The 68892-nt window shown below is 36.2% G+C and overlaps 9 protein-coding genes and 1 long non-coding RNA gene across 19 annotated transcripts in view; 4 read left to right on the plus strand and 6 right to left on the minus strand.

The window, feature by feature from the left end:
* Positions 1 to 423: 423 nt before the first annotated feature.
* LOC122278696 (probable thiol methyltransferase 2) lies at positions 424 to 6738 on the minus strand. Its single transcript, XM_043088882.1, has 8 exons — positions 6403 to 6738; positions 5120 to 5250; positions 4466 to 4552; positions 2699 to 2799; positions 2519 to 2618; positions 2137 to 2183; positions 1857 to 1935; positions 424 to 652 (listed from the first exon to the last, which is right to left on the minus strand). The coding sequence occupies exons 1-8, from the start codon at positions 6605 to 6607 to the stop codon at positions 599 to 601; spliced, it is 804 nt and encodes a 267-aa protein (XP_042944816.1). The 5' UTR covers positions 6608 to 6738; the 3' UTR covers positions 424 to 598.
* An 8150-nt stretch (positions 6739 to 14888) lies between these two features.
* On the plus strand, positions 14889 to 31478 carry LOC122278701 (general transcription factor 3C polypeptide 5-like). 6 transcript variants are annotated; one of them, XM_043088899.1, is made up of 14 exons: positions 14889 to 15090; positions 15188 to 15476; positions 15715 to 15805; positions 16122 to 16188; positions 22088 to 22130; positions 22752 to 22923; positions 23168 to 23266; positions 24432 to 24500; positions 25302 to 25440; positions 27824 to 28019; positions 28919 to 29025; positions 29124 to 29163; positions 29485 to 29683; positions 31256 to 31478. In XM_043088899.1, exons 1-13 carry the CDS (start codon positions 14956 to 14958, stop codon positions 29652 to 29654), a joined length of 1617 nt encoding a protein of 538 aa, XP_042944833.1. In that variant the 5' UTR covers positions 14889 to 14955; the 3' UTR covers positions 29655 to 29683; positions 31256 to 31478. The 6 variants fall into 6 exon arrangements, with proteins under 6 accessions (XP_042944833.1, XP_042944825.1, XP_042944826.1 ...); XM_043088891.1 differs by lacking the exon at positions 31256 to 31478 and adding an exon at positions 30664 to 31165; XM_043088892.1 differs by lacking the exon at positions 31256 to 31478 and adding an exon at positions 30679 to 31165.
* LOC122278725 lies at positions 15480 to 36646 on the minus strand. 2 transcript variants are annotated; one of them, XR_006229335.1, is made up of 7 exons: positions 36169 to 36646; positions 34983 to 35177; positions 34265 to 34381; positions 33971 to 34120; positions 33261 to 33319; positions 32191 to 32390; positions 15480 to 15496 (listed from the first exon to the last, which is right to left on the minus strand). XR_006229335.1 is itself a non-coding variant. In XM_043088911.1 (6 exons), the coding sequence occupies exons 1-6, from the start codon at positions 36412 to 36414 to the stop codon at positions 32255 to 32257; spliced, it is 903 nt and encodes a 300-aa protein (XP_042944845.1). In that variant the 5' UTR covers positions 36415 to 36646; the 3' UTR covers positions 32022 to 32254. The 2 variants fall into 2 exon arrangements, 1 of the variants encoding a protein (XP_042944845.1); XM_043088911.1 differs by lacking the exon at positions 15480 to 15496 and having other exon boundaries at positions 32022 to 32390.
* A 1398-nt stretch (positions 36647 to 38044) lies between these two features.
* Positions 38045 to 42699, minus strand: LOC122278738 (outer envelope pore protein 37, chloroplastic-like). Its single transcript, XM_043088925.1, has 6 exons — positions 42213 to 42699; positions 41509 to 41598; positions 41230 to 41400; positions 40937 to 41031; positions 40116 to 40236; positions 38045 to 38373 (listed from the first exon to the last, which is right to left on the minus strand). Exons 1-6 carry the CDS (start codon positions 42558 to 42560, stop codon positions 38242 to 38244), a joined length of 957 nt encoding a protein of 318 aa, XP_042944859.1. The 5' UTR covers positions 42561 to 42699; the 3' UTR covers positions 38045 to 38241.
* Positions 42700 to 43714: 1015 nt separating this feature from the next.
* Positions 43715 to 48875, minus strand: LOC122278744 (la-related protein 6B-like). Of its 2 annotated transcripts, none has more exons than XM_043088938.1 (10): positions 48248 to 48875; positions 47826 to 47907; positions 47407 to 47501; positions 47207 to 47278; positions 46762 to 46841; positions 46557 to 46656; positions 45316 to 45363; positions 45165 to 45233; positions 44517 to 44666; positions 43715 to 44439 (listed from the first exon to the last, which is right to left on the minus strand). In XM_043088938.1, the coding sequence occupies exons 1-10, from the start codon at positions 48713 to 48715 to the stop codon at positions 44179 to 44181; spliced, it is 1425 nt and encodes a 474-aa protein (XP_042944872.1). In that variant the 5' UTR covers positions 48716 to 48875; the 3' UTR covers positions 43715 to 44178. The 2 variants fall into 2 exon arrangements, with proteins under 2 accessions (XP_042944872.1, XP_042944879.1); XM_043088945.1 differs by having other exon boundaries at positions 48289 to 48532.
* Positions 48876 to 50823: 1948 nt separating this feature from the next.
* On the minus strand, positions 50824 to 55294 carry LOC122278760 (probable uridine nucleosidase 2). Of its 2 annotated transcripts, XM_043088955.1 has the most exons (9): positions 54894 to 55294; positions 54215 to 54330; positions 53984 to 54043; positions 53194 to 53379; positions 53007 to 53111; positions 52601 to 52697; positions 51776 to 51883; positions 51531 to 51666; positions 50824 to 51248 (listed from the first exon to the last, which is right to left on the minus strand). In XM_043088955.1, the coding sequence occupies exons 1-9, from the start codon at positions 54940 to 54942 to the stop codon at positions 51140 to 51142; spliced, it is 966 nt and encodes a 321-aa protein (XP_042944889.1). In that variant the 5' UTR covers positions 54943 to 55294; the 3' UTR covers positions 50824 to 51139. The 2 variants fall into 2 exon arrangements, with proteins under 2 accessions (XP_042944889.1, XP_042944897.1); XM_043088963.1 differs by lacking the exon at positions 53194 to 53379.
* Positions 55295 to 57060: 1766 nt separating this feature from the next.
* LOC122278775 lies at positions 57061 to 59398 on the plus strand. The gene is made up of 2 exons (XM_043088973.1): positions 57061 to 58830; positions 58990 to 59398. Exons 1-2 carry the CDS (start codon positions 57230 to 57232, stop codon positions 59282 to 59284), a joined length of 1896 nt encoding a protein of 631 aa, XP_042944907.1. The 5' UTR covers positions 57061 to 57229; the 3' UTR covers positions 59285 to 59398.
* A 4885-nt stretch (positions 59399 to 64283) lies between these two features.
* On the plus strand, positions 64284 to 64913 carry LOC122300631. Its single transcript, XM_043111434.1, has 2 exons — positions 64284 to 64613; positions 64833 to 64913. Exons 1-2 carry the CDS (start codon positions 64284 to 64286, stop codon positions 64911 to 64913), a joined length of 411 nt encoding a protein of 136 aa, XP_042967368.1.
* Positions 64914 to 66265: 1352 nt separating this feature from the next.
* Positions 66266 to 66855, plus strand: LOC122278799. The gene is made up of 2 exons (XR_006229349.1): positions 66266 to 66526; positions 66643 to 66855. It is a non-coding gene; the product is annotated as an uncharacterized LOC122278799 (long non-coding RNA).
* Positions 66856 to 66877: 22 nt separating this feature from the next.
* LOC122278782 (thioredoxin-like fold domain-containing protein MRL7L, chloroplastic) overlaps positions 66878 to 68892 on the minus strand; it is a 2867-nt gene continuing 852 nt past the window's right edge. For both annotated transcript variants that reach the window (XM_043088992.1, XM_043088985.1), the window contains 4 exons: positions 68471 to 68892; positions 67574 to 67655; positions 67378 to 67489; positions 66878 to 67290 (listed from right to left, as the gene is read on the minus strand). The exon at positions 68471 to 68892 is cut by the window's right edge and continues 114 nt beyond it. In XM_043088992.1, the coding sequence (XP_042944926.1) occupies positions 67154 to 67290; positions 67378 to 67489; positions 67574 to 67655; positions 68471 to 68892 (753 nt within the window). In that variant the 3' untranslated portion in view covers positions 66878 to 67153. The remainder of the gene's footprint in view (positions 67291 to 67377; positions 67490 to 67573; positions 67656 to 68470) is intronic.

Below are 68892 nucleotides of genomic sequence, written 5' to 3' on the forward strand. Positions count from 1 at the left end.
TAACATGGAAAATTTTTGAATAGGAGGAGATTTAGAGAGAGAGGAGCACGGGAGAGGGAGAGAAAATAGAGAGGACTTTGCAAGATTTCAAACGGGAGGAGATTAAGAGAGAGAGGAGCGTGGGAGTATAGAGAGAGAGGAGCACAGGAGGATGTTCAAACATGAGAGAGAGAGGAGCACGGGAGAGGGAGAGAAAATGGAGGGGACTTTGCAAGATTTCAAACGGGAGGAGTTTTAGAGAGAGGAGCGTGGGAGTACATAGAGAGAGGAGCACAGGAGGATGTTCAAACATGAGAGAGAGAGAGAGAGAGAGAGAGAGAGAGAGAGAGAGAGAGAGACGATTTCAAACATTATTTGGAGGACTGTTAAGAACCGTGACGTGTAATTTAGACCATGTTTGCCGCGTCAGAGGGGTATGCGGTGTGCTGTTAAGGACCAGCCTCTTTCCTCTTTCCAGATTTATTCATTTCGTAAACAATAATCAATTACACAGATGTTTCTTTTTATGTAGGCAATGCAATTTTATTAAAAAGCGTAAATAGGTATTTGAATGATTAAAATGTCCAAAAGTTGTCTTTAAACATGATGACCATGGTTGTCACAGAGAGGATTGAGCTGATGACCTCTTCCACCTCCCAAGCTTCTCCCTTCCCTGTAAAGATTACAAAGCCAACGCAGAGTTTGGTATTATGATATAGGGGAAAAGAACAGAAAAATATATATATATATATATATATTATACTCTAAATTCCCCAAGCAAATAGTCATTATAATTTAGTCTTCATTCTTAGAGAGAGAGAGAGACGTGATTGAGGCTAGAAAAGCCACTCTGCAGCCCGCTAAAAAGTGGCCAACCAACTAGTTTTTCTAAGCCCAAGCATCCAACTACAACAGAGACCAACTAGTTTTTCCAAGACCATGGTAAACCTTCCACCAAACATTCCCTGCGTCCATGCCCGCTGGATTTCTAGTATAAGATTGCCAACCTAGTATATAGGAGTGAAATGTGGCATGTGCAAAATACTTGGACAACTATCGCATTTTTTGCATTCAAAAGATCTTGAACAATTTGGAGCTAAGATGCCTCAAGTATGACTTCGATTGATACCCTATAGTGAGTGATAAGAGTAGGCGGTGTACGGGATCCTATATTGTTTGGGAAGGCTCATAATGGTTCTAATAGAGCTCCAATTGTATTATTGACTAGTCCTTTTGAAGAATAAGTCCAGATGACTTAGGTCTCCCTCAGGGCATTATAGGCATGTCATAAGATATATTGACTGGAAGTTCTGTTAGTTTAGTTCATCAAAGTGAACATTCAAATGAAGATAACAAAAGCAGAGCATAATCATCTTTTTAGGTGTCAACAAATTAAGGCAATTACATCCGGTCAAAACCATATGTAATGACTGCAACAAGGCACACAGAAATTGGTGATAACAATAAAGTCAAAAATCATCAAGGAAGAGCTTCAACAAATAACAGCAATAGACCAAAAGGGATACACATGATAACAAAACCTATTCGAGGGAAATTGTATAAATCTATTAAAAGAGTAGCTTCACTTGCCTTTACTGATTAAAAAAAAAAATTATATAAATATCTGAAGTTCACTGTTCTGCAATTTTTAAAGTGACTTTCTTATTAACCAAATAAGGGATTTTTTTTATAAGTAAAAAGAGATTTATGCATACTGACAAAAAATAGGCAAAGTCGGGTAGAATCCCACTAGAATGAACGCTTTTGTTACATCAATACATGGAGTTCAAGAATCTTTTGTTACATCAATAGTATGAATGCTTTTGCAAGCACAAACATAGCGGGTTCTACTTTACTTTAAAGAAAATTTCACATACCTGACGAGGTCTGATAGCCAGTTCATTATCTACAATGGAAATTGCCTTGAAGCCCATGGGATGCAATACCTCTTCATAACTGCAAAGATTTTAATCATTGACATTAAAAAAGAACTTGTAAAGATAGACCAATATCTATGCAAAATTACTAGATTTGAGCGCTTGCTCGTTTCCTACCACTCCAAGGGGGGAGAGGGACAGTGGAAACAAAAGATAAGAGAGAAGGAACTGACAGAGGATTTGGACGAGGAAAGAAAAAAAGGGAGAAGCTAATAATTACTCTGAAACGGATACTTTGTATGGGGGCCCACCAACCTGGTCGCTGATCTGCCACCACAAAAACTTTAGATTTCGACAGGGCCATTAGAAAAGTAGAAAACTATTTAGCAAATATGGTATAAATTTTAAAAGTCTTAATTAGTCTGAAACTCAATATTACAAAAGGAAGAATGCTAAAATTTTAAGAACACGACTATTCAACACTTGTAAAATGCAGAAGGAAAATCTTTTTGATAAGAAAAACAGAAGGAAAAACTATCATGAATTCAAAATGACCTCTCATCCAAACAGAAGGTATGAATCTGGGTTCTTATTAATATTGGATGATTGCATTCTTGTTCCCTCACAAAAAAGGTATAAACACAGAGAAAATAAGTAATTACTGGAAACATTAGCGTTATGAGCTCTCCCCCAGGTTTTAAAATATCATGCATTCGCTTTGCCCACGCTAACCTCATGTCTGGTTCAATTGCACAAAAGAACCTGTAAATTTTCAATTAAAATGTGATCATCTAATCATTATTTCTCATGGAAAAATAAAACCAATTCTCATTTGAACTTACGTGTAATCAATAATGAGATCAAACAATTCAGTTGGACTCCAAGTGAAAAAGTCTGCCTTCAAGAAAGTAAAATAACTTGCATTCGGTGATGAGGAAGACAACTGCATCAACATTAAAAAAAGAAATCGAAAAAGATTTGGAAACCTGTATTAGACCACCACCTTTAAACTGAGAACCAACTTAGATTCCATGGCTTCACAAGTTAAATCACCAAAATCGCAGCTTTTCATTATCCTCCTAGGTTGTGCCTTCCTTTACAGTTCTATTCAATGAACTAGGAAGCATACGTATCAGGTTCAGCTCTTTTTTGGCTAAGCCAGTGCATGAGGTTTGCAAATGATAAATAGGGATTAGTCTTTCTGATGCTACCCAAATTTTCCATAACTTTAACTTCATTAGGAATAATGCTATATGTTGAGAATTAGAACAACCCAGCTATGGTTCTTAATTCAATTCAACTGAGATCACCAGTGAACTTAAACTTCATAAGGAATAATGATATGTTTAAAATTAGATCATGAGTCCGCTAAGTCCAACATCTCAATTCCATCTCAACACACCAATGTTGGTATCCTCATTCCATTAAAACAAAGAACTTTGGCAATAAACAGGTGACAACATGGATGAGGAGTGGATGGTTGCAAGTGAGGTTGTAAACTACCAAGGGGATAAAAGAAGAAATCTGGATTAAACTGCTAGTATAGCTGCATTTACTGCTGCTGCTAATACTAATGCTACTACTACTATTGTTAATTATTATTATAGTCGCTATCACCATTATTATTAATAATATTAGTATTATTCAGGTTATGCTGCTTCCCAATTAGTTTGTGAGGCATTCAACAAATTGACAAATTATACAGTAATGGCCAAATTGACATGGAACTCAAAAATACCATTGGAATGTCATTTTTTTTAGATCTGCTCATGATTGGGAACTTGGACCATTTGCTGACTTTTTCAATTCCTTGTATGCTATGTCATTCGGTAATGTGACGGAGGATATGATGATTTGGATTCTGTTGGGAGTAATAGGTTCTTGGTGCGTTCCTATTACAAGGCTCTGTTGGGATTCTCTAATGATCATTGTTTTCCTTGGAAGCCTATTTGGAAGTGTAAGGTCCTTCCAAAGATCGCTTTCTTTGCATGGACTCCTCTTGGGAGACTGCATACTACTGATAATTTGAGGAAATGTGGTCTCATCATTATGGATTGGTGTTTCTTGTGTAAGAAAAATGGGAAATCTGTGGATCATCTTTTGTTACATTGTGAGGTGGCTCAGTTCTTGTGGAATGATATCTTTAACCGGACTTGTGAGGCATGGGTTATGCTTGGAAGAGTTACGGATATTCTTAGGTGCTGAAAAGGTACTAGGGGAAATACTCACATTGTCAGTTTGTGGAAAACGATTCCCCTTTGCATTATGCGGTGTTTGTGGATGGAGAGATATAAGAGGTGTTTTGAAGACTGGGAGCATTCCTTGGATGAGCTGAAGAGATTCTTTTATAATACTTTATTTTCTTGGGCTTCGGTCATTAGTTGTATTGAGGACAGTTTTCATGATTTGTTTGTATCCCTCACTAGTGCTTAGCTTTACTTAGGCATTTTCTGTGTATGTTTCCTGTGTACTTGGGCTATGTCTATTCCTATTAATAAAGTCTTACTTTTACTGCAACATCCAAAGGAAACAGAAAATGAAATAATCAAGGTTAACCTTAAGATGCATCCTTCTGTTAAAGTCAGAAGTTTCTGATTGACTGCTCTTACCTCCTCAGCTTTCATAATGGCACGGTTTGATATGTCCAGTCCAACTACATGGCGTTCAGGGCATGCAATTGCAACTACGTCATAGCCCTGCCATATGCAGTTGTTTTGTTGTTAGCCACAATGGCAATACAAAAAAGGCTAGTGAAAACTTAAAGATAAATAGCAGCACATAAACAGCAGAACACGCTGATAGGGGAAAAAGCAGACAATTGCAACAGTTTATGAAAACCTTGAAACATCTTGCACCTTCTCTGCTTTGTTATAATGGTCAATTAAGTCATGGGAATAACTCCAATAGCAAAATATAGAAAAATAAAGAAAAAAGAAATGGAATATACCATCTGATTAAGCGGTATAGCTGCATCAGATATTTGTTTAGTTGAAAGATTTTCACTTCAAATTCGTACTCAATTACAAATGGGACACAAGCAGTAAAGCTTAATTCATCATGCTTAATGTTTTTGTTTATGCTTTATCTAGTGACTCTGGTTTTCTTTTCTTTTGCGTTGCTAGCTATCATATCAAATCTCATCTATCATGTTTTAAGATGTGACTAATTATACTTATAAGCCATTCTTTCTTCCCATACAAATATTAATTTTTTAATTACAATTTTCATAGAGTAATATTTTGTAAGAATGAAATAAAACTTACACTGCCACACCCAGGTACTAGAGCCCGGCCCTTGGGAAGGGCTCCTGTCTGATGAAGATGTAAAATAACAGGTGTTGGTCGACCTAGATCCCATGGGGTCACACCTTGCTCCCAACTATCTTGCCAACCACCTGATGAGCATGAAATTCTAATAGTAATGATTACTGAAAGACCCCAAACAAAACTAAAATACATTCAGCTCCTTCAAATGCATCTGAAAGCACGAAAAAGAAAAAAACTAAAATAAACCTGAGATTTCAACCTTAAATAATCACCATATGCATGGGAATGCAGGAGTACCACAACCATGCATGTGAGTGAATGCAGAAGTACACACAACCACACATGGGAGCAAACGTCCCATAAGACTTCTTTGAATAATGCTCATATCACACGCAAGTCCAATAAGGAAATCAAGGAAATAAATCAAACTTTGAAGTCCAGTTTTCTACAGGAATTTACTGTTAAAATTGGATTCTAATAGTTCATCTGACATGCTTTTTAGGTGCTTCTGTAATAGACTACTTGCCGTCTAGTTGAGGAACTGTTAATGCCTGGTTCCTAAGTAGGTAACTTCCATCTGAGCAACTGATTGATGGGAAAAGAATACGAAGTTTATGTATGAGAGTCAGGGCAAGTACGCATGTCCAACTCTTGTTTGAAGGACTAGTTTATCAGGGCAAGCTTGTGCTATCTGTCCATGTAACTTTTGTGTATCCGGGAATTGGTGATGTATGACCAATAGAGAAATGTTAACTCCCCACTCACGACTGTTACCAACAAAGCGCCACCCCAATGAAAACAAGGCCGATATGAATGGTTTCCGGTGGATTGGATATTTTACCTTCTTTCTAATCGATTGTACTGTGGTCTAAATAAATTCTTCAAATTTGACTCTGATGAGGTCATCTCAAGATGATAAAAGTCATTGCTGCCAAATTATCTCATGAACAAATGATGATCCAAAATGAGATTCAGTAAGAGGATTCCACTTTCAAATTTCCGTATTTTTCCTGTACTCGTGGACTACAAGTATAAAAGTCGAGCCCAACCATCGCTGCCCCACAAATATAAGTTTACTGAGCCAAGTAATTATCATGTTTCTACGACCCATAATAATGGAAACATAACATAAGATACAAAAAACAACTCGATCCGAGAAAGTGAATATTAGAAAGAATGAAACCCGACAGATTCGCATCTTGTAAATGACACTCATTTGACAAAACAATCAGGAAAGAACCAAAAATTGAAAAAATAATTAAATTTATGATGCTACGTACCAGTAGAGTCACCGCGTACAAATTGTTGAAGCTTATCAACACGGGGGTTGATTGATCTTGTGGTAGCCTCCACGCCATTATTCCCGTGGCTTTCGTCTCTCTTCTCCATCCTCACCTGTTTCGACGCAATAATCCCCAAGTTTCGGGAAGATATTGCCCGGGTTATTGACTGCAGGCTTCGTATCTGGAAGAGTGTGTGACCCATAAGTGACCTAACGGCTGAACTAAAAATCGTTTGGATGGCTGGAAAATGTGTGGAACGGTTCGGTGGGTTTCATCTCCTGAATCCATACAAAGATCGCAATGCTTGTACGGTTTGACCAATTAAAATTGTTAGTTCTCTGGGTGTGTTTTTATATTTACCGAAGATAAATGTTGGATTTATAAACAGTTGATAAATTTGCACTTTCTGCTTTGTCATTCAGATTTTTCATATAAGAATTTTGAGATTTAAAATTAAATATTAAAATATTATATTTTAATATTATTATTATTTTAGAATTTAAAAAAATAAGAAAAAAGTTAAATTATTTATTATATTTTATATGAAAATTTAAAAAAATTATAATAATGAGATGAAAATTTTGTGTTTGAGATGAAAATTTTTTGTAATCAAACAATACCCTTTAAAAAATTGAGTGCATATTTTTCATCCACATTAGCTTCATCAAATCTTAGAGTATCCATCTTCCTTTCATCAAAGTTAATTTTAAAATTTAACGAAATGTACATAATTTTTATAAATTCAAAACTTTCGTATTTATAACTCCACGTTAGATTAGTCATTTGATTTATTAAAATAATAATATAAATTTATTTTTTTAATAATAATATTTTAATTTATTTTTCATATTTTATAATTACACTAACCATATCCACATTAATAATTTAATTTGATATTTAAATTATTGATTCCCAAATTGAAGCATTTTTTTTCAATTTATGCAAATTAATCATCTGGTATTATTTTGCACGTCCAGGACACTATTATATGTGCACCAACATGATAATTGTAGTCTTTATTATAATCATTTAGCATCGACAAGAAAGCACATTCTCAAGAGTTAGTTAAGAAAAACATTAATCTCTCACATTGTACCTCGAACATGATTAGAGCCCTTTACAAAGTATTGAGCTTCAACCAAATGTAGCTTTTATTTTTTTTGTTCTATAACAACTAAACTAAGGTAAAAGACATTTGCTTGATGAGTAGTAGTTCTTTAAATTTGAAGGAACCACAAGTTTTATTGTAGCTTATATCTTCCCATTTATCTTTTTAGCTAATCCAAATTTAATCTAATGAAATTTATTATATTTTACATTTAGTTAGGCTCTTGATGAAATCAATATCAATGCTGTTATACACTCTAAGATTATACATAGCATTACTCCATTCGTAAAAATAAAAAATAAGAAGTGAAAACTATAAAGTCTATTTTAAACAAAGTGAATTTACAATTAACCTAAAAATAAGGGGGGGGGAACATTAAAACGAGTTCTCATTAGTTATATAAAATGTAATACATTTATTATGTTTAGATATTTTTTAAGGAAAAATTAAAGATTGAGAAGCAAAAATAAAATAAAATAGGGTATGTAAAGTGTCGTTATTTGGAACACGTCTAATAATCGGTGCAAAACCATTCAAATCGACGTCAAAAAACAAAAAGTAAAAATATTTAGTTTAATTTAAATTGGCGAAATGAATTTGCAGTGTAGAAGGCGTAAGTAGTGTATAATTATTTTAAAAAATAAAAAATATAAAATTTTTATGAAAATAAATTTTTTGAATAATAAGTTAAATGTTATGAAATTAAAATAGAAATAATATTACAAGAGAAATCGTTGTTATTCAATAATGAAAACTTTAAATTTATACAAGTGAATGATATTATATATAGAAGAGTATAAATGTGATTTATGTATAATTTAAATTATAATTAATGATTAAAGATGGTTATAATTAACAATTAAGAGCAGTCATACTTAATGATTAAAACAAGTCAGCTTAAATTATAATTAACGGTTAAAAATAGACATAATTAATAATTTGTTATAAACTCAATGAAAAGGGGAGAGTTTCAAGAGATTGAGAGAGAATGAGAGAGGAGATTTTCTTATTGATATGTTATCAAACTTATGAATTCCTTAAAGGATTCAACGATATACATAGGCGTACAAAGGGGACTATGCTAGCTCACTATGCTACTACTATGCTGGCACTATGCACTATGCATATGTCGGCCAACTCACTATGCTAATACTATGCATTTGACGGCTAGTTCAAGGTGGTCATACAATTTATTTTACAACAATGTTATTTTACAACACTCCCCCTTTGGATGACCACATATAATGAATATGCCTCATTAAAACCTTGCCAAGGGAAAACCCTGTGGAAAAAAAACCAATGACGAAGGAAAAAGAGTACAATATTCATGTGTACCGTAAAATACTTTAAGATTGCCTCATTAAAATCTTGTAAAAGAAAACCTAGTGGGATAAAACCTTAGCGAAGGAAAAAGAGTACAATCAGCATAAGTCTTCAAGACATTACTCCTCCTGAAAAGTGCATGATAAAAGGTCTTCAAATCTCTGCATTCTAATGTTCTGCACAATTTTCTTAAATATTGCAGTTGTAGTTGTTGTACTATCATTAATCACTGGAAGACCACACTTTTCTTGAATATGTTGGATCATTGATCTTAGCCAATGCATTCTCGACTTGCTTTATGAATTGCAATGATCTCTGAGTGATTTGAAGAGGTAGCAGATAGTGTTTGTTTGACAGATCTCCATGATATAGCAGAATTTCCATAAGTAAATACATATCCAGTTTGAGATCTACCTCTGTGTGGATCTGAAAGATAACATGCATCTACATATCCAACTAATTGTGGATTTGAACCATGTTGATAAAATAATCACAACTGGATCTTTCTGCTCATCACTACTCTTCTGGAGTTGTGCTCTTCTGGAGTTCTTGTAAATAACACAGTTAGTAGAGAATTCATCAACATTAAACCGCTAACCTCATTTTTTAATAAAAACGGTGGCCAACCTTTTTAGATCAGACAAGCATTGCAGGCTTTTTCAACTCTTCTGTAGGTGTCAGGCGTGCTGTCAGGCGCCGCAGAGCTATGAAGCTATATTTCAACTCTTTTCTCTTGCTTCACGAGAGATGCTATATCATAATTTTCTCTATAAAAGAGATATTCAGCTCATCTTCATTCGCATCTCATATTCTTCACTTTTCTGTAATCATACTGCATTTTTACTCTGCAATCTCTTTCTGCATTTTTATCCTGCAATGGCTCAGCGATCTTCTCATGGCCAATATATGAGGTACTCTGCACCTCGTTCATCAGCTGTTCCTGCTTCTACCACAGGTGCTATCATGCAGTATAATGATCTGACTCATAGGTCAGATAATGAAGCTATCTATGAGCTTGTGAGTCTCGGTACTCGATACTCATCATTCATTGTCGCATTTTCTCAGCGACTGCAATCCAGAACTTGTGGAGTTGACAAACTCCATGAGAATATTGCTATACTTCAGCGACTTCTTCTGGAGTCCAATATGAAGATAGGAGCAATAAAACAAGAGAATAAGAATTTAAAATCCTTGCTTAAATCTTCTTTTCGATTGCCTACCCCTTTAGATAGGGATGCCATGCAGATTCTTGAAGAACAAGAGCGTTTGAAGAATGAGGCAAAGTGCCTCAAATTTCTGTAATTTTTTTCTTCAAGATAATAAAATAGTATTTCACAAATATTCATATTTGTGTATCTATCATCTGGTAGATTTCTGTATGCTCCCTTTTATTTCTTCTTTAATAATGCACACTTCATATCAAACCCATAATATGAATCTAAAATACTAATTGTATTAAAAGATGGTATTTCATGACTAATAATATCATCCATCTTTCCCTTAAAGCCGCAAGGGTTTCAGATTTGTATTTCAAATATGTGCAGTTTTCATGAGCTATTCTGGAGCCTCAATGACATTTAAATCATATATATAAACTACAATAATAGTTTGTTTCCATTTGCGTTTAGATTGCTTTAGATCATATAAGGATCTTTGAAACTTGATAGAATACATATTTCCAGATGTATTCATATTAGAAGTTTCAGACATTTTCTATCATTCAGGAATTTTCATATATATATCATGATCCAGTGATCCATATAAATATGCAGTTAATCATGCATATCCAAACTCTCGATAACTTTCAAGCTAATAAAAATCTTAATATGATTTCAACCACTTTAAAATCATATCAATATTGTTTCTTCGAGAAACTAACTTGTGATTTCTATATCACATTTTCATATTAAAAATTTCAAGCTTTTTATATCAAAAATCACCTCTTTAGGTGTTTGGACTTCAAGTCCATATTTATCACATTTACTTAGTGATATCAATTCTGCAGGAATTGAGAAACTGACTCATGATTTATATATCACATTTTTATTTTCTTTCCATAAATACCCACTGACATTCAACAAGCATCACCTCTTTAGGTGTTTGGACTATAAGTCCCGATACATCATATTTTACTAGTGAATCAATTCTACAGGAATTGTTTCTTTCAAATTTGGCCAATATTTTACGTCTTATTTTTCGACGATTCTTGATTCACTTTCATCATTACTTCTAGTAATGTCAATTGCCATCTCATATGGAAATACGTTGTCGACAACGATTTTATTTCTATCCATAATTTTTCCATTATTCATGAAATGTAACGAGATCTCGTTATTTTCAGGTACATGTCCCTCTTCAAGGGAAGACATTTTCATGAAAAACCTCTTCAGGAGGCACTCTTCAAGAGTTTATATAGGAGAATTTTATACAGAAAATTTGGATGGACTTTATTGCTTGTTTTTGTGGGTATGGCCTCTTCAGGAGCACCAAATTATTTGTGCCTTTCTCTTTTGAGATGCTCTATCTTTTGTATCAATAAGTCTCACATGTCTTTAGACTGCTGAATTTCTTAATTGTCCTACAGGGACTTCAATTCTCGCTGGGATTTTAACAGCTAGAATATGAGACATTTGTATCTTATTGCATCCAAAATTTAATTATCATCTGAACTTCTGGTTCACATATGATAATCAATATAACGTCGAATTATTTCATCTTATTTGCTTCTGGCAAATTTTTCTTTCCACTTCTGGTGATAAGACTTTATAGTAAAAGAATCTTCTGGTTCTTTTATGGACGTCCATATGAAAATCATTCGACTTATCGTAATTGATTTTGGATGATCAAGATAACCATAAAAAGATACAAATATTTTGAATCGTATCACCTTTTGATGCATCATAATATTTGATTCAATAACTTGTATAATATCATCTCAAAAGAGAAAGCTTACAGTTTTTCCAATACGAGCTTCTGGCCCGAAAAGATATTCATTATCACGTCCAATCTCTTAGTTTCTTTGAATGAAACACATCATTCTTTTCACTTCAGGGAATAGAATGATATAAATTCATTATCTTTCACTTCAGGGAATAATGTAGATCTAGTAAGACGTGACTAATGATTATCATTAAAAGTTCATTATTTTGCTCAGTCACTAAAAGACCAGATATAAATTTAGAATATATTGTGAACGTTTACATTTTATATTGCTACTTCAGGAGCATACTCGATATTGCTACTTCAAGAGCACATTCGAGACGTTCATTCAAATATATATTCTTTTCACAATTTCAATTATGCAACTTCAGGTGCATAAATCATAATGAGCTTTTTGGTACACGTATCACTCATTTAAACTATGAGATACTCAAAAGCTATTATTGATTTAGGGCGATTCTTCAGGGATGCTTCATTTTCATTCTCAGATAAATCATATCATCAATAAATAAAACTTATATCTAAACTATGTAAATAAACATAGAATTTATCAAATAATAATAATGAATATAATCATAAATATTCACCTCAGTAATAATATATTAAAAACTTACTTGAAGTTAAAGATTACTAACTTCATAATTTGTTTTTCAACTGAATCTCTTGTAGCTGTCTCTAGACTTTATCACGTGTAAGCTTTTTGCGTGAGTTATCAACTCCACTTTTTATTCAAAAGCTTTCAAGAAAAGTCTAACTTATCCAGCACCTCAATAATCATAATCTATCAAGTAAACATGTCAGAAAGTCAAGAAAAATAGCAGCCCATGAAACTCAAATGTTTAGCACGGAATTGAAAATAAGAATATAGCTTGCGAGGCGTGGGTCCTGCTCATTTTGGCACAAGCTCCAGAGGTGGCCGATGCAGGTCTCCTTCTCTTTCATTATTTTTATTTTTATTTTATTTTTAAAATGTTGCCGACAAGCCCTACGCCTTTTAACTTTTCTTCTCCTGTAGGAAAAACTAATAGAAATTATTAATTAAATATAACATGTCAACCACTCTCGAAAGCTAATGAATTTGTTAGTCAATTATGGCATGCTAAATCATTAAAAAAAATTTCCTGTTCTTGCTAGCTGGAGCTCATCAAGTCCGGATTGGCGAATCCATCGCCACAAAAAACCGTATCTTACGAGTGCTGCGTGTCTTGCTCCACGCTCTCCGAATTCCCTCCAATATAGTACATTTGATTGTGGTCATAACTGGCCAAAACCGAAACTAAGTTGTCAGTGAAAAACACTGTATCATCGTCTCCAATTACGAACCACCTCACGTTCGATAACCCGAGCTTGTAACTTCCTAAAACAACTTGGGCAATCCGAACGGCCGACTGGGAGCTCGAGAACCTGCTCCAATCCTTTTTCTATACTTTGGCTTTAACACATGCCAAGATCTGGTTTTTAACTCATGCTGAGGGAGCTGAGGATAGCACCGAGCTCCGACTCGGAGATCTGCCATGATACGATGGAATTCTCAGCTGAGGACATAGTAGCTGGCGAGGAGGCTCAGGATGTGGTCCAGCATAACCAGTGCATCTGGAAGGAAGAAATGGACGAGCGGGGATGTCTCGGCCATGTACGGTGGGTCCGGTGATGGTGAGAGCCATCCGATCTGTGAGCAGGGCCACTGGGGCTAGGTCTAGACAGCAACCGTTCAAACCAATACGCCATGGTGTGCTTCGCCTTCTCGTAGATAGACGAAGGTGTATTGAGGTGATTAGCACTGGCGAAATCCTCTGGTAACACTCTGCTTGCTTCCACCCCGCCGCCGGCAAGGCTCAAGATGGCCACAGAGATCATGACAAAGATGATCAAAAGGGTACTGGCCTTTCTGGAATTCATGATCTTGATCAGAATTAGCGGCTAGAATTCAATCTATAAACTTCTGTTTCTTTTGTGTAAATCGAAGAGGGCTAGAATCAGTTTTTGCAACTCCAACTCCAGTAAGGACACGGCCTTGCCTCCCGTCTCAGCGATTCCACTCCTTGTGGCTATGCTTCCTCTTGCTTACCAGCTCAGACAGGTCCTTCAACCTGGCCGACATCTGGTCCCTGACTGATTCCGAATACCAGGCTTTCCTTAAAAGGAAGCTCGATCTTGCTTGCGCTGATCGGTAGCGCTCGGGATGGTGCTGCTCCGGTCCCTAACGTCGATGCCGAAGGTTGGACCCACAATAACCTCCATTTTAGTTTCCGGATGGTCCCGATTGAGAATTTCCTGGAGAACTCAGCATGTTGTTGAGGAACATCAAGGAACTGCAGTGGGTGTCTCCACGCTCCAGTCATGGGTCAGAGGCTTAAATGAAAGAGATTTACGTGAGCTTGAGGAAGACAGCCGTGAGCTTGGACTAGTTGGTTCTTAGCAGCCTTTAGTGGCGTGAAAAGCTGAACATGGTCTTGAGAGAGAGATCCGAGAGAGAGGAAATATGGGCAAGCCCAGAGAACTCTTCTACCGGGTTTCAATCGTGAGTGGCCGAGCCATTCACGGCTTAAAACCTAGACCTTGAGCCACTCGGACGAGGATTCGAACACCTCGCAAAGTGAAAAATGGCAACGCAGCAAAACTGTTCGAACGAGACCAACATGTTGAGAGAAAGATTTGAGGGTAGTGATCTCCAGAAGGAGCTAGAGGTGGAAGATTTTTTTTTTTTTCTTTTACATCGTGCTGATAACGTGTTATAAACTCAATGAAAAGGGGAGAGTTTCAAGAGATTGAGAGAGAATGAGAGAGGAGATTTTCTTATTGATATGTTATCAAACTTATGAATTCCTTAAAGGATTCAACGATATATATAGGCGTACAAATGAGACTATGCTAGCTCACTATGCTAGTACTATACTGGCACTATGCACTATGCATATGTCGGCCAACTCACTATGCTAGTACTATGCTAGCACTATGCACTATATACTATGCACTTGATGGCTAGTTCAAGATGGTCATATAATTTATTTTACAATAATATTATTTTACAACATAATTAAAGATAATTTTAATTGATAGTTAAAAGACGACGATACAAACCGATTTATAACACTCAATTTTTTTCAAATAGTCACTTCTGCCAACCAGACTTCGTTTTGCCGTACTTACCTTCTTGCGACAACTTGTCAATAAGCGAAATGGGAGTGATACAAAACGGCGCCACATCCGGTGTATTGCCGAGCAGTGAGGCTTTCGCCGTCCACTATCCCGGCTACCCTTCTTCCACGGCACGTGCCGTTAAGACCCTCGGGGGCACCGAAGGAATCCTCAAGGCGCGTGCGCAAACTCCAACCCCTGCCGGTGTGCCTTTGAATTTTTTGTTTCCAATTGATAGTCTATGTTCTGAGAATCGTTTTTGTTGATTTTCAGGCTCGCAGTTCACAATCGAACAAGTTGGAGCTCCGTTTCCGCCCGGAAGATCCGTATTCGCACCCGGCGTTCGGGGAGCTCCGTCCCTGCGACAATTTGCTGCTGAAAATAGCTAAGAAAGAGTCCAGTACTGATGGTGGCCAAGTTTGCGCTGACATCGTTGCTCGCATCCCCGAGGCTTATCACTTCGAAGGAATGGTGGACTACCAGCATGTTGTGGCTGTCCATGCGGACGTTGCCAAGCGAAGGAAAAAGAGAAATTGGGCCGAGATGGAGGACCCACATTTCGGTGACTCTCTCTCTCTCTCTCTCGCAAGTTCAGAACTTGATTTGCCGTGTTAGGCTGTAACTAGTGTTGACTTAGAAGTTCAAGGCTATGGCTTTGAGTCCGGTTTTATTATATCAGTCACTCAGAACATTTTCCCGAAGGGTGATTCTTCCACTCACTCGAGTTTGTGTTATCTATTTTATGTTACTGTCTCACAGTCTATTATTTCTTTTGTTTTACCTTTTTTTCACTTTTAAAGAGAAGGGCGGTCTGATGGATGTGGATCAGGAGGATGTTATGATTTTGTTGCCCCCGCTTTTTTCGCTTAAGGATATGCCTGAGAATCTAGCGTAAGGCATTTATCTTATCTGGTAATATATTTGATGCTTTTTTCTTGTATTCGGCATCACAAGAAAGATTCAAAGAGAGAGAAGGATGAACAGGGATCCTCACTAGTTCTTGGAACTGTGTTTTCTTCCCCACGTTATAAAACTTCCAACATTTGAGGTTATGCTGTATATTAGTACTTGAAGTCAAATTTAACTAAATTTTAATAGAATAAAATCATCCAACTTAGATATGTGCTTCTGATGGAGCCATCAGATATCTATAGTTTGAATTCTGATCGTTTCTTGAGCTGGTTTTAATTATCCTTATATCTTTCAGGTTAAGACCACCGCCCACATTAAGTTCGAAAACAAAACAAGATGAAGTTGTGCAACAAGATTGGAAGGTATTTTTTTCACTATAAGTGGCAATCATATAGACATGAAATTTTATTGTTAGAACAAATTGGCTAGTCTGATGCTATGGTAGTTCTCATTAGCTGCTTCTTATATGACCTATGACGCATATGAGAAGATTTTCAAACCAATTGCATCCATGTACTGAGAAACATAGCTTTTCTTTAGCTGTAGCAGTTTGATAGGCTGCTGGGTTATATGGATTCAATCACTTGGAAGTAATCAAGCAGTTATTATAAGTTTCCATTATCATGGCCTTTAATGTTTATCCTGCAATTTAGCTTAGTATTATGAAACTCAAAACTAGAATTTGTGCTACTCGAGTGAAGTTGATGTTAGGATTATACCCATCTATGAAGCTTTGTAAGCTTCTATTAATAAGATCTTCAATGTCCAAACTCTACGTGCACTGGTACTTTTCTTTGAAGTAGTATCGGGACTCAAGACGAATCTTGGTAAGTCTGAGATGGTTCTGGTGGGTGCGGTTTCAAATATATGCAGTTTAGCAAGCTTTTTGGATTGTCAGGTGTCCTCTTTGCCATTGAAATATCTAGGTCTTCCGCTGAGAGCAACTTTTAAGGCTATAGCTATATGGGATGGGATGGTGGAGAAGATAGAGAAAATGTTGGCTGGTTGGAAACGGGTGTATTTATCAAAAGGGGGTTGTCTTACCCTCATTAAGATCACCCTTACAAACCTCTCCACATATATATGTATATATATTTATCTCTATTTCCTTTGCTAGCAGGGGTGGGGAACAAGATTAGAAACTCTTTAGGGCGTTCTTATGAGGTGGCATGGGGGAGGAGAAGAAATTCCATCTGGTTAGATGGAAGACAGTTTGTGCTCCAGTTGTGTAGAGGGGTTGAGAGTATGTGACTTAAGAGTTTTTAATAAAGCTTTACTGGGGAAATGGTCATGGAGATATCACTCGAAGGAGGGTTCATTGTGGAAGGAAATTATTGACACTAGATATGAGGCTACTTGGGGTGGATGGTGCTCCAATGAAGTGAGAGGCGGGTATGGTGTGAAAATATGGAAGTTTATAAGAAGGGGGTGGTTATGTTTTGAAAAACATATTCGATTTGTAATTGGAGAAGGCAATCGAATTAGTTTTTGGTAAAACGTGTGGTGTGGAGATTATGCATTGGAAAGAGCATTTCCGGCTCTTTTTCGTGTTGCTGCTAATAGGGAGGCTTCAGTGGCAGATATGCAGTTATTCTCTCATAGTTCTTATTAGTGGAATATTCTTTTTAATATGAATTTTCATGACTGGGAATTATCTATTGTATCAGATTTTCTCATCCTCCTATATTCCATGAGACTCCTATGGCACGGTGTGATCGATTGAAGTGAAGTTCTAATAATCACTAGAAATGTACTGTTAGGGCGTACCATAAAATTTTGTCAACGCAAGATCATCCTCCGATTCCTTGGAAGAACATTTGGAGGTCTCGTGTGCCTTCTAAAGTAGCCTTCTTTGTATGGAATGCTGCTTTTGGGAAGATTTTGACCACAGATAATCTGAGGAAGAGGGGGTGTGTAGCAATGGATTGGTGTTATACATGTAAAAGGATGGAGAATCTGTGGACCACCTCCTACTATATTGTGAGATTACAAGGGAATTATAAGATGAGATTTTTCAAATGGTTGATGTTGCTTGGGTTATGCCTTTGAGGGTGGTGGATTTGTTGGGTTGTTGGAGGAAGATGCAAGACTGCCATCAAGTGGCAGTAGTTTGGAAGATGATCTTGCTGCGTATCATGTGGCGTATTTGGTCGAAAAGGAATGTGTGCTGCTTTGAAGACAAGGAACGCACTATGGCAGAGTTGAAGAACTTTTTTCTCCACACTTTACTGCTTTGGTTTTCCGCTATTGTACTAAACAGGGACAATGTTTATGATTTCCTGTCTTTAATTCATCGCTCCTAGAATGTATTTAGGTGTTCTTATGTATACTTCATGTGTACACAAGCTATGCCTATTTCATTCAGATCAATAATATTTATCTTTTACTTGCCTTTAATGTACCCACTTAGGTGGGGCATCAGAGTTGTAATTCAGGCGTTGTCATTGTTTGATTAATAAAATTATTTATTTATCAAAAAAAAAATATTATCTTTTACTTAAAAAAAAAGAAAAAAAAAAGATCTTCAGACTCTTGGGTGTGGTCTGTTTTTAGTCCTCATGGACATGTTTGAGGAAAGCTGAAGGTCCTCCTTATTTAGCAAAAAGCTTGACCATTGATATATTAGGATTTATTAAATGAGAAACATGCTAGGCCTAGTTTTGATGAAGATTTTCCTTCTCTAAGTAGATCTAGAAAAGGATATGAGTTTTTTTGTTTTTTGTTTTTTTATATAAATAAGAGATAAGATATTATTGATTTGAATTAAATAGGCATAGCCCGTGTATACAGGAAGTATACATAAGAACATCTAAATACATTCTAAGTGTGATAAATTAAAGACAGGAAATCATGAACGTTGTCCCTGTTTAGTACAATAGTGGAAAACCAAAGCAGCAAAGTGTGAAGAAAACAGTTCTTCAGCTCTGCCATAGTGCATTTCTTATATTCAAAGAACCACGCATTCCTTTTTGACCAAATACACCACATAATACATAACGGGATCATCTTCCACACTGCTGCCACTTGATAACAACGTTGTATCTTCTTCCAACAACCCAACAAATCCACCACCCTTGAAGGCATAACCCAAGCACCATCAACCCTGTGAAAAATATCATCCCACAGCTTCCTTGTAACCTCACAATGCAGTAAGAGGTGATCCACATATTCTTTATTCTTTTTACACAAATAACACCAATCTGTCAGTACACAATTCATCTTCTTCAGATTGTCCGTGGTCAGGATCTTCCCAAGAGCGGCATTCCATACAAAGAATGTCCGTGGTTAGAAGGCACACGAGACCTCCAACTGTTATTCCAAGGAATTGGAGGATAATCTTGTGTTGACAAAATTTTATAGTAAGCCTTAATAGTACATTTCTCATGATTGTTAGATCTTCACTTCAATCGATCACACTGAGCCAGAGGAGTCCCCATAGAGTATAAGAGACTGAAAAAATCTAATACAGTAGATAATTTCCATTTGTGAAAATCCTTGTTAAAAAGAATATTCCATTGATGAGCACAATGAGAGAGTAGCCACAAATCCGCCACTGAAGCCTCCCTATTAGTGGCAATACGATAGAGAACCTAAAAAACTTTCTCCAAAGCATAATCTCCACACCACACATCCAGCCAAAAACTGACTCGGTTGCCCTCTTCGGCTACAAATCGAATATGTTTCTCAAAGCATGACCACCCCTTCCTTATAAACTTCCATAAACCCACACCATACCCCCCTCTCACTTCGTTAGAGCATCAACCACCCCACACAGCTCCATATCTAGCGTTGATAACTTCCTTTCACAATGATCTTGCTTCCGAGTGATATCTCCATAGCCATTTCCCCAATAAAGCTTTATTAAAAGTTCTTAAGTCACACACTCCCAACCCCTCTGTACAACTGGAGCACAAACTGTCTTCCATCTAACCAGATGAAATTTCTTCTCCTCCCCCATACCCCCCATAAGAATGCCTTAAAGAGCTTTTCAATCATGTTCCCCACCCCTACCAGCAAAGGAAACAAAGACAAAAAATAAGTGGAGAGATTAGTAAGAGTGCTCTTAATAAGGGTGACGACCACCCTGTTTTGGTAAATACACCCGTTTCCAACCAACCAACCTTCTATCTATCTTCTCCACCACCCCGTCCTAGATAGCTCTAGCATTAAACATTGCTCCCAATGCAAGACCCAAGTATTTCAGTGGCAAAGAGGATACCTGACAGTCCAAAAGGCTTGCTAAACTGAGTATATTTGAGACTACACCCACCGGAACCATCTTAGACTTGTCAAGATTTACCTTAAGCCCCGACACTGCTTCAAAGCATAGTAACAATGCACGTAGAGTTTGGATCTGGCTATTATCCGCTTCACAAAAAAGTAAAGTATCATTTGCAAAAAAAATGTGTGAGACTATAATTGAGCCACTAGAACCATTACCCACCTGGAAACCAGATAAGAACCCTCTACCAACAGCAGCCTGCACCATTCGGCTAAAAGCCTCCATAACTATAACAACAGAAAATGAGATAGGGGGTCTCCTTGCCGCAAACCTAAAGAACTATCGAAAAAACCAGCAGGTGTACCATTAACTAGAACTGAAAACCAGGTGGTAGAAGTACAATGACGCATCCAAGCAATCCACCTATCACTAAAGCCACACCTCCTAAGCAGGTGTAAGAGAAATTCTCAGTTCACATGATCATAGGCCTTCTCCATGTCAAGCGTGCAAAGAATACCTTATCCTCCCTCCCTCAATCTATGGTCCAAACACTCATTTGCAATGAGTACCGAGTCAAGAATTTTTCTCCCACGAATAAATGTGTTTTGAGGCTTGGAAATAATATGTTCCATCACAGGACTTAACCAGTTGGCAAGAACCTTTGAGATAATCTTATAGGGCGAAAATCCTCAATAATCAAAGCCTCGTGTTTCTTGGGGATGAGAGCAATGAACATCGCATTAAGGGATTTTTCAAACTTTTGAAAAGAGTGAAATTCCCTAGAGACCTGCATAACATCATCTTTTATGATATCCCAACAAGTTTGAAAGAAACCCATTGAAAAACCATCTGGACCCGGCACTTTGTCCTTAGCCATGCCGGAAATGACTTTATAAATCTCATCTTCATCAAAAGGTCTCTCCAAAACCTGCACACTCTAAGAGTCAATTGCCTCAAAGGATAAGGCATTAAGCTTCGGCCTCCAACAAGCCGGTTCTGTGAGAAGGGTCTCATAATTGTGCAAGTGAATTGAAAGCTGTTTTTGACTGCATTACTTTTCATTGAAAGAGAATATTTGTGCAAGGTCAGGAAGAGTTCACCATGCTTGTCTACTGGATGATGTTGTCTTCACATGTAGTTGGTTGCAAGTTATGAAATCATCTAGTCCTGAAATAGAAGCGTTTACAATTAGTTTTTGAAAGCACCAAGTGAGCAACACAAAAATCGATTTTTTTTTTAAAAACATGTAAGAGATTGAGGAGGGCTCATACTCATGTTTCCATTGAATTCTCTGGCTCAATTATTTTTGCTGAACTGTTTGCTTGGTGAGTTAGGCCTAGTGGAACAATCCAATGGAAGAGATGCTAGTTTGATTGGTGACTGCATGTCTTAGTTTCTTATGAATTTATTGTTCTCTGGAGTCTTGAATCTATAGCCACTGCTTCTAATGTGTGGAGCGATCAATCTATTTCTTAGTTACCTCTGATGTAGCTTAAGACTCCTTGCCCCTAGGAGTTTGAGCTGGAGTTGTGACACTCAGTGTCCTATGGATTTTGTGCCTTTGGATGGTCAATCTGACCTTGACTAATTACATATTTTTGGTGATCTGGCATAGATGAATGCTTGCCAAGCATGACCCATTTGTATATCCACTTCTAGGCTTTATTGCTGTCAAAATTGCTTCTTTTCTTCCTTGTTGATTTTGACAATTCCTTCTAGTTTTGGATGTAATTTCATTTTGCTTGCAGGGATCTTTATTTTGAGTTATTTCATACTTCCTCTCAAGATCTTTCTTTTGACTCAGTACTCCAATCTGTCTTTTGAGTTATTCATGATTTTCTTCTAGCTTTTGCTATTTTCTCATTAGATGTGCCTCTTGTATGCATCTTATTTACTCGGGCTACATCTTTTGCATTTTTTGATAAAATTTTCGTCTACTTAACCCAAAATAAAATTTGTTTCATTCCAAATAACCTATTTTTCAACTATCTTGTCAGTGTATAATTTTTAAAAGTGACGCCTTTTTATTTTGGGTGCAGATGGATATGGAGCCAGTTCTTGCAATTGATTTTAACATTAAAGATATCCTGTTTGTGTGACTTCAATATAAATAATTATTTTAGAAATCATGATTGGCGAATCTAGATAGAGATACAAAGATGCATACTATGTAGGTATAAGTTATTATAAAGTTTAATCATGCAAACACCCTTAGATAACGAAGAGGCATATGACACACCTAAAGCGTCAAAACCTATGTCATAAATGCTTCTTACATCTCCCTAAAATTATTTTTCCATTTGAATAGGGAAAAAGCTGTATCCCAATGTTTGAGCCATCTCCAATACATGTCCAGTGGTATCCAATAAGATCAGAGATGCGTTGGAATATCTGAGAAGTACCCAACACTTAAAAGGTGCAAACATGGTTTCCCGTAAAAGTATCAATGCTCAGGCAGTGGCAATATCAAATGCTTGAATTTGTTCTAGCTACTGAAGTGAAGACCATACCTCAAATTAAAATAAAAAAAATCTTTGTGAGTAAATTATAAAGCCCACATGGGGATAGATACTTTGGAGTTTTAATGTGACTTTATGGACCACTAGCATGAAATAAGTAAAACATGTGTTTGGAGTTTTGAGAAATCTCAACATGTGTTTTCAATCCTTTTCTTTTCATCCATGTTGCACTTAACAGTCATACAGATTCCTAAGAGAGTCAATTGGGAGGGATATGTACCTCAAGGATCAGATCAATGGGAGTGGCAGATGCTTCTATCAAATCTTTTTGATGAGCGACCTATATGGCCCAAGGAATCACTGACTGAACGTTTGCTTGATAAGGGCTTAACTTTTACAGTCGAGATGTTTAGAAGGTATTTAAGTGTTTTCTTTTGTATACTTCCTGGGTACATGGGCTTTGCCTATACATTTGTTTCTAATAAAATTACTTCTTACTTATATAAAAAAAAAAATGTTTAGAAGGTATTCTTTGGAAACTTCCCCATTTGTAGTTAAATTTTTTAGTGGGCTGATTGAAGATGATTAGATTTGAGAATTTTGTGGAACTTGGATGGATCTGATATTTGGCACTGACCTTGCATTTGTCTGATCTTGCAGGCTTCTGTCTAGGATTGCATACTACTTTTCAAGTGGACCATTTCTCAGGTTTTGGATCAGAAAAGGATACGATCCTCGCAAGGATCCTGATTCTCGCATGTGAGGATTCTTGAATAATGTCCAAACTTCTATTTCTAATCAATATCAAATGCATTAGTGAGAACTCTTCAAATTTTTCATTTTGGTTGTGAAAAGACAGAGTTAGCTATTTTTGCAAGGAATCATGAAGACACATTCTTGCTTTTCATATTTTCAAGTCTGAATAGTTAAATTAATGATTCAATATGTGTGATAGGATAAGCCATAACTGCTTTAATATTTGTTTGAATTGCTCTTCTTAAGTGTGGTGAAAGCATTACTTATTAAAAAAAAAAAAAAAGTTATGGTGAAGGCATTAGAAAATGCTCACCACATAGTTTGATATGGCATAAGTCCATTTTGCAGCGTAAATTTTAACCAAAGCTGGAGACTTAAACTTAAACTATTCAAAACATGGCAATCTTGTTATCTAATATTGCAAACTCCAATAAGATCCCAACACATCCTTGCTTTCTCGTGTGATGTTCTCTCTCTTCCGGTTTGGTGGGTATCAGTGGTTCCATGTAAGTGAGTTAACTTCGTTGCTCCTCTCTAGCCTCTCTGGATATGGAATTGTTAGCAGTAGCAAGATTTTACTCTTGACCTTTCAGAAGGGTAGGATCAGGATAATCTTTGATAATTCAGTGCTTTTCTTCCCTTTACGAGGGTCAGAGTTAGATCCTTATACCTACTCATATTGTTCTCTTATATGACTACAATACATTTTCATTTTGACTAATTATTTCTGTAATTGGGGGCGAGAAGGACTAAATCAGTAGGGAGTCACCCTTATTTAAAACTTGGATTTTTTTCACTTGTGAATAAAAAAAGAGAAGGGGAAGAAAGGACAGGCACCTGATGCTGTTATAAAATTGAAGCAATTGACTAAAATAAAATCTTTGGTTTGACTTAGTTGCAGCATGTGCATAGACCTGCCTTTATGGTACTTCAGAGTTTTCATCTGTTTTAAGACTTCTCAGAAGCAAAGTGGGTGGAAGTTGTTTCTGAAATTGTTACACTAACAACTTGCATGCTCATTATTTTCGAAGAAGATACATAAGATAAAAATGTGGTGTGTTTGTATATGCATATACTTCTATCTCGTACAATTAATGCTTATTGGAATTAGAGTGATTTGGAATATTTACCATTTTGATGCTTAGCTCCAGAGTATTTACTTTAGCAGATATCAGAGAATTGATTTTCGTGTACCACAACCATTACGAAGTTATTGTGACGCTAATGCAGCCAAAGGGTAACTTCTTTTCAGAGTTTTCTCCTTTTGCTTTAGGCATCTTTTTTAGGGCACTAATTCATTGTTGTATTTAGTCTAAGCAAAATGTGTCTCATAGTTACCAGAATATGCATTATTTTTGGATTTGTTTGAAAAATAGTGCCCATTTTGTTGTTTTGCATGCCTTTTTTATTTTATTTTATTTTTTTACAGATATTGGTATACTCTACTACCGATAAAAAATAAAATTAAAAAAAAAAAGAAAAAAAGAAAAGAAAAAAAAGAAAAGAAAAGGATATTGGTATTCTATACTGGATATGCTTGATGTAAATTTCTGGTGCCACATGAAGTTTAGTTTCATGCAGGGCACCTTTGATGAATTTAATTTTAGAGTTATTTGCAATGAAAGGTGGTCATGATTTATTTATTTATTTATTTATTTTTGGGATCAGTAATCAATAGGTTTTATTGATAGAAAACAATAGGCATAGCCCATGTATACAAGACGTATACAAGAGAAAGGTGGTCACAATTTTGGAAGACAGACTAAGATTCTGTGGACTTTTCATGGTTTATCGTATGGATTAGCTAAAACCATTGAAACAGGGAACAACTGCCTATAGTTGGAGGAGAGGAATAAGAATAGAAATAAGAAGAGTGCTGAATGAAGAACCTAGGCAACGTAGCAAACTGAATTGTTCAGTTTCTCATAAACAAAACTCTAATTTCACTGGAGTACAATAGATCATATTTGCGAACTTTGATTCCTTCATCATCAATATGAATGTTGATGTTGATGTTTTTTCTTTGTACTTGATGCAGATTAAAGCATAGATGGGAGGAAATATGTGCATTTCAAGTTTTTCCTTACAAGTTCCAGACATCATTGCAGTTTTTTGAACTTGCCGATGATTACATTCAACAAGAGATAAGGAAGCCTTTAATGCAGACAACTTGCACGGTGATTTTCTTATATTGAGCTTTGTTAAAAATATTTTTCTTCTTCCCTATGTGTTGACGTATTTGTTTATATCTGTATCACACACATGCAACTCACAACTTGCTTAGTTTTCATTTATTTTTTCTCAAATTTTTAGTTTAACTTACTTTATGGCTCTATCATCTCTCATCCAAAGCAATTTGGTCTTGAGGGTTCATTTGGCAATCTCTTAAGGTGATAACTAAGTTCTATTATCTGCCTCTGTTTCTTAACTGGGTACTTTCTCTTGTATGCATCGTGTGTACTTGGGCCATGCCTGTTGTTCTTATTAATAAATTTTTTTATACCTATCGGAAAAATATCTTGGACTAGGAGTGACTCGGGGCAGATCAAATGATTATTTCCTTCAATTAGTACTTGGGGCAGATCATCATGCCTTTACTCACGTCGGATGATTTGCTGGCTTGCGCATAGTTAAAGCCGTTACTCCACTTATAGGTTCAGAGAAGTAGAATGCCTGCTGTTTGACAAGGTTTTTTTCAAATGATATTTTTGCAATGTCTTGAACTTGTTACTATAACTTTTATAGGTCACTTGGACTCCTGTACACCAGAGGCAATTGCCATGTGGCATTTACTTTAGCAAGTTGGCATTTTACAGGTTGCACTTTTTTGTTGATTGGAACTCTCATTGAATTAGAATCCCTTTTTAATTCATCTTCTGTTCTTTTCATTTTGTTATATCTTTAGAGGGAGAACATGGAATTAAAAGAATAAAAGAAAGCTTGCTGGAGTTTGGTCCACCACCATGCTGAAATTGTGATGGTTAGAAACACTAATCATGAGAGGAACAGAAGGGCGACAGATGACCGCAAACTTAAATATTTATGTGAAGAGAAATTTCTCATGACCCAAATTATTTAAATACACAATACATCATGTCAAATTATGTATGGCTTGATGCCAGTATGACAACGTGAAAGAGAGAGAGACTTCAAGTTACAATTCCAAAATGAAATCTTATATCATTTAGCTGTTGTCAAAGGAGGACCAAAAGAAAGCATCTATTTTCCATAGAAACTATAATGGTTGGAATGCATTTGTGTACTTCTAGTGTACTTGGGCTATGCCTATCTTTATATCAATGAAATAACTTATTACTTATAAAAAAAAGAAACTATAATGGTTGGATTATTAAACAAACACTACTAGGCACTTAGGCATCCCACTCATAGATTGAGGAAACACTAGTCCCATGGTAAGAAAACACCATTTCCGAAAGGAAAATAACACCCCGCATAGCTCACCATAGGGTACCTTGTGCAAAGATCCCAAATAAAGAGTACACTGCATTGGCTGAAGACCAACACTTAACCCCCGATGAAGCCATGGAGAAATCCTAGAAATGCTATTTCCTCTTACGTTTCTTTTTGTGTTTTCTTCCTTGAATAAATAGGTTAGAATTGATGACCATTTTTGGCACAAGAGGTCTTACAGAGTTTTTTGATAAGTAAGAAAAAATATTGTTAATAGAAAAGAGCACTGCATTGGCTGAAGACCAACACTTAACCCCCCGATGAAGCCATGGAGGAATCCTAGAAATGCTGTTTCCTTTTATGTTTCTTTTTGTGTTTTCTTCCTTGAATAAATAGGTTAGAACTGATGACCATTTTTGGCACAAGAGGTTTTACAGAGTTTTTTGGTGAGTAAGAAAAAATATTGTTAATAGAAAAGAGGCATAGCCCAAGTACATAGGAAGTATGTATGGAATACACGTAGTGACAACTAGGACTAGGACTTAGAGAACGATACAAGCAAATTGTGAAGACTAGTCCCATCACAATCAATGACAGAAGCCCGAGTAAATAGAGTGTTGAAGAAGAATCTTTTCAGCTCCTCCAAGGAACACTCCTGATCTTCAAAACACCTACCATTCCTCTCCATCCAAAGGCACCACATAATACACTGAGGAATCATATTACCCCTTAGATCCCCTCCAACACCTAAAAATGTCCTGATCCTCCAAGGAACACTCCTGATCTTCAAAACACCTACCATTCCTCTCCATCCAAAGGCACCACATAATACACTGAGGAATCATATTACCCCTTAGATCCCCTCCAACACCTAAAAATGTCCACTACCCTTCTGGGCATAACCCATGCCACTATGGTCTGGTTGAAAATACCATCCCACAAGAGTCTTAAAGATTTTAGAGAACATTTGCCAAATATTTTTATAAAATTATTTCTTACTGCCATATAGTTGATTTAGTGATAGAAATCCTACTATATTTCTATGTTTAATATATGTCTACCATTTGCATATAGTGTGGGTATCTAAAATTTACTAGCTATCTACTTGGTTTTATGGGATCATATTTAGCTTATCGTTTAGTCTTGCAGTTTGGAACAGGATGGTTCTCATACCATATGCTGAATTGCTTAAGACAGCGTCTTATGGTGAGGTTCCTATCAATCTTCCCTAAACCTGGTGCAGAAAACTTACTTAGAGCTGCTTCTGAAAGGTTTGAAAAGTTAAAGAAGGAATGCAACAAGAGTGCCTTAAAGCCTGGTGAAGTGCAACAGCAAACCAATGCAGGTACCAATTGATGACTAAACTTGAGGACTCTTCACGATTGTAAAATCTTTTCAATTATAATATTAATAGCCGGGACTCTTCCTCACATTATATGGTAAACCACAAATTCCCCTGCCCCTGGGTTTTCTTCTCAAACCAAATATGCAAAAAGACACGAAATTCAAACAACCTCAAAAGGATGATCTATATGTCATTTAATCTATCCTTTCAGATGATCATGCCAGAACTGAAATGATATTACTATAAACTCTGTCAGAGAGATGGAATATAAGTTGAACCGTGGGTTTTTGAATCCTATACGTGCACCCTAGGATCAGTGTGATCAAACGGGACAGAAACCAGAGTTTTAATAGTGTGTAGGTCTGATCACCTGATAAATGCTAACTATTTTAAATCCTGAGATTTTTTGGTATCACCCTGCTCTTTGTGCTTTTCATTATAGCCTGTCAAAATATTCCAAAGGAACTCTGGTAATAGATCAGCAATCATGTCAACCTGACATTTAACAAGAACATTGCTAGCCTAGCTCTTTAGTCCCATCCCTTTCTTTGTTAAATCTATAAAAATCTTGTCAATGTTATGAGAATTGTTTAACTATTTTTCCATTATAAAAGTATCAAATATTTTTGTTATGGGCCGTGTACCAGAAGACCCCTTAATGAATCACTGCTGGAGTAAAAGGCCAATGATGGCCTGTTATGCCATTTTGCTATCTGCACGAAATCTTGGGATTAAAAGTTTGCTTTCGTGTCCATTCCTCAAGACTTGTTTACTTCTTTTCATGACATGTTACATGTGTGTTTTATATCTGTGTGCGACCAGCCCATTGTGAGAATCTTTACTTGCATGCTCGTTCAGTTTTGTAATTTTGACAGCCCTGATTAAATTTAATGATGTAGAATCTACAAGAAATGAAGATGAGGAACCCAATAATGTTGAGGAAGAAGAAGAAGATGAAGTTGACAATGCTGAAGAAGAATTGGATCAATACGAGGCACTTGATCTGGTATTGGCTTTTCCATGTTCTGACTTTACATTTTGCTGGATATATACTGTGCCTTTTTTATCCTAAGTGTGCCTAATATCATGCTCTCATGTTTCCAGGCCGAAGAGGACAGTGAAATATATCTGCAGGCACAAGCATGTATCCTTATACCATGAAGATCCTGGCCTTTTTTCGTGCCTTTAATTTTAGTATAATAATTAGTAGGCTGGCCCTCTCACAAGTTTTGCATAATCTTTATTGAGAGTAAAAAGAGAGAACCAATGAAAACAATATTTATTTGAAAGAATGGCGGTACTCTGACCAAAAAACCATTTCTATACAATGCAATGACGGAGATGCAAGTACAATTCCATATTCACAAAGATTCCTTCAAGTGAAAAAAAACAAACTGATGCTAACTGTTTTGGAAATGTTTTTGAAAATCTTCTGAAACCATTGGATTTCCTATATCATGCCTAGATCTCAACGTGGAGAACATCTCAGCAACCCATTTACAAGAGATATTTGATAGTTTTCCATCAACTGAAGCAGGTGGTGATAATACACATGATGCAAATGTAAGTGACGAAGAATATGAAATATATGAGCCAGATAGTGATGACGGCTACTCTGATGACAATGACAGCTAGCATCCATAGTTTGGTGAAGCTATATAGAGGTTTGTTCCTGTAGCATTTTTTTCCCCTCATGGTACGTAGTTGCAATACAGATATGGTTTCCAGCACAGTCGTAAATTATCAAAGGCTACTCCATGCTTTGTTTTCTACAACTAAAGAGTTGATGGGTAATGTGTGTTCATAAACAAAACATGTGCCAAGTGTTGGGCATATGTAACATTCCAAATTATAATGTAGACACAACCTAGGTTTTTCAAACTTAAATGTGCGTACTTGAAGGTTGGAAATGGTAAATTGAATGGAATACCAAAAGTTACTCTAATTTATACATAGTAGACTAGTAGTACCTCGTATGTGGATCAAAATTTCGATTAGGGCTACGTCAGATTTGATGCAAGTAGATTGGTTGTATAGGTGTCTGTTTGTTTGATCTTTCAGTAATATGGTTTAGTTCTGGATTTTTACACCTTGGTTTGGGATTTTTGAATCATTATAACCCATGGTATTCTCCTACCACAAGTGAGTGCTTATTAAATTGAATTGAAGTCTCGACCTCTTCCAAAAACAAATGTGTGGATCAAAATCAGGTACATGCGGTGTAGTTAAGATGAATTATCTGTCATCAGCAGCACATTGCTTTCTATGGATGCATATCTTACTGAGTACGGTCATATGTTTCATGTAGTAGTCATGACTGTCTTGGCTTAAATGTGAGTTGAATTTTGAGAGCAGTCATTTTTATGCAGAAGTCTCTAGTTAGGTGTTTCCCATGTGTACTACCTGTGTATGTGCGCTTTGCTTATTTCTATGAATATAATTTCTTGATTACCTATAAAAATAAAAATAAAATAAAAATGTTTTATGCAAAAGTTGCTTTAAGGTTAGAAACATTGATTTTCAAGACCTTGCTTAGCCTAGGCAGCAAGGTAGGCCCAACTCCGGGGAATGGCTTATCGGCTATGAGAGTATTGAGGTTACACTTTTCAGTATGAGTTTCCTAGTCTTGAATTCCTGGATGCAGTGTTGTTTACTTCAGGTATTTCATTCTATTTGCAAGCATTGGACACTGGAAATCCAGCCAAAAAAAAACATTGGACACGGGATTGAGAAGAAAAAAGTAGTCTTTCACATTCAATCTGATATTACTCGAAGAGGCATGCATCTAGGTGATCTTCATGCTCTGTATGTCGCACGCATTAGGGCACCGCAGAGCTTAAGGGGAGTTGGGGCTGTTCGTGGGCCAGGGGCACGGACGGCCTTAACTCGTTCTGCATGCATGATCCGTGTATGGGCTTTGGCTCAATTATCTATCTATAAAGCGTTAAGCCTTAATCGGCTCGGTAGTCAAGTAGTAGTTGTTTTACTATTTTACCCTTGTTGATTGTTATCAACACTTTACTGCTATTTGGTGAGGCTCTGGAGGCAGTAAGTAGTAGGATTTTACTATACAAGTGATTGTAGGCGTGTATGGGGAGAACCGACGAATCATTTTAACAAGAATACAATTTCTCTCAGTTTCTATCTATCTTCGTCTCTCTTCCTGTCTGTTTCTGAAGGATTCTAATTTCTCACCCCCTTTCAATCCTTGCATACCCTGGTGTGTTACACTGTAGCCCCGGGGGATGGGGGGAACTGCTCCAGCTTTCGGATCATATGTCGAGAATGCCGCCACCGCCGGCGGATTTAAAAGAAGTTTGATGAAGAACCTTTGGGATAAAAATGTGGGTGCATGTAATATAAACATGAGTCTTTGGAGGAAGTGAAAAAACCAATGCTTTTATATTTGTTAGTTGATGGCCTTAGAATCATTTAAATCAGGACTGATAATTTTAGATACGAAATAGAAATTTGAATATCTTTTCACAGATAAATATATTTCAAGTTTCACAAACAATAAAATAAGCATCTTCCGAGGGTTTGGTCCAGGGGGGTTTTCTTTAATTAAAAAGCTATGGGGATTCTATTTTAATTTTTTTTTTTTTAGTATTATTCGTGGAATTAAGCAATGTTTTCCAAAACAAAAGTACGAAAAAAGAAGAAAGAGGATAAGTACATTTTTCATTTTTGCAATGTTCAATTTCAATTACGTATAAAGTTACCATGCACCCCATATACATACTATCAATAGCCGTCAAGATTATGCCACCTGTCTTATAAAAAAAAAAAAAAAAGATTGTTTCATTCATCATAAAAGATGGATCTTGACAAAAATATATGGCATTAAAACTAAATGATAATTTAAGAAGCATGTTGCAACTTTTCTACATTTAGAGGATATAATTAATAGAAAATGGGTGGTAATTAAAATGTAATTTTCAAGAAAAAAGTTATGCCAAAGCGATGTAAAGTGTAAGCAACATGCACAAGCATACATTCAGATTGGTACATCTGTAATAATGTCATTCCTATTAATAATAAAACCAATAAGAAATCACCTCTTTCCAACAAAGGAAAGTGGGGAAATTGACCCCATTTCTTACTGTTACAATCTACAGAAACAATATCTGTCTTATTTCTTCTCCTAATTTACAAACAAAGAATAAGAAACCTCTCTCTCTCTCTCTCTCTCTCTCTCTCTCAAACAATGCATATACAGCAATGGGTAATTAGCTCTAGTCCAAGTAGAAAAGAGTCACAATCTTCCGCATATTTTTAGCCTCTTGACAAGTTTCCATAAGCAACCTACTATCATGGAATGCAAAGCAAATGACTTGTTGTACATGTGAAATGATATCCATATTGCACAGCCTGCAGTTTCACCATAAAAAGGCTATAAATTCCTGTTACTAACAATAGATGAAATTCATAAAAAGATTTGGTTGCCTGTCTGCCTGCCTTACTCAAACCTTGACCAACAGTTGCACCCATGCATAGAACAGGGCGTTCACGTAAAACTCACCTCTCAGATCATGTTAAGAACTCGTCAGCTTATAAGATGGATTATTTACTAGCCTAGACAGATATAAGTAACCTTGTGCCCACATTTCAACACGTTCTATTACATTGAAACCCAGAAAGAGTGCATCTAAAAGAAGTTCTGTGTTAGATGGAAGCAGACTAGGGTTAGATACAACGAGAGTAAATCACCATATTGCAAGGAGTTATGTGTTAGATAAACTAGATTTCATTCCTGATTCTCAAAGCAGTTTTTGCCAGAACAAATTTTATGGGTAAACAACTTTAGGTAGGCTTGTCACAAAGGTTCGTCAAGCTCAGAATTCTTGGTCTTGCTCAGTCACCTAGAAAAGTAAAACTCAACACTTCAGTTGAGATTTGCTCACAAACCCAAAGCTCACTACATGATGAACAGAGCAATGGTCAGAATAAAGTCAGCTCATCTCATTGACAGTTGAACCCATTGGCTCATGCCTGATACCAGTGAGTTTAGCTTTGATAAAACAGAATTTGTGGCACTTACTGCCACAGTTTTGATGGAGAGAAATTTGCAGAAGGGAAACTGATTCCCCTAGTTTCATAGTGAGGAGACGACTTTCCCTAATAGGCAACACCCTATCAGTACGGAACAACTAACAAGCAACTAGCCTTTTGCCTAACACCTAATATGAAATGATTTAAAAAAAAAAAAGAAAAAAGAAAAAAAAAAGAGCTATTGCAAACCTGCTTGCTTCTATCAGAGGTAGATGATCATTGTAAGGCTTCTCTATCACATTCTTCACCTGCAATCCCACAAAAATGATCACAACTGTACCCCCTTTTTCCTTTTTTTTTTTTTTTCCCTTTCAATTCCTTTTAGAGGTCAGAAAAAGAATAGACTTCATAGCTGGAACATATGTGAACTGTAACTGAACTTCCTAAGAAATTTTTTAGAAACATTTCAAGTCAGACCATAACACCTGAGTGTCAAAATTTTGCCTCAGTTGTTTAGAAAAATCAAGCCAGTCAGTCATAATATTTATCGTCAGCAATAATAGTCTCCCATGTAGGATTTGCATCGGAAAGTTTTCATGGTGTACAGCATAACAATTACTTTGCAAACTTATTACATGCTTGAGGCTAAAACAGATAATGCATTGAATCTAGAATTTGATAACTGTATGAACATCACCATGAAGAAATGATTGCATGTTAGAACTTTTTTTGCAGCTATTGCTGGATGATTATAATATTTAGAAGAATTTCCTTTCAGAAATTACGATAAATATTGGTCAAGCATATCAAGTAAGAAACAATGCAAAGTAACTATGACATGATTTGTATTTGGTTTATCTGATGGTTTAAAAACCATTAGAAAGATAATTGTAAAAACAATTAGTTCGAAATCAATGAGGATGAATGTAATGCAAGTGTGGGTATAACCGAACTCTTACTTTTGATAATAACTCTTGGCTCTCAGGAGGTTGCCTTTTTAAACTTTGAGGCAAAATCACTGTAAGCAGCTCTGGTTTCTCAGCCCTTAAAGCACCTCTAATGACAGCTGCATTAGTTCCAGATGCTCCAGATGTAAAAATGTGATTTTTCTGCAAGAAGTTATGCAGCAAGTCAGAAAGAGCAAAACTGAGGCAGCAAATAAGGAGCATATAATATATAAACATCTAATGTGCTCAATGAGTACCCACAATGCCACACACAAGATACACCAAGTTCAAATTACAGCATCTTACAGTTATAACCATAGCATAGCTAAGAATCTCGATAAGTTCTTGATGCATGAAACCCATATTCCGTGTTCCAAAAAAGCCAATAGCTCTAGGCCCTTGCTGTTGAATGGCCAATAACTCCTGCATAAAAAGAAAAAAACAAAAGACTTGTCAAAAAGGAAAAACCAAAAAGAAAAGACAAAAAACTTAATGTGGAAAAAAAATTCTTGCTATCTGACAAATTGGCACATAGGAGAAAACTAGGTGTGGTTGTGAAAATGTGTGTGTGCGCGTACATAAGGGAGAGACAGATGGTTCGGAGAATGCAGCTGTGCCAGTGATGCATGAGGTTTGAGACAGAGCCAGCAGGTATGGAAATATAAACCAAACACATATGGACACATGTAAGGTATGTATAACAAAGGGCAAATCAGTTACATATTTGGGGCAGCCTTGGACACTTTCAAAGTCCTGAATCCACCTCATTGTCCATCTGAATAACCCTTTATTTTTGTTTTTTTTTTTTTGTGGGGAGGGGGGGTGAAGCAGGGTCAATTTTTCAACCAGTCTCATTGTCATCCTTTCGTAATTAAACAACCCCCTCTCCCACACCCACTGCCCCCCCCCCCCCCCCCCCCCCCCCCCCCCCCTTCCCTCCCCAAAAAAGAAAAGGAAAGGAAAGGAAAATAAATAACAGAATTCATTAACCGAAGTACCAATTTCGAACACAATAATTACATACCTGCAGATAGTCTACATCTGGCACAGGGTTAAACTCTGATACCAGAACTGTCCCTGATCCTTCTACAATAGATTGAGCTTGTGTTGGAATTTGATTGCCAACCTCTTCATCTGAACCAAACTTGCTAATCACATTCTCCTCTTCATATTCCCAATTTTCCATGCCTTGATCCCTTCTCATATGTCCACAAAGCCACTATACCAGTAAATAAAAACAGAGCCCCTGGTAGTAAATCATTAGTGAAAACCAACTGCCCACAAGAGTGGTGATCGTACAAGTTCAAGCCAAAATGAGCTTTGATTCATGTTGATAGTGGAGTGATAGTCTTACAGTGCAATTTCCATCTATCAAACCTGATCATTTCGAGACCAAGGAAGTTTAAAGGGAGCTTAATTCTTCCCCGCATGTGATGATGCATGGTAACAAAGACATAATCACATCTCAAAATGGTAAACTAAGCAAAGCCTTATATTCTGACTGTTAGATAGAGTTCATATGAAACCAAAAATACAACTTTGAACATTACAGGTGTAGAGGATTATTGAAGTTCCATAAATGTGGATACATTATTATTCAAGTTCCACAAATATGGATACATTAAGGTCTATGACTTGGCACTTGGCACGTTTGACCAGGCAAATAAATCTACTAGCTGCGGTTGTCTCTGATTGAATAAGCAATGAACTTACAACAACAATTTAAATGTGGGGATCCACTTAGCGCACAATGCTTTCTAGAATATGTGTAAGATGGCATTAAACTAAAAAACTGAGCAAATTAATGGGATTTACACTTTCCAAAACATGAAACTAAAATGTAAATAGATCACAAAGAAGTTAAAGAACCCCATTACTGCATCTTTATGTCCACCACTCAGGAACCCTTCAATCACTAAACAAACAAGACCCTTTTAAAATATTCGTCGTAAATTAACATATGTAAAGCTAATTACAAATGGTAGCGACAGAAAGACAGAGACAGAGAGAATGCGACCAATGAATAGAGACCCATTATAGCCTATGCATTTAAACAGAAGCTAAGGATAAGAAACTCCCCAAAGCTAACAAATTTACGAACTTCTGCATCTAAAACATCTCAATCTACAAAGCCCGACTCTTAAATTCACCTACACGCGCGTGCGCGCACAGAGAGCGAGCGAGCGAGCGAGCGAGAGAGAGAAAGATACCGTTGGTCTGGAGAGAGAACGTCTGTGTTGTCGAATACATCTGCGGTGAGAACGAGTAAACGATGAAGATGACGGGGAACAGGGAGAATAGAGACTGAAATTGGGGCTTCCAAAACGGAGGGTTTTCAGGGATTTGCAAGGAAAATCTGGTGAAGAAGAAGTGGAGGAGGGAGAAGAGAAAGAAGTGGTGGTGGTGGTGGTGGTGGTCAGAGGCAACAGCAGTCTCGAAGGTAAGGGTGTAGTCATTCTTTCAGGTTGTCGGTCCCCAACTCAAAAACTTCTATTTGCTTTCTTTTTCTTGGGCAGCTTTCTTTATCCTCCTTTCTTCCTAATCCTCTTTCCGAACACCCTTTCAAGGAAGCTAAAGGGAAAATCCACAGAAAATCAGGATTTTCTCTTTAATGCCGCATTGGGATATAATATAGCCCGTCCGAGACTCCGAGATGTGGAAGGTTTCAATTTTCAAAGGAATTTAAGAAAAAATGGGTTTCACTTTTTCATATGCCCTTTTTGTTTTTTTATTTGTGACTGCTAAAAGGTTCGTCAGGATGCTTTCTAGTTAGCTTTGAATCTTTACCCTTCAAAAGTATCTCAAAAAAAATTGAACGAAAAGGAATATTACCACGTGATAAATAAACACAATTTTTTAAGCCCAAGGAAAATAATTTATATTTATTCACGCAACCATATGATAAGCTAATAAAATTTGTGCCTAAAGCTTCATGTAGAAGTCAAGATTTTCAATCTAATGTTGCTCATTATTTTGATATTGTTTAGTGTACATCAACCCTTTGTTCAATGTAAAGCATATCCCAATAGATATTTTGATATATACAGTCATTTTTACGTATTTTTTATATATTTTATTAAAATAATTATTTTTTTAAAAAAATGACACATCTAATCATATTAAAAAAATGTATAAAGAATATATAAAAATAACTGCACGTAAAATTTCGTAGAATTTTTTATATTCAATTTTCTTGGCAAGCTGTTTCTGAGAATTATTATGTAGAACGCGGTTGAAACACTAAAAAGCTCTAAAGAGATTGGGTATGTGACGGCAGAATGCGATACCGGCTTGGGCATTTCGTATCCATTTGCTTTGCTGTGAGGTCCAAGGAGCAAGGCTTTTTAGTTTGGATTCTCACACGACAGTTAGTTGACATTTGACTAGATTCGACATCAATAGTACTTCAGCAACCTAGATATTAATACTGTTATCTAATCTATTGGCCGGTGGTGGGCGACAACGAACACCTTTCACTTTTCTTTCTCAAATGCACGGGTACCGTACAGAAGATAGAATATCATAAAGATTGCAAAGCCACCACAGTTCATCTTTCTCTGAAGAATTGAGGATGACACATAAAACGAAAACAGTAGCATCGTCGATTAATTCCTATGATGTTATGTTATTCAAAGCTGGGTACGCGCTTGACCCAGTTGGGAGGCATCCCCCCCATCATGGCCTTGGCTCTTTGGACAACCGGTTTCAATTACTAAGCTCAATGAAGGATACATAACATGAATAAGAAGACAGGATCCATAAAGGTTTATTGCTAAATCACAAGTCTCGGATATGCTAAATAATGCTGCATGTGAGAGTGGAACCTTATCAGGCACACTCTACTCTGTCTTTCACTTTGACTAGGCTGACATCCTGAGCAATGTTATTAACCAAAGCAGAGTACAAATATTATAAACTCTTGATTGCTGATAAAGCTTTACAAATATGCCCACACATAATGCTGCAAAATCGATATTTTCAGAAGGGCGAAAATTAGCAATGAACATCATTGAAACAGGAGATGGCCTTTCTCAGTGGTTAAGATTCTCCTATCTTTGGGTTTCGTGATGACTACTAAAAATATCATTTTAGAAGACGAAACAACCAATCGATGTTCATTATGTAGCAAATTAGCAATCAGCATCATTACAACGGCAGTGTGCCAATACTGCACTACAGTTTAGAAGAACATATAATATGTCAGAAAGGAAAACAAAACTTATTTACCATGCAGATCCAACATCTAATGTATATAAGAAAGGGAAAGAGACCACAAGAGACAGTCATATGTCCCATCTCTTTTTGACCCGGAACATTAAGGCCGAAGATTTAATGTCATCTTGTGGCACCTGGAGCATGAATTGCACTTTCATCTTCAGTGGAGCTGTCTTTGCTTTACCACCTTCATCTCCAACCTGAAACCAGATCATTATGAGTCCATGAAAAAAGTGAGGTACAATTTCCAAAGAAAACTTACGAATTTCCAGCAAATTTTAACAATTGATCCACGGCTGCAAAATTGATAGATACTTTGCTTCTAGGTACTTCCTACGCATTCCCAAAACTCTGCTTTGATAGCTTTCAGTGATGGATACAGTAAAAATGTTGAAAGCTGTCCAACTTTGTTTTTTATACAAGTATAAAGCTGTCTAACTTTGTTATGAGCTAGTAACCAAAGGAAAGACAGTTTTGATAGAAAGCTAGAGCTTTACATCAGAATTGATAGACAAGTTACTGATGTCTTTTGATCATTTTAGTATCCTTTTTCAATAGGTTCGTCCAAGTATCTTTATGAGCACCCAAATAAAAGACAGTCTCAACCAACCATAAAGCTTTCTTTTTATGGGTACTTAAATAACCCAATGATCAAAAAACATCAGAAAAATATCTGCGAGTCCAAGATCCCAACACTATGTCTGGAGGGAGAGGAGGGAAGGTGAAATCCATATTTTTGAGAGGAAAGAAATATAGAGGGATCTCCACCTCCCCTATCCCACCCATTTACCAGTCCTTGTACTAAACATAGTGTAATAGTGACTATTGAGGTCATGTCCCAACAAAAGAAAAGTAAGGCACAAGATTATATTAGACCCATTCTCTGAAAGGTTGAAAACCTCCCCTTCTCCCTCCAGCTGAAACCTTCCACCCCTCAACAGTATCTGGACAGAGGAAGGGAGAAGCCTACTCTCCTCGAACCAATCCCGTCACCTTGCTTTTTTTCCCCCATTTTTTTCCGTAGTTTTCTCTTTCCTTTTTGTAGTTCCCTTCTGCCACTCCTGTCCAATCTCCACTCCGTTTTCTCCTCTATTCCCCCCCCCCCCCCCCCCCCCTTTCGTCTTTCTCCTCCTTCCTCTCCATTGCCTTTTCTCTTCTTATTCTCTAATTTTCCCCATTTTGGTACACAATTTAGAGGCTAGATACACGATGGCCCACCCACCAATAGCCTACATACACCCCATCATCAGCTCTGCCACTGCTTGCCATTTCCATGCCACTCACCACCCATTCTGCCAATGCATGACCGTCACATGCTGCCCTTCCTAAGCCTCTTTCAACCTCTATTTTGGATGCCAGCCTATTTTGGCTGATCACATGTTTGTCTACTGACCTTGTTTTTTTTTTTTTATTCCATTTCTCCTTTTGTTTTCTTATTTTCTCTTTTTTATGAAGCTTTAAAACTCAGATCCGCAACCAACTGCCACCCATGTGCTTTGCTGAAAGTCTCCTTGTGTCCGGTCCACCAATTCCACCAATCGGATTAATCTTTTGGCCACTGTGAAAGTCACAGGCACGGGTGGTTTCCACATGCCACCGTGCTCTACTGCAGGACTTTTGCCTTTCCTATTTTCACGAGCTCCATGCTCTTAACTGCAATGTGGGACTGGGTTTCAACAGCTCCTCAGTTTGGTCTTCTACTGAATGTACTTTGCAGTAGTCCAACTCTGAACTATCTCAAAAATTGCTTTGGTGGTGATTTTATCTAGGCATTAGACCAAGAAAAATGAGACTGGAACAACAAGCCATTTCCAGATTTATCAATTTTTATTTCTTTGCTGTGTTATATGGATTGGGTGTTTGTTGAGGTTCCCTCTCTCACCTTTTGTACTTGTTATTTTAATTAATTCCTATTTTCCAGTAGAGAAAAAAAGGCACTTACCCAAAGAGAAGCCCAACCAAGGCGCACCTCTGAATCATAACCAGCTTTAAACTTGAAGTCCTTGTCATATTTGTGCTTGTACACCGCACTCCAGAAGTTGGAATCAAAATTGTAAAAGTAGCTGGCCATTTATCAGAATAAATAACAATTTTTACAATCAAGCCGGAAATATTTGGATGAAGTAGAAGAACAGTAAAAAAAAATAAAGTCCAATGAGCAATACAGTAAAAAACCTGCAAGCATTCTCCAATGCCCTAAAAGATTTTGTATTTCTAACTTGTAGTGGACAGTTGCCATATATGGGCAATTCCTTGATGGGCTCTGGGTGCTAGAGATTTTGAGAGTTATCAACCCCTTTATGAGATGCATACTTACTAAAATTAGAATATGAAGATTTTATACAGTATTCCAACATAAGCACCATCTTATCAGCTTGATTGCTAGCATATTAGTTAGATGTTTTTTTTGTATCCAGGTATATAATTGTGCACCTAGTGTGAGGATTCAGTTACAACGGATAAAATTAAACTAGAAGAGTACCTTTTTTTTTTTTTGAAGGAGGACGGCACCTCCAAAACTTTATTAAAGAAATCCTCACTCGTGGCGGAGGAATTCCATGGCAGAACAAACCAACCAACCAAAAAACCCAGCAAAATAAAACCGCCAACCGCCAAAACTAGAAGAGTACTTTTTTTGAGAAAAGTAAGAAAACTAGAAGAGTACTTGTCTAGCTGTTAATGAGACCAAAGGCATGAGCCACAGAGGGAAAAGTTTTTAGTAACTAGATGACAAGAGAGAGAGAGAGAGTCTTAAGTTCTAACCTCAATTTGTCTGAAGGACCAAACTGACGCTTGAATGCAAATGACAATGCATTTGAAGGTAGTGAGATGCTTGGGATATATGACATTTGCTCATCCTGCAGTACGTTCAAAAGTTCAATAACATGGTCCGAAAAATGGAAACAAGGAAAAGATGGAAAAATAAACAGAGACCTAAATTCAAACAACTGCTCCATTATTCAGAAGAGACGCAGAATATCGCACTTCTAACCACCAGGCACTTGTATCACATGGAATTTGTAAATAAAGTCAAATGAATTAAACGAAATGCAAACCTTGTAGGAGTATCTTAGTTTCAACTCTTCATCCCTGAATTGAGCCGTGCAGAGTCCATTCAGAATCTGGCTTTTTAGAATCCCATTTATAGACAATGTTCTCTTTACTTCCTCATCTTCTCTTTCCTCAACCGATACTTCACCGAGGGGAAATTTAAGAGTTGCTCTAGGCTGTAGAATTACGAAGGTAATCAACGCCCCCACAGCACCAACACTTCAAAACATGGCTAAAAATTAAAATGAGAAGAGACCGCAAGTTTTGCTAAGGATCATACTCACCATAGCAACAACTGGAACTAGAGATGACAATTCCAATGCATAGCCGGGATCGGCAAGGTTTGCAACCATCGAAAGCTCTCCTTGTTGTGCCTGGAAGTGTACGACATGTTTAAAAAATATCACAAAACTCAGAAATGGTTTACATAAATTACAGAATCCTAGAAAAACGAACCAAATTCAGCCGAAGAAGCATTACATGGAACAACAGTAATAAATATCACGCATATGTTTCTCTCATATAAAATATGAAAAATCCTCACAAAAAAGGGAAAAACCAAGGTTTAAACTTGAAAGCCCGGGACATGACATTCGCGTTAAATATGAAGAAGCTCTTAAACTGAACAATAATTTTCAATCAAATCATAACCAGATCCCTAGCACGTAGAACAGTAGGTAAGAAATAGATATCTCCACATTTTCAATAAATATGAATAGTCAGCGTCTAAAACAAACCTTAGTCACACCAAATTCAATTGCGAGAAGAATTGAATCTTAAAACTAAACAAAATACACATCTCAAAACCACACAATAAAGACTTTACCGTCTCGGGTAAGATAGTAGAGTCAAGTAAAACCCAACCAAGCATCAAACTTTTTAAGAGTTTCATCAGAATGACTTAAAAAGAAACAAAACCCATCCCCCAAAACCACCCAACATTCCAGAAAACCAAAGTCCACTTTGGGAGGAGGGAGTGTTTTTGGACCTTGACATCATGGGCAGCTCTGAGCTGCAACCTGGGGCCAACCTCGAGGGAGGCCTTGAGAAGGGCATTCTGGTCCTCGACATCATAGTGGATGGAGAGGTGCTTGGAGATGAAGCTGACTTGAGGTTCGATTATATCACCATTAGTGTCGTTTTGGAAGGAGAACTTGAGCTTGGCGAGGGTGTTGAGGAACTTGCAAGAGATCTTGTGAAAGAAAATGGAACTGTCGCTATCAAACTCGGACGTTACTCTTATGGGCGGCCTCTCAGGGAAGGAGAACTTGGGTTTGGTCGGCGGCGGTGGTGGAGGTGGTAGTGGTATTGGTATTGGTGGAGGTTGTTGTGCCATGTGGTTGGGGCTCGGCACAGTTGCTCTACTTCTTTGTATGCTCTGTATCTGAAAATTAAATCACCTGTGAATCGGTGGAATCGGTGGGGAAGAGATAGAAAGAGAAAGTGGGTGAGTTTGGAACACATTGCATTCTTATTTTTATTAATTTAGATGTTTTGTATGCTTTGCATGATTTTTTGTGGCGGAAATGTAGATAGAGAATGTATGACTCATTTGCTTTGCTTCGATAATTCAGATTTCATTTCCCTTTCCAAATCAGATGCATGTTTTCCAATAAAGGAAACAGAGAGGAAGAAAATTTTCATCCAACATACTTAATATGGCTGACTATTGAATTATTCTGCTTACTTACCAGTTACCAATTTAATTTGTATTTTTTTGGCAACAACTTAGTAAAAAAATATGAACCCAAAATAATTTACTTGATTCGTCAGACTATAATAAAATTATTGTTGTGGTTTTCATCTCATCTTGTATATTCTTAATTTATTTTAGTACATCAATAATTATAAGAAAAATCAAATTTTAAAATTTGAATTTATACAAGTCTCATTTAAAATTGGAAAATTTATAACTTAGCTTTATTAGCACATGCACAACCAACTAAATTAATAGAAGGGGCTCATTTGTCATGTCCAGGGAGGTGATCCCACCTGCCCTTTTAGTCTTTGAAAAAATAAAAATAAAAAACCTAAATTAATAGGCCAGTTGCTGTCTTTAATTGATGAGGCAAGTGGTATTAAATCTTAACCAGCCCCACATGTACTCGTAGACGAATTTCTATTTATTTATTTTAATAATTGCATGATACTTTTATAACTGTAATTATCATTCTTCAAGACTAAATACCTTGCAAATTAAATATCTTTTCTAACTCAGTACTAGAATTGCGTGATCCAATTCACTGTGTGACAAGCAATACATAGGCATTATAACATCATCCGAAAAAGCAGATCACATAAATATCCAAACACATCTTATCTTTCATGCATTGTAATAGATCTCTCAAGCTATTCAAAATACAGTCGCTGAAGTTAGGAAAACTTGAATCGATGTTTATGGAGCTTTTACAAAATATGGTCCTAACACCAACCAAAACCATATATGTTCCTACTATAGTGGAGCACTCGAATTTGTTTTGGGTTCCACGATTAGGTACACTGGAGAACTGCTTTTAAAAATCAGAATCCAAGAGGTGAGGCTACAGAGAGACGGACAAAGAGAGGTACATAATGAACAGTCAGTTCTACATTGCAATGTCATTTGTCCACTCACACTTACCTATACGGTATTGGTGACACCCCCGCTATTTATCCCCCCTCTATACATTTAAAGAAAAAAAAAACAAAAGGAAGGGAAAAATGAAGACTATTTCGTATCATATCATAACCATCATCATCCGTGCTGGATTACATAAACAGACGGAAGCATTATACTTATACTGCTCACTTGACCACCCACTTTGAGAGTACAAACGATAGAAAGCCCTTGTAAAACCCTGCCATCAATGCACCAACGCCACGGGAGAAGACAGACAGTTCTCCTCCCAAGCATACACTTGCAGGCACAGATACTAGCAAACACTGCTTAAAAAAATATGTAGAATGCCAAGTAATCAAGCATTATTCACAGCAACTGGCTTTCCACGTCCCATTGCAAATCCTTTTGTGCCATCTGGCATTCGAGGCCCAGGAGGTTGCTTGGCTACAGTTGGTGGCTCAATATTGATTGTACTATTTGAAGGCGTTGTTCCCACATGATTTACACGATTGTTGACAGTATGGTGGTGGTATTGACCCCGCCCGCGTCCCTTGCCTCGGCCACGGCTACGACTTCTCTTCTGCCCACCATCCTTCTCATGAGCGTGCTCCTCTCCCTAAACCGAATAATTGAGAAGAATAAAAAAGTACTGTAATAACTAAAACTGTTTTTGGCTAATTCATTGGCACTTACTGTATGTTCATGCAAATGGACATCAGACTGTTGGTCATTAAACTCCAATTTTATCTCGTTTTGCTGCTGATCATCTGTAGAAGTATCATCTCCCTCAAAGTTCACTTCCCCATCATGCCCCTTCTTCCCTCGCACTGAAGAAGGTTTTGACTGGGAATGGAAAATTTTTGAAAAGAAGCATCAATGGACTATTTCAGGAATTGGATAAATTGAAATTAGCATAGACATCAAACAGGCTCTATCAAACTTGACCTAGAATTGTTTCCAACTAAAACAACTGCACCAGAAACTACAGGAACATACTCTAGATTTTGGGACCAACCAAGATTGCATATACAGTGTCGGATTTTCATGTATTCATTCATACACATGCCCACACTTGGTCACTCCTCTTGTTCAATTCCTGGATCTTAATGTTTGAATTAAATCATACATTTATTCCAGAAGGTATTCAGGTTGAGAAGGAAATTCTTTTTGCCAATAAACTGGCCGGCTATTTTTTATTTGTTAACAATTACTTTTGTTTTAGTTTTACATCGTAATATTTATTTACTTATTTTCTACCTTTTGGAGTGTATTAGTGAATACACCATCACTGACTCACAAACAAAGAACAAAGAAGAAAAATAATTCGATATTGACACATACAGTGCATCTATGCATTAAGCGGACCCTCAGGCCACTCCTCCAGTTCCCCTCATCATTTAGCTCTGCAACCTGCAAAAATAGGATTTAGACACGTGTATAACAAGCAAAGAGGAGATATTACTTTCATATATCAGAAAACAAGAATACTCACTGCTTTCTCAGCCAGCTCAACAGATTCATATTCCACAAAAGCATGCCACTACATATAAAACAAAGGGTCACGTATTTATTAGACTTTCACATTCAATTGATTATTGATTTAATAAAATCAAAATTGGAACTGCACTAATGCCAAATTACTTCATCGAGTGTGCTATCTTAAAATCTTAACTTTAGATGATAGTCTATAGTAAATTATCATAGGTTCCTCCAACGACTTCGATTCATTCAACACTAGTGATCGTGTATGACAATTGGCAAGAGAAGACATTTCTACAAGGACCCGCTTGGATACTTAGAATATCTCAGTATAGCTGTGAATAGTAGTAAAATGATTTTGAATTAAGATGTTTTATTAGATTTTGGGAATGAGAAAAAAAAAATTGAATAAAAATATTATAAAGTTAAAAAATTGTTTGAATATAATTTTTTTTTTAATATAATTTTTTAATTTTACTTTTTTTTTTTTTAAATTTGAAAAAGTAGTTTTTTTCTTTTTTTTTTTGAAATTTGGAAAAGTTGTAATGATTAGGTAGTAATTATATGAAAAATTTGAAGATTTGGAATTGAAAAATTTTGTGTTTTGAGTATTTTTGGCAAGGAAATATCTAAGAATACTTAAAAACAATCGTGTTGCCAAACAGACCCTAATAATTACATTAGCATAACCAATGTACAATAACATTGGGATTTTCTATTTTTCTTACCTTTCTTTTTAAGGAATTTATAGAGACATGCATAATCGTAGCTCCATCTTTCAAAGTCCACCATGTGCCGTGTTAGTAGCAATTACTAAGGCTATGATAGTGCCTCCATGATATTTATATTTGTTAGGAAATGGCATCAATGTAGTCAAAGCCAAAAACAAATACAATTTCTGACTAACCCACTAAAAGTTAATGAGGACATACTACAAACTTTTTTTTTTTTTATTAGCACCAGGTGTCTAGAAACGGCATCCTAACTAATCTCAGGGGTGCACAGGCCCACAGTAAGGAGTTTTTCACAGGTGCATCTCAGGAAATTCAATGAAAAAATCCCCTAATTCGATTGCCCTTAGAGATTATTTGCACCCAAGGGGATTTGAGATTTAGACCTGGAGGGAGCATACCCCCAAGCACAAGGCCTTTACCACTTGAGCCAACCCCTAAGGGTTAGGAAATATTACAAACTTAACAATAGAACCATCAAAAATAACTTTCTCAAAGGCAGTGTGTCTGCTTGCATGCTTACCTTGTTAGTGAAATGCATACCATCAGATTTTCCTGATCTGGGTGCAGAAGAAGCTCCGCCATTGGAGGTTTGAGGCTGACAGGTACGAATTGTCTTCACACTACCAAAGGAAAAGTCAATACATTCTAATTTTACTACTGACGAAAATTTTCCACAAGCAAGGGATTGGATTTTAACATTTTTCTAGTAGAAGTGTTCTTGGTACCTTCCCACAGCTGAAAAAACCTTCATTAGGTTTTGGTGGCAATGATCTTCAGGCAAGTTTTCAGCAACAACTATGCGAGACTGACAATGAAAATGAGTATTAGATGATGATGATGATGATAATAATAATAATAATAATAATAATAATAATAATAATAGTAAATGACAACAAAGCTCAGTTCTTGGGAAATTTAAGATCTAGCATCAAATTATACATTTAATGAATTACATGCAAGTTTAGAAAACAATCATTCAGAAAATGCTTGCCTTAAAGGGAATAGAAGAATATCATGAACAAAGAAGTTAGCCATCTTTAATGACAAGAAGTAAGTTCATTTTTTTTGACAGGGAACTCCGGAGACCGTGCAAACGCAACATATCTTTGCCCAGTTAAACCCCAAAAATAAGGTAAAATCATATGAAACAACATAGAAAAGATAACCAACTTGCAACTCCTCCATATCCAACTCAGTCAAGGAATGCTGGCGTTTAACTTTCTTTCCATCATCACTAACTACCTGCAGAGCATGAGGAAAATATTAGAAAAAGAGAATGATATGCAGCATAAATAAAAGTGACGTATGTGAAGCAAGAGTGTACAGATAAAAGTGAAGTATATGAAGCAAGTGGGTGCGGAGAAACTCACAAGCTTCGACGAGTTCCGCAAGACAATCGCCAGCTGGGAATGACTACTGATGAGAGCCTTGATCTTCTTGAAAGATGCAACAACAGATATAGGCACTGTATATAGAGAGAGAGATTACTAGAAGGAATTTCAAATGGTTGGTTGACTTCCAAAACAGTAAGAGTTAAGCAAACTTCACATAGATTAATACCCCGTTACAGTAACTTCACCAGAAACAGGAGAATTAAAAATGCGAACATGATTTTGAGGGTATTGGCGTTTGCAACTTGCAAGACTATTAAGACGCAGCAGTTGCTATTGAGCAGGTATTATGGAAGAAATCATTTGTGCCGTAGAAAGCGGAGCAAGTGTACAATGGGGTTTCAAGCAAACGATTCCAACTGTATGATAGACGACTACAACTAGAATAAAGTAATTACCAAATCCTTCAGGATCTTTGTTAATGAACCTCATCAAATGGTCAGTTGTAGCCAAGTTTAGATCACTGAAATAATACTCCACCTACAGATTGATATGTCATACAGAACGGTCAAAAGGCAAGATCCGAACCAAGGTGATAGAAAATATATGTAGCATTTCAACTATTTAAATTATATACCAGAGTGTCACCAAAAACTGAGATAGAAATTGCACTTTCAAGGAAGTTTTAAGCAATTCCATTCAAATATACCACCCACGCAGTATTACCTTTTCTCCTCTCCATAAAAAAAGGAGTAGAATGAAAACAAGATAATATACCGAAAGACGAATCGAAAATAACAAATATTAAAAGAACTAAAAAGAATTAAAAAGCAGTTCGAAGTTGGTTCTGAATCCTCAGATCAGTGAAACTTCACGTCACCTGATTCAAGATCTTCTGAGTAGAGTCCTCAGAGAGCTTACTTTTCGAGGACGAAGTGGGACCGTGATCCGACACGATCTGAGCTTGGTGGTGATGGACTGCCACTTCTTGCTCTCCGCCAAAGACACAGCCACCGGCATAGTACTGATGATGAGGATGAGGATGGTACTGAACCGGAACGTGGTGAGGAGAATGATGGTGATGAACGGGGATCACGTGGCCGTGAATCGGTACATGAAACGACGGCGGGGTAGGAGGAGGAGGAGGAGGAGGAGGAGGGACAAGGATACGGGGGGGTTGAGTGGAAGGCAGAGTGATAGGGACGAACTCGGGGGCCTGGGCGTTGAGTCGGCTGAACGAAACGTTACGGGACAGAGATGGATCGGAGGGAGACAAAGACGACAGGGAAGAATCCGGGACTGCAGGTTCCATGTTGATAGAATCCGAGTTCAGAAGTAGTTGAGCCATCTAATCAATTTTCATTCTTTTACTGCTCACTAGGGTTTGCGCTGCGGGGAAATAGAAGTCTCGACCGTGGAGAGAAGTGAGAACCCGAGCATGTACGTAGGAGAGCCTGGGTTTCTTCTCTCTATAGGGGACGTCTAACCTGTGGGGAAAGTGGGGGGTGGACTATATATAGACAGTAGAGATGAGCGCCACTGATTCGACGGAAAGAAGAAGTGGGGCCCACCTAGTCCGACTGGACATAGGACAGTCGAGACCCGACGCCTGAGAGGGAGGAAGGGATAAGGGGGGATTACTGTCAAATAATCCTATTGACTATGACTGCTGGCCTTGTTAATGGATCTTATACCATTATAGTGTGTATATATTCAGAAATGCTAGCTCCCCAATTCGGGAGCCAAAAAACTATCGAATATATTTTTTTTTTACTTAGTAATATAAGTAAATTTATTTTAATAATGTTATAATTTTTTTTATTTTTAAAAAAATATTTAAGAATATAAAAAAATAAATCGAAAAAATCAAAAAGAAAAAAAAATTGATTCGATAAGAATTTGGACTACATATTTCGATATATGTAACATCGCTCGTATACATTTTTATTTTATGCTATAAATATCTGATATTCCAATATCATATTCTTTAAAAAAATTTAAAAAATAATTGTCAGAAAAAAAGTGACATATAATAATTTACTTTATTATTAATGTGTGATATATGCCATAAGTGCTCGCCAAGAAAGATACAATTACCTGACCACACTTCTGAATGTGAATGTTTCTTTACTTTAGCTTTAGATTTAAGCGTTTAAGGTTGATGGGCTACCTAAGGGACAATAATAGATAAAATCCAACCAAATAAACAAATAAAGAAAAAATCTTTATTTTTTTTATACATCTAACACTCTGTTAATGTGCAAATTTTCAATATCAACTATGCTAAAAAATTATTGGGTGATATGTGAAAATAGTTTTAATATCATCAAATCTCATTCAATCTCTTTTCCTTTTCAAATATCATTTAAATATAAATATTTTCAAATTAATCATTACAATTTTTCTAAATTTTTAAATAAAAAATAATTCAATTTTTTCAAATTCTAAAATATAAGTGTATATTAAAAAATTATATTTAAACAATATTTTGAGTTTATAATATTTTTTATTTAATTTTTTTCTCTCATTTCTCGACACTCCGTAAAACATTAACTCAAACTATATCATTACTATTCACTAACCATCTTACTATTACTCATAAAATTATCATCTCATCTCATTTCCCAATCATTAGTATTTTGTTTTTTTAAATTATAATGAATCAAAATATAGCCTGGTTTGGATGCCCATATGAGATAATCTCATCTGAGCTGTATCTTATCTCATTTTTTATTTTTCAACTAACGTTACAGTAACACTACAGTAACGCTACCACCTTTTTAATATATATAATTATCTATTATAATTTTTTTATTTATTGTAATATATAATAAGAAAAATATATTTCGAATTTTATAAAATATAGTATAATAAATAAGTCATAATATAATAATACAAAAATATATTTTGGAAAAGTCAAATATTTATGATTTTTTAAATTAATAATAGATATTACTTATTTTTAACATATTCATAATATTTCCAACCAACAATTAAAAATACCTTTCAATAATTAGTAAGACCTACTGCTTTAACAAATACCCAAATACTTAAAATCATATAATCTCATCTCACTATACAAACACACTTTTTTACAAATTATCTCGTCTTATCTTAACTCAAAAATCTTACTACTATTCAAAATATCTCATATAATCTCATTTGAACTGCTTAACCAAACAAGATGCGTCAACTCTAATTTCGCATTATTATTTTTTTTCGGGAGATTTTATGCATTATATATACATATCGTATTATTTCACATATATCCCGTCCCATTGTGTTCACGTAGCATTATCCATCATAAGCTCTTATTTTATGTCATTAGTTGTAATCTGTATATATCTCACGGACAATGTTAAAATCCTCAGTGGTGTATATCTTCGTATCCTATAGTTTAGACCATTCCTCTGTAACATTTCACTATCATCATTCATCACTAAGATGCATTTGTTATTTTCGCAGCATAAAATTCTTCATTGCAGATAGAATTTCAATTGTTACACCAACACCAGATCCTTTATTTTAAACTTATTGTCATCACTAAGATGCATGAAGACAGACAGTGACCAAATTAGAGACACCAACATGAAGCATATCAGAAAACCATCAAGAACTCTAACCAATTACCAATGTGATAAGGGACAGGTTCAAACTGAAATCAAAGGCAAGTAGTTGCACCCCGCCACCCACGTCAACGATGATCATCACAAGAACGATTAACTACGACCTATGTCCCCTGAATTATATATCAATCAGTTGTTTGAATGCTTCAAGAGTCAATGAGCCGCTCCATTAACAATTTGACAACAGCAGGAGCATCAACTGTGACTGCAACCTTCACTGTGGGTTTATCGGTCCATTCAGTGACTTCGCCAAACCTAATTCATTTCAATGAAAGTAGAAACGAATTAGCATGTAGGGTAATTAGTTTGATTAAAATGGCTCTTGCCTTTTTTCCCTAAAATTTGTTAATTAGAATTTCAATTACAATCTTAATACTATGCTGGACGAAACAACTTAACCAAGCTATAACTTGTGTGCCTTTAACCATTCATGTCATGATTATGATTAGAACCCCATCCTCTGATTCAAGAATATGGCATTTAAATGGAAAAGACACCAACCATCAAGCTGCTGATTTTAACTGGACAGAGTGGTACCTTTTCTGTTTGTTGTATAATATTGTCAGTCCCCTTGTGATGCCACGGGTCTGGACTCTAACAACACCTTCTATGTATGTGATGAGTGAAGGGTCAACAGCTGCAAGAAGGGCAGTTGGATCATGAAGGTAAACTCCTGCATAAAGATGAAAACCAGCTTCAGGAAATCGAATAATTACCTACCAACTCTTCACGCTTCATCTGCTCATAAAAAAATAAAAAAAAATAAAAAAAAGCAAACAAACCATTTGTGTTGTATGCATCGTAATGATAAGAGAAGTACACGTCTAAGATTTTGCACAAGTACTGAGCAAATTTTCCCTCCGACTTGGCCAACTTCTCTCTATCAGCATCTATAATATGTCAAAATTATGAAAGTAAGATCGCAGTGAAAGAAGAAACTGAATAGAATCATGCAAGATTTACAATTTTTAGTTTTAATTTCATAATTTTGATTGGCTTTTCTATTTCTAATTGGGTGCATCTCTTGTAAACGTCTTGTGTAGTTGGACTACGCCCTTTGCCTTTTCTTTTCTTTCCTTTTTTAAATAAAATCTTTGAATTTTTTTTTTTCATATTTCTTAATCTTTGTATACAATCTAAGGCAGCACCATGTTGTGGGAATTAGGTTTCTGAAAGTTCAATGATTTGAGATAATTTACTTGATAGGGGTATTGAAAAATTCTCTACCTTCAAGAATATTAACCATCTTACAATAAACAAGAAATCGTGGTGTTTTGACAAAAGAAATCCTGGATGATAATTTTGAAGATCACAGAAGTAGGTTTCAAAAATATAATGGAACCTGACTTGATGGAGTAAAATTTATCTTAACAATAAAAGACCATTTTTTTTCTAATGGGTAATATTGTCGCGATTGGTGGATCCAGTCTCATTGAAGACACGGATCTAAATTTACTAATAGCACAACAGAATCCATATCATTGGGCAGAACTATTGGGACATGTCTTAGAAGGTACTAACATGATGCTATTAAACAAAATGGTTAATAAATTTTAATTCATAAAAAAAATATTAAGAATGAGTACCACAAATTTGCCTAGGAGTACCTGTCAGTACAACTTGATGAGTAACATTTATACCCACGGCCAAAACATCTGCTCCACTTGTGAATACAATATCTGCAGCATCGGGATCACCATAAATCTGGTCATCCAATCCAAGTTGGGAGGCAGGAGGGTGTAGGAAGGAAATGACCAGTCAAGGAGATCAGTAAAAGATCTGTTCTAAAAAAAAGTATAAAGATTGCTCCATAAACTTTACCACCAAAACTTCTTCTGAGATAAAAAGTTCAAGAAGAGAGTACTTCCCAGAACAATATTTCTAAGCTTTTGACAAGGATTTACACTCTCCTCCCATCCCTCCATTTCGCCATGCTTGCAAGTTGGATAAATCACTGAGCTACGTATATTAAAAGTTTATGTTGGAAATGGAGTCAGAAAACGTGTAACTTACATTGGCCTCTGCTGCTGGATTCACATTCCCATTGACTGCAAAAGCACCGCCAAGAATAACAATCTGTCCAATGTTCTTTGAAAATGCAGGATCTTGTTGGATAGCCTATACCAATGCATAACATAATTTAAAATGTAATGGATAATATTCAACATTAAACACCACACTGCTGATCAGGATATTTCACCAGTGCAACATTTGTAAGAGGGCCCAGTGCCACCACTGTGACCTTTCCAGGATAAAGATTTGCTTGATCAATAAGAAAAGAAGCTGCTGACTGTTCAGTTGGCTTTCCTTTTGGTGGAGGGAAATTTTGGTTCCCAAGTCCATCAGTACCATGAACAAAATCAGCAATACGCAGTTTCGTTCCGTTCTGTAATAAAATGAACAAAGATGCCATGGATTGGTGAACCACAAGCTTCGAATCATACAGCACTGCCTACTTGTACGAGTGGTTCGTGAATAAAAATTGTGGCAGCATGCATGAGATTAAGTTAAGATTATGTGAGAGAAGATACATAAGCTACAACAGAAGTTCTGCTGGAACAAGTTTAGATGGTATCATGTAAACTTAAGTTCGTTTCTTCAGTGAGTTAAGTAGCTCAAAATGAGGTTTCCAATGGAAACTGATCTTTATTGCAACAAGTGAAGCTGAAACAAATCCTTCCAAAAAAAAGACAAAAAGAACAGAAGCTTCCTTTTAGTTTTCTTTTATTTTTTCCTCTGTAAAGTTGACAAAGGAGAATCTCAGGTTATCCTTCCATTCTTAGTTTAGTCGTCTAGAACGCTATCTCAACACTAACTATAAGTCAGAAAGCATTATGAGCAGGACGAATAGATGCTTTCATTCATCATGAGGCCAACAAGTGATATTTTTGTATTCAATACACAATCCCAAAAGAATACCCTGTTTATTTTTCTCACGCAAGAACAAAATTGCAGGTCTTCCATAGGATCGTGTCTCTGTCTGTACTTACAGTAATTGTGACGTGAGATCCCTCAGCAACAGGGATATCAGTTCTTCCGGCAATTTCAAGCTGCATCATAAACATAAGGGAAGAGCTAACACAGCTAACCTCAAGCGAAGGGAAAAAAGGCTAATGCTAATAGTATTATAAAATAAATTCAATTCAGCGGATGAAATGGTACCGAGAATAACAGATACAGATTCAAAATGCCATAAATGAAATGAACGTCATCAACTATACCAAATGCAAAGCATTTCTCGTGGCCAGGGTTGTATAAACATTCCCATATATAGTTGTAAGTCCAATCACCTCCACCTCGGGTGACTGTAATGCCAGAAAAATAGCCATGGCATCATCTGCAAGCATCACCAACTCAAATGATGACAGAAATCAGAAGGGAGAAAAAAAAGGAACATAAACATAAATTTTGAAACATATCCATAGAAGCAATTGCAAATATAGGTTTAGTTATTTTGTTTCCTAAGGTGCCATATCCTTTGAACTCCAATCTTTATTGGAATACTATATAAGTTTGCTCTGTTACGATTACAATAAATCAGAACCCTCTAGTGGATAACCAAAAAGGCAAAGCTAGTGCGAAAATAATAATAATAAATTTAAATGGAATCCACTAAGCCAAGTGCAGAAATGATTGAAGTTATTCGGTTCACTGGGGTCCGATACGATGAGAATTCTGATATTTAATAAGAATTCTAATTCATTTTCCAGTTGCCGGGTTTTATCAGCAACCAAACAGGGCATGCACGGCGTCTTCGATATTAACTCGTCAAATTACATGGGATGATTGGTGACCTACGGTCATGAAGTGTAGAAATCCTGGACACCCAGATGATCTTTCAACTGTCCAGAACCTGTTCGTAGAAAACGGGATTCGTTAGGAAAAGAAAGGGCGACTTACCAATGCCAGGGTCGGTGTCGATTATGATCTTCTTTGGTTGCACTGCCATGGCGACTGATACGAAACAGGTTATCCTAGAGAGGATTGACTGATTGATTATTCGCGGTAACGATGATTGTCTATTATAGATTGATTTATATGAGGCTGGTGGAGGGACCGTGGGAGTGACCGACGGTTTCAGAAACTGGATTAAAAGAGTTAACAATTATGGAGAAGAAGGGGGGCGGGGGGAAGGAAGCTACTGAGCCGAGCCACACTTCAGACTGGGGGTTTCATTGATGAGTGTTGACGAATTTTGAGGGTGCTTCGGGACCTCTGGCTCATCGCTCGCAGCTCTGCCTGCTAGATGTACATAGACAAGGTTTATAGGGCGGGTGACAAGATGAACGGTTTCACGACGTGGTGTGAGCATCAAGGATATTTGGGATCGAGGACAATTTCGTCCATCCGGAGGATATTAAAAGACGATAATTTTATAAATTGATAAAAGGATATATATCTTTGGAATTATTCGATTAATTTGCAACATTAAACTTTTCAAACCTTCCTCAATTAGCTTCTATTGATGTTGAGGATAAGTCCCATTTGGAACTCGAATCGTTTAATTTTAAGTTAAATTTAATATCTAAATATTTAATTCTCGAATTATTAAATTAAGCTCAATTCAAATTTTTTTATAATTTTTTTTAATTCAATACATCTTTAAATATGGAATTCATCAATTTTTTATAAATATATCTAAATTAATTTTAATATTTAAACACATCTAAACTCATCTTAAATTAGTTTCATAAAACTCACTCTATCATTTCAACTCATTATTGTTCATAAAAAATTCAACTTAATATCTAAACATGTTTAAATGTTTTTTTTTTTTTTTTTTTTTTTCTGTTAATCCAATGTCGTGATGCTCTGCTTGAGAATGACTTTGAACGCAAATAGTAATTTCATCAAACCATTCAACAGATGGAATGTGTGAAGTGTCTACTGCTAACTAATTTCATTCTCATAATGTCTACACTGAAGATGGCTACAATTATCAAGCGATCCGTAAATGTTTCTGACATTCCATCTTTAGATAAAGGAAGTGACGATTCTAAGGACTCGAATGTTTCTACTAAAATGGAGGATATGAGTACAAAAAAGTCAACGGTGGGATGCATGTGTGACAATTTTGGACAAAATGTGCCAAATTTCACTCGTGATTCTCCTGCATATTGTAATCATCAAATAAGCGTTGAGGGACAAGATCCACATCATCTTATATCCACCGTTTTCTTTAAGCGAATAAACACTCTCCATGTACTTTTCAGTTTTCGTATTTTTTCAAGACTCAACCTAAAAAAAATAAGGAATAAATACACAAATTTTGTTCAAAATTACTATCCAATTTATAATCACCCTCTTTAACTACTAAAAGGTTTATATCTACCCTTTTTGTCATAATTTTGATACAGAAAAATAATATTTATAATCATAAAATATGTAAATATCTCGCAATCTTTTTAAAAAAAAAAGTGAATAAGTACAAAACCTATATGAAAAAAAATAATTTTTTAATAATAAATTTCACTCTTTTTCAAAATAATTATACAATACTTACAATTTTCACGATTATATATAATATTACTCTTCTGATATAATATCCTTTTAGAAAGAAAAAATCTACTTTACCACCCAAGACTTATCGCACTAATTAATCGCTTGGTAACTTTTTTTTACTTAATAATTAAGGAAACGATTTTAAATGTATTGATATAATTCTTATTTTAAAAAATATTTTGAATATATTACAAAATATGAAAAGAATTTTAAAAAATATTTAAAGTATCTAGCATTAACAATGAGTAGAGCTACTTTTAAAAATATATAAAAACTTAAAAATGAAATATTAGAAAGACTAGAAGCATTAGCATGACCAAGGGAGGAAAGTCCATATTGGGCTGAGTGTGGGCCAAGAGCTCGTGCTAAATGTGGTACAGTAAAATAATAGAATTTTATTACTTACAGTATTAATATTAATTATTTTATATTTAAAATTTAAAATAATATTATTTTTAATAAAATTTATTTTTTAATCAATCTTTTAAATTAATAATATATTTTCAGAATAAGAACATATCATTATCCTTTCTCTTTCAGCTCAAGGCAACTAGGCATTGCAGCGAATGTGGTACAAAAAGGAGGGTAAATCAGGCAAGCCAAAACTTTTGCCTTCCCTTCCCTTCCCTTCCCTGCCCTTCCCCTCCTCCGTTCATTTTCAAATAACTTGGCCATAGCAGTAGCAGCACACAGTGAAGATCGCGGGTCCCTCTCACCCGCGGTCTCTTTGCACAATGAACCGGACATTCTCGTCGAAGATCCCAAAGAAACCTTCTCTATCAGTAGCACCTGCGAAGAACGAAGACTGCAACCAGAGGAAGAAGAAGCAGAGTACTTCTCATAACCCGTTTCAGGACCTCGATGCCATTTCTAGTTGCAGCCATAGCAATTGCAGTGAGGCTTTTTCTGCGTCTATTGAAGTTCCTAGAGGTTGCCTCGGGTTTTTTCTCTCTCACTACTCTTCCTCTTCCTCTACTTCTTCTTCTAATTCGAAGTCGAAAATTCCTATTGAAAGACCCAAAACTCTCGCCAAAACCCCCAAATCAGCCCCAAATGGAAGGGTCTCAAAGCTATCCAGATCTAAGACCTCAAAGGAGAACAAACTGTCAAACCCAACTGTTGAAGAAAACCCAGATAGACTCGTATCAAAGAAAACGCCGAGATTCAAGAAAAACCCACCTTGCCTGTACCAGTGGCAATCTGTGAAAAAAACCCATTCTAGAACTGCGCAAAAGTCGCAACATTTTTCAGCCTTGAACAACGGTGGCGACTCTGCGAATAACTTGCCGTTTGGATCTGAAGGAGAAGGCCTGGTGAGGATGGTTGATGATGTACGTGAGGCCACCGAGCTCAAACCACGGGATGCTGATGCAACTTGTACTCCTTTAACTAAGACATATGGGTCAGCTTTGGATTGCGAAGTTGGAAAGTTTGTGGAGGAGAGCTCAAACAAGAGTAATGGTAAGACACCTCCTGTTCAGGCCTCTCTGTCGCCTGAGATACAATGTGGGTCAGTTGTCTCGACCGCGATCATACCTGCTTGTTATGGTGCTGGCCACATTATTTCTGGGGTTGCTGACAAGAGGAAGTGTAGGCCTAGAGGGATTCTAACTGTAGGAGAACATGATTTTAGCTTTGGCGGAGTTAAGCCTTTTGATAGTTTTGATGGTGATGAAGAAGAAAATGTTATAGGGATTGGTGATGATTCAACTGTGATCCATGAACCGACCGAGGCTTCGATGCACTGGCTTCTATCTCCATGTAATGAGGAGGATGAGGGTCCGAAGGAGAATTCAGAAGATGATGGGTCATGTAGACGTCGGGGGTTAGGAGGGCATGATATAATCCAGTCTCCTTCCTCACCGTCAACTGGTCAAGGGTTTTCTTCAGATGAAGGTAATAAGGGTAATACAGAAAGTAGTACTAATAATAACAGGAGAAGGGACACCTATTTAATATCTCCAAATGTACTTCCTGAATTTGAAGGGTTATCCCCCATGTCTTCTCCCCACGCGACACCTCGTTGGGAAGCCATCACTGCAAAAGAAGGTAGAGAAAACTGTTTCGATCTTGAAGGTAAAAATTCTCCATTCTCCATGGACTCTTTGGGTAGTGGAAATGTTATGCGAACCCCACAATCAGAATCGAGCTCAGACAGACTTGTTGGCCTGTCATGGTTAAATGAAGACAGTTACAAGAAAGATCACTTTGAATCTGAACTCAATTTGGTGGCTGAAGTTCTTCAGATGACAAGCTTGTCTCCCAAGAGCCATATATCAATCGGGGGTCCTTTTGACTCGAGTTTCCAATTTGATTGTCTAACTACTTCTTCCAGGTCCATTGATCTTACCCAATTTCAGAAAATTTTGGATGACCAGGCTTCCTGGCTTTCTAATTCTACTTTGGATAACGTATCACAATCCCAGATGAGAATATCATGGAGGGATGGATTAGTTAGCCGGATATATGAGATGGATGATTTCGATTGTTGCAGATGCTTGTCAGATGAAGAGAAAGATGCCCATGGCTGCAGCGACAACCAGTTAAAATCCTGTCGGAGTCCCGATGCCAATGTTGATGTAGCAAGTGATCAGACATTAACTAACAACTCTAGGTCTACTGAGTATTTAGATAATGAACCGAGAACTGAGGGGAACAGTAAAGAACAGTTTCCTTCTCAGATATCCTGTCCCTGTGCAGAATCCATAAGCACTGATGGAGGTGGCCTTGTTGCTTCGAGGGATTCAGATTGGACTCTCTGCTACAAGAACCATTTGTTTGAAGAATAATCTACTACCTTCTCTCAAATAGTTCTAATTCTAGTAGAGTACAGCTAACTAACCTGAGTACAAAGATGGATTTTCTTTTATTCTATTGTTTCAATGTTTTGAGTGTTGCGTTTACTTCAATATCTTCACTTATATCTTTGCTTTTCATTGTTAGTGGAATGCATGTGAGTTTGCCAGATATGTAGTTTATAAAAACCTCATTGGAAGCTTAGGATTTGAGAGAGCTATTTTTCTATTATCTGGAGGAAAATGAGGGGAAAGAAACTTCAACCGTAGGTCTTCTGTTAGCTATGTGACCTATTTATCCATATCACCCGGCAGAAAATTACAGTAGTCATGGGTTCCAGATCCATTGGAAGTGTGGATAGCTTACCAATACAAGAAAAAACAAAATAAGAAGTAAATTACTGAATGGAGAAGAAGTAAAAGCTCACTACTACTATTACTATTATGAAACAAACGTCCAGGTTTATAAATTGCAATGGCAATTTTATGTAATTCTGCAGTATATTGTTGTTTTAGTAATTGATGCAGCTCCACCATTAAACAATATTAATATCCTTTCAATTTCCCAATTCACTCAGGCAGAAGCAATTTAAACAAAGTGACTCAGTAAAGTGTTTGAGTTTCCAATCCTATTAGATGATGTATTGTAATTGTGGGATAGAAAGTGAAAATGGAAAAGATTCAACAAATGCTGAGATTTTAGGAAAAAAAGATTGAGAAAGGGTATGGGTTTCTTAGTGATTTTCAGTAGGAAGGTAGAAAGGATGACAACACTTCTTGACAAAGATGTGCCATTTATTAATTCTGTATCCGTAGAAGATATGAAGGTTGAGTAGAAGTGAGAAGTGAGTTGAAGGATGGGTAATTTTTGTCTTTGCTCATATGAGCTGAATATAACCAGATTACTTGGAATCGTTTCAGTCTTTCAGAGCTTATAGGAAATGCTTGAGAAATATGGGAGATAGTATCTTTGAGGCTAGATGGACTTATATCTTTTATGTTGGGTTCTGCTCTTCCCAGGTAAGGTAGGTGTGTATGGACCCCTAATGTATGACTTGATATGATTGTGGTATGGTTGAAAGAAGGCATGGCAATGCAACATGGGAAAAAATAGAGCCAGAAACATGGACTTGGCGAATAAAGGTTGAAGGAATCCAGCTGTTTGTCCTGCTATGATAGACCATTTATTGATTGGAAAGATATCAAAATCCAAACCAACTTGGGGTGCAATTTTTTCTTTTTTACTTTGCAGGTAGTCAAATTAGGACAGGTAGAGAGTCAACTTATATGCATATGTGGAATGCTGAACATTCCACTTAAATATCATGTCTCTTGTGGATGGACCTCATTGGCAAAACCTTTTTTTTTTGATAGGTAATCAAAGATATTATATTCATAGAAATAGGCAAAGCTCAGGTACACATGGCAAAACGTAGAACCTAGAAGTCCAAGCAAGTATTGCATGCAGATGGGATTGGAGTTTGATAGTCTTATGATGTGTGCTAGAATTAACCCCTAAAACTTGTAAAATAGATCCAGCAAACAGGAAAAAGGCGAGCCAGAATATGTCCGATTTCCAGAATTACATATCTGACCAAGTTTAGAACACATAACCTGTATCGGATCTTTAGATGATCAGTGGTAAACTGGCAATTGCAATAGGACAAAAATGGGAGCTACCAAGGATGACATTACAGAGAAGATCAGTTTGTTGGAGGTCATGGTTGGTTAGAGGTCTCCTATCAAAAAAATGGTTGGTTAGAGGTCTGAGAACAGAATCCTCTCCAAAACCTAAACCTAGTTTTTGTTGCAAATAAAAGTCAGCCTAGAATCTTTTTTCTTATAAAAAAAGAAGAAGCCAGCCTCATGTTTACAGGCCACCCTTAAGTCTTCAATTACACTTGCTGGGAATCCAGGATTATTGTCTGTTTGTTTTGTTGGAAATCCTATGTTTCTCTTACTGAAGTCTCTACATTTGTTAAAGTCAGCATAAAACAAGTACACTGAAACTTTGCTTGTAGTTATCCACTGTTTCTTTGCATTCCTTTCTTTCTGGATGAATCTCTTGTAGGCATTAATTAGATGAAACTTCCATTTTTCCTTGTTATTTATTTTTTCAGCCCACTCGTAGTTAGGTGTTGTGGATCTACATGTTAATGTAGTTGAAAAGTTGTTTCCTAGCTAGTATTGTTCAATATGTTTACTCTATATTTTAGTATCAGTTTTGTGGAAAAAAAAAATAAAACTATAATTTGTCTCTTTCTTTATTGTTAAAATTCATCTAAAGTATATAGTTGCTTTGTAGAGAGAAAAAAAAAAAAATGCTGGCACACATACATGATTTTGCACTCAGGACCTTCAAAAGAAATTCCATGCTCCATGTGGAGATATTCTTTTGTGAAATTACGACTTATCGTAAAAGTTTAAGCTAATAGAAAGAGGTAGATTTTATCATTTATTTTATATCTTAACACTCCTCCTTATGTGTGGATCAGACTCCACTTCAATGAGTGGACCAAACACGTAGAATATTTAATTAAATATGATAAAGTGTAGAATAAGATTCAAACTCATGACTTTTGCTCTAATATCATCTAAAACCATCACTTATCCCAAAAGCTTAAGCTAATGGGAAAAATGTAGATTTGATTTTTTATTTTATATTTTAACACTCTTCCTGACGTGTAAGCTAGACTTTTCTTCAATGAGTGAATCAACACATAATTTTTAATTAAATTGAATACAGTATAAAATTAATGTTCAAATTCAGACCTCTGCGCTGTTGTTATGTAGTGTAAAATCACCAGGCTCTTTATATAACAAAGAGAATCTTCCAACATTGATTCTCTTCGTTGAAAAACCCATATAAGTTAGATCCAGTATTATTATATTAATGATAAGGCAAGTAGAAGCTTTCCAAAAGGATTAGGTAGGCAATAAAGGATAGCGAGACACGAGCTTTATTGGAATGGAAATTCCAAATTTCACTAATTGGGTGTTGAGAAGTGTTGAGGAGAGTTGCGAATAGTAATAAAAAGTAGGTGAAAAGTAATAATAAAGTAATGAATAGTAATAAAAAGTAAGTAAAAAGTAATAAATAGTAAAAAAAGTAGGTGAAAAGTAATAATAAAGTAATAAATAATAGTGAGAAGTGTTGAGAAGTGTTAAAGATACTTCAACACCCAAACACAGGTTTACCTGGCCTTCAATTCCTGTGAACGTATACTGCCCACACCGTCAACTTCAATACCAACTGCCCCCATTTGACACAGCCGCCACAAGCCTATTCTTCCTTGACGGTGACATTAAAATAATTATTAACTAGTTTTATAATTCATTTACGTGATATTTTCTATCTTATTATAAAATTTCATGTTATTGGAAATTAATAATTATATAAATAAATTCAATAACATAAGATTTTATAATATCATGAGAATTATATCATCCATATTTTCGAAATATTTTTTTAATTTCGGCGACCCTTAAAAAAAGATAAGAGCATAACCAGTCAAAAATAAAGAAGATAAAGCCTAATATTTATACTTTCTTTTGCGTGTCCAACTTCTATATGCCATCACGAGTTTATGACTTTGTAGTTGGAATGTGGATGAAAACATTGATGATAATATATGATAAAAAGAAATTATATTTATAGTTTTATGATAAGGAAGTCTCCACCTACTCTCTTTAAAAAAGTTGATAAATTTAAAATTTATATAAAAAAATAAATTTTTAACAATAAATTTTTCTTTTCTTTTTTTAAAAAAAAAATAGTAGTGTGTCAGATTTATAAATATTAAAACTATATATCGGATTACCCTTTATGATAATCTTTACAAGCCTTGTTTTCAATGGTTATTGAATACGATATATGAAAGAGTTTTGTTATATATAATTATTTTTATGTATTATTTGCATACTCTACTGATTTAATTGACTAAAGTAATTGTTTTATATTTAAAAAACTAACGCAGCCAATCATATTAATGGAATATATAAAGAATATATAAAAGTGATTGTATATAAAATTTTTGTATATAAAAACCCAGTAGAAAGAAGAGATTTTATCAAATGCCATCTAATTTATGGAAATAGATATTTATTTTTCCACTGAAAATGGAAATATAGATTTGGGTTTAGAGCACTCTCACCGGATTATTTAAACGTAAAAAATTTGTACTTTTTAGCTATTAGGACAATAAAATTGTCCATATTAGATTAGGTAAAGTGTAGCTACAGTAACCTTTAACTATAATAATTCTAAAACTAAAATCAAACTTGATGTATATTGTAGCTCCATCAAATCTTTATTTTATTATTTTTTTTATAAATCTTTTTCTTCTGGGTACCTCCATCCTGTGCACCAAATCTTCTAGATTGATTTGTGTACGCTATCTTGCGTCAAATGCCAATATTTTGATAACTATGCAGTAAATGCCCATTAACTAATTAAATAAATTAAAATATGATTACTAATTAACATATAATAGATAGAATGATAAAATATAATAAAATTAAATAAATTAATATTTAAAAAAATTAACTTTTTTTAATTATTAATTATTCGTTATTATATAATGAATAAATGAATAATTTAATAAAAGAATTTGATATGAATAATTAAAAATAAATTTATCTTATATTATTTTATTATTATGTAAAAAAATAATCATTTTAATATAAAAATTTATATAAATAAAATAGTTAAAAATTAAATTAATCTTATATTCATCAATAATATCTTTTTAATTTTGACTAATTAATTGAAGACGCTCTTACAAATGATTAATCTTCATCTCAAAAGTCACATTCATGACGTGTCAAAGACTTACGTGGCCTTTAGAAGAAAACAGTTCGAAGGTTCCACATTTATTCAGGCACCAACTAACCCAATAATAATTGGCCTCAAAGGTTCTGCATTTCTGATCTCTTTTCACACATTGTCTTCGTTTTTAATTTCCCAAAACATAACAGAAAGAAGAGGTCATAGATGGAGGGTCTGATCCCCATGGTATTCAAGGTGATCAAGAGGAACAGAGTCCGCCGGGAATATCGCAGCCTCTCTTCCGGGTCTGCTCAAGGTTACAACATAGCCGATTTCTGCACCAGTGATCAGATCAGTCATGTATATACGATGCCTTCGACCCAGAAGATTGATGATGGTTTTAATACCGAGAGAAATGGTCACCGGCGGTACAACTCTGTCGGAAACTATGGCGTTGAGTTCACGTTGCCAGAAGATAAGAGAATGGAAGCTGCTGCACCACCTGCCGGCCCTAATCAACTTGTGCGATTTAGGAGCCACAGAATGTTCTCATGTGTAAGTGGTGGTGCCTAGAAATGCATCCACCCTCGTGTCACGGTACTATGAACCTGTTGAAATCAATCAAAGCCCTCGTCTTTTTACTTTGGTTGGTTACTTTGGTAAGGAAATGTTGGTTTGTTTGGTCAATCACCTGCGAGTAGAGGGAGTATAAACATGCGAATCTTGATGAACGCAATGCTTAATTATATGCAACTTTGCCATTTATAAACTTAGGTTCAACGGCCTGCAAATCTGAGCCAATATCGAGTTGGATCAAGTACTGTTCCAACTTCCGAGGGTAATGAGGGTGTCTGAACTTCTATTGGGCTTACTCTTGCTTTCCTTATCTTAATTTTTTAAACTGTGTTGCCGGCCTTGATTCTGGCTTCTGGGATTGGCAAGCCATAGACCAATCCCAAGGCTGGAAGATCTAAGCAGATCTAGATTGGTGGAGAGGTCAGTAATTTTAACAAAAATATTTCTTTATTGCTGTGAAACTGACAGGTACTTCTCACTCGGCGCTAGAGACCGGACTGTGTAGAATTTACACCCTTGAATAGAAAAGTGACACGTAGGTAATCTAAGAAGTGAATGATAGAACCGGATACACGTAAACAAATGTAATGCAATTCTCCCCATCTCTCTCCTCACCGAAGGTAAGATTCTCTCTCTTCTCTCTCTCTCTCACTGCTCAGAAGAGCAAACACACAAAAACCTAGAGCGAGAGAGGAATTAAGAGATATGTGTGGAATAGCTTTGATTATCTCAGGCATTCGCATCTATAAAACGTCATCTCTGTTTCTCGATTTGTACCTCCAGCCTCGTCATCCAAGGCTGAGCAAGTAAAATCTTTCCATCTCTTCGCGTTTGCAATTTTCTTTTATTGCTTACGTTCTTCTTATTCATCAAGTGTAACTAGAACCTAATGCAATTTTCTTTTACTGAGAATGAGACTTGTTTAGTGTCTGTCTGTCCAAATCTTCATCTCTATTTGAAAACTAAACAGGAAAAGGGTCTCTAACAAATTCGTTACTGGGTAAAGCAGTTTACGCAATATATTATAATACTATTGGTTGCCTGGATTTGAAATGTTATTTAGTTAAAAAAGGGTTAATAGGTTAAGATCTCTCTCAATAATCAAGGTTTTCTGTTGAATTTTTATGAGTTTACTAGCTGGTGTTCTCCATAGATAATCTTAAAGCAGCTCTACGGGGAAGGAGTCCTGATAGATTTGAGTAGCAAGAAAGTTTTCCTTTATTTGCACACTTCAAGCTCCATCAAGGAAGAAGAAATTGGGAGATCACAATAAAATCTGGTATGGAAAGGGAGTTGACAGGTTTCAGATGAGAGACAGATGACTGATGGAGATGACTGATGGCAAGGGAGAGGGGAGCTGGGGTGGAAAAAGGAGACATCATGGTGGCTTTAGGGAAAGAGAGAGAGAGAGGTTCCGCTCTTAATAAACGTATTGCATCAATTAAATGGGCCAGTTGTTTTTTTAAAGAGTTTTGCTACGTATAAGTATAGTTATATATTAATTGGTGTATTAATATTGATTTATTCATATTTAAAATTTAAATTAATACTGTTTTTAATTAAATTTACTTTTTGACTAATCACATCACATTAATACACAACTATACTTACAACTATATTTTTCCTTTTTAAAAAAGTATTCAATTCAAGACTCGTTAGTTCATCTGCATGTTTCCTCTCTCATTTGAGACTTGAAAAAAATCTGGAGATAGATTTGGTTTCAGTGCCTACACTGTAGTACTATTCGTTGTGTTATCGTTGTTTTTCTCTTCGGTGGTTCTAAAGCCGTCTCAAAAAGCTTTCTTACGGCGGCGGTCCTTTTGACGTAATATGCGGCAATGCGGCAATTTACAAAAGCCTATCACCGCCGCCACACCCCAATTTCGATATAGGTAAGATTTGATCTATTACAGCGGCTTTCATTTGTTACGACCGTTTCTTTTCTATACTGCCATGCGACCTCACTTGTTTCGTAATTTCTTCATGCTACTACTGTCACTTATTCCAGCGGTTTGCTAAATGCCTGTGATTCTAGACAAAATCAAACATATCAGATCTGTTTCCACTTTCCAGCACTGGAATCAACCGCCGTGTTTGGTTTATTGCGAAGAAGTTGTAATAGCCACAAAAAATTGGCAGCAACTGTTATTTGGATGCCATTAAAGACCAATATCGTTGTAGTGACCGTGCAGAGTTAATTTCTACATATTCATTTTGGTCACTCCGCTGCAACACAAGTTACAGAACGAAAAACCAGATGCTTCCTGGGTTACTTACCACGCACATAATGTGGCGACTTAGCAATTCCGTAAAAGTATGCCTCAATGTTATGCTTTATACAAACAGATAATAAACTAACTGCATTGCAGTAGATATATCTATACATCCCCCTAGCTTACATAAGTACATTCTCAAGAGATTTGTAAGTGTAATGGCAGCACCGTTAAGACTTCATCACAAACTCTAGAAGAATGCACTTTGATGAACAATTCCATAATGGTAAGCTATTATAATTTATATCAGCACACTTGACTGTTGATGGAAACAGATGGAACTGCTTCTTGGCTATCTCCAATGGCATTCAAATAAGGTGGCTTGGCTGCCCCGTAATAAAAGAATGCCATGATTTTTGACAACTCATCTGCAGTTCGAATTGCTGAAGAACCGACGTATAAAGAGTTAAAATCGTATGGTTGGTAAGCACACAGGAAATTCAAGGTAATAATTTAATTCCAGGAATTACCTTTCTCGCGGTATAAAATCTTCCCTGCTTTAGTGAAAATAATCTCGGGGAAAACTGACACTTCTAAAGCAGAGACCAACTCAACCTCTACAACAGCATCAACTGCGACACACTGATATAATAATGGAAATATCAGAAAACAATCGTCTTTCTGTTGGGATCAAGTTGACAGCAGGAATTTGGTGGCTTTACTCACTCTCGGTGAAGGTAGCCTGCAATTCCATATGATGTGCACGGCCTTTTCCAGTTCCTCACGTATTTTTTCATTTTCCTTAGGTCTGCGTAGAACAAAGGATTTTTGGCAACAAAATATACTTTGTTTATCAGAACTAGTATAAGTCGCAAGAATGCTGTTACATAAATACAGTTTTAGATGTTATTTCGATACAATTCGAAAAAAAGAACAAAGAAGAAGGACAATAACCTATCCTGATCATCAGAGAATTCAATATCGTCTGTGTTCAGCATTTTGTTTATCATCCCAATATCAAACGTTGTTTAACACTCTAACCATTAACCTTAAGCTCCATATAGATAAAGCCAGTAGGAAGTATGACCATGCGCAAAGGACAGTTACAGGGAGACAAGGATCCAAGCAGTTAAAAAGTGCAACCAGCAGTAGAAAGTTTCATACAAATCCATAAAACTTATGGAATGCAGGGAATGTATGTTCTTTGGAATTTCTCCTCTTGTTTGTACTTCTTGAGTTCTACAGAGTAGCTACGACGGAGCTGAAAAACAGAGAGTAAAATGATGGGAAGGACAGCACTACAGACTTTCTCCCCTTGCAGTGCATTTTTAGTAATTCATTGTTTATTTTTTGTTAAACATATTTTACAAAATTTTCAGGGACATCATTTTCACTGTGGAAAAACAGGACTGCTCAAGGTGTGAGTGATATGATTACTCATGAGGATTAAAATAATCTGATGATAACGAGGTTAAGAAAGCAAGTAAAATTGAACAACATATAGGGTGCTGAAACTTTTATGCCAATCAATAAGCGAGGTACAAAACACTATAATTGAATGCGGGTGAGGTAATATAGAATGAAAGAAGCACAATTATAACGGAAAAACTATAAAAAACTAACCTTTTATAGCGATTATGTACAAGAATGATTAATGGGCTGATGTCCTTAAACACGGCTTCTTCCCATTCTAGAGTGGTCATGTCTTTGATAGGACGGATATAATTATCATCTTGCCAGACAATTTCATCGTCGCTATCTTGGTTATCATCATTGTCTTTCTTGTTGTTCTTGATGGTAATCTTGTCAAAGAACTGACCCAAGCTGAATCCCCACCCATCAGCATCTTCAGGCCAATCAGGATCATCCTCCTCCACAACAAGGGGATAGTCAGCCAAAAGCTTTTGCATCTTCGTCCTCCTTTCTGCAGCATCTACCTCGTCAACATCAGGGTTCTTATCAATCACTTCTCGGATTTTCCTCCTCCATTCACGTCTCTCTCCAGCATCCATAAGATAAGGATCATTTACCTTCTTTGAAGGAGG

The sequence above is a fragment of the Carya illinoinensis genome, chromosome 1 (genome assembly GCF_018687715.1).
Source record: "Carya illinoinensis cultivar Pawnee chromosome 1, C.illinoinensisPawnee_v1, whole genome shotgun sequence".
Classification (NCBI taxonomy): domain Eukaryota; kingdom Viridiplantae; phylum Streptophyta; class Magnoliopsida; order Fagales; family Juglandaceae; genus Carya; species Carya illinoinensis.

Coding starts and splice junctions, on each gene's coding strand:
- LOC122278696 (XM_043088882.1), bottom strand. CDS start 6,607: ATGGGTCACACACTCTTCCAGATACGAAGCCTGCAGTCAATAACCCGG. Junction 4,553..5,119: donor TAGTACCTGGGTGTGGCAGT/GTAAGTTTTATT, acceptor TGCATATGGCAG/GGCTATGACGTAGTTGCAAT. Junction 2,184..2,518: donor TCATAACGCTAATGTTTCCA/GTAATTACTTAT, acceptor TTGTGGTGGCAG/ATCAGCGACCAGGTTGGTGG.
- LOC122278744 (XM_043088938.1), bottom strand. CDS start 48,715: ATGGCTCAACTACTTCTGAACTCGGATTCTATCAACATGGAACCTGCA. Junction 47,908..48,247: donor CTCAGAAGATCTTGAATCAG/GTGACGTGAAGT, acceptor ATCAATCTGTAG/GTGGAGTATTATTTCAGTGA. Junction 47,502..47,825: donor CAAAGATCCTGAAGGATTTG/GTAATTACTTTA, acceptor CTCTATATACAG/TGCCTATATCTGTTGTTGCA.
- LOC122278725 (XM_043088911.1), bottom strand. CDS start 36,414: ATGACTACACCCTTACCTTCGAGACTGCTGTTGCCTCTGACCACCACC. Junction 34,121..34,264: donor GCTATGCTATGGTTATAACT/GTAAGATGCTGT, acceptor AACTTCTTGCAG/AAAAATCACATTTTTACATC. Junction 33,320..33,970: donor GCCAAGAGTTATTATCAAAA/GTAAGAGTTCGG, acceptor GTGGGATTGCAG/GTGAAGAATGTGATAGAGAA.
- LOC122278738 (XM_043088925.1), bottom strand. CDS start 42,560: ATGGCACAACAACCTCCACCAATACCAATACCACTACCACCTCCACCA. Junction 41,599..42,212: donor GAGCTGCCCATGATGTCAAG/GTCCAAAAACAC, acceptor GTACACTTCCAG/GCACAACAAGGAGAGCTTTC. Junction 41,032..41,229: donor AACTAAGATACTCCTACAAG/GTTTGCATTTCG, acceptor AACGTACTGCAG/GATGAGCAAATGTCATATAT.
- LOC122278701 (XM_043088899.1), top strand. CDS start 14,956: ATGGGAGTGATACAAAACGGCGCCACATCCGGTGTATTGCCGAGCAGT. Junction 23,267..24,431: donor AAGGATCCTGATTCTCGCAT/GTGAGGATTCTT, acceptor TTACTTTAGCAG/ATATCAGAGAATTGATTTTC. Junction 28,020..28,918: donor GCAACAGCAAACCAATGCAG/GTACCAATTGAT, acceptor TTAATGATGTAG/AATCTACAAGAAATGAAGAT.
- LOC122278775 (XM_043088973.1), top strand. CDS start 57,230: ATGAACCGGACATTCTCGTCGAAGATCCCAAAGAAACCTTCTCTATCA. Junction 58,831..58,989: donor TGTCTAACTACTTCTTCCAG/GTCCATTGATCT, acceptor CGATTGTTGCAG/ATGCTTGTCAGATGAAGAGA.
- LOC122300631 (XM_043111434.1), top strand. CDS start 64,284: ATGGAGGGTCTGATCCCCATGGTATTCAAGGTGATCAAGAGGAACAGA. Junction 64,614..64,832: donor GCCACAGAATGTTCTCATGT/GTAAGTGGTGGT, acceptor TTATAAACTTAG/GTTCAACGGCCTGCAAATCT.
- LOC122278760 (XM_043088955.1), bottom strand. CDS start 54,942: ATGGCAGTGCAACCAAAGAAGATCATAATCGACACCGACCCTGGCATT. Junction 53,112..53,193: donor CTCTTACAAATGTTGCACTG/GTGAAATATCCT, acceptor GCATTGGTATAG/GCTATCCAACAAGATCCTGC. Junction 52,698..53,006: donor ATCCAGCAGCAGAGGCCAAT/GTAAGTTACACG, acceptor TTGGATGACCAG/ATTTATGGTGATCCCGATGC.